The 71,850-nt window shown below is 32.4% G+C and overlaps 5 protein-coding genes and 1 long non-coding RNA gene across 11 annotated transcripts; 2 read left to right on the forward strand and 4 right to left on the reverse strand.

The window, feature by feature from the left end:
* The first annotated feature begins 13,026 nt into the window (after positions 1 to 13,026).
* Positions 13,027 to 15,830, forward strand: LOC7456957 (uncharacterized). The gene is made up of 2 exons (XR_002982817.2): positions 13,027 to 13,518; positions 15,068 to 15,830. It is a non-coding gene; the product is annotated as an uncharacterized LOC7456957 (long non-coding RNA).
* Positions 15,831 to 19,425: 3,595 nt separating this feature from the next.
* LOC7456955 (uncharacterized) lies at positions 19,426 to 22,505 on the reverse strand. 5 transcript variants are annotated; one of them, XR_002982829.2, is made up of 7 exons: positions 22,011 to 22,505; positions 21,857 to 21,907; positions 21,222 to 21,355; positions 20,992 to 21,083; positions 20,699 to 20,899; positions 19,925 to 20,084; positions 19,426 to 19,801 (listed from the first exon to the last, which is right to left on the reverse strand). XR_002982829.2 is itself a non-coding variant. In XM_024605139.2 (6 exons), the coding sequence occupies exons 1-5, from the start codon at positions 22,326 to 22,328 to the stop codon at positions 20,721 to 20,723; spliced, it is 774 nt and encodes a 257-aa protein (XP_024460907.1). In that variant the 5' UTR covers positions 22,329 to 22,505; the 3' UTR covers positions 19,426 to 19,801; positions 20,699 to 20,720. The 5 variants fall into 5 exon arrangements, 4 of the variants coding, with proteins under 4 accessions (XP_024460907.1, XP_024460906.1, XP_002310020.2 ...); XM_024605139.2 differs by lacking the exon at positions 19,925 to 20,084; XM_024605138.2 differs by lacking the exons at positions 19,426 to 19,801; positions 19,925 to 20,084 and adding an exon at positions 20,085 to 20,234.
* Positions 22,506 to 25,056: 2,551 nt separating this feature from the next.
* Positions 25,057 to 37,631, reverse strand: LOC7457129 (E3 ubiquitin-protein ligase RKP). 2 transcript variants are annotated; one of them, XM_024605518.2, is made up of 11 exons: positions 37,356 to 37,631; positions 35,384 to 37,028; positions 33,530 to 34,354; positions 32,106 to 32,266; positions 30,307 to 30,544; positions 29,618 to 29,701; positions 27,602 to 27,886; positions 27,366 to 27,497; positions 26,798 to 26,997; positions 26,083 to 26,287; positions 25,057 to 25,638 (listed from the first exon to the last, which is right to left on the reverse strand). In XM_024605518.2, the coding sequence occupies exons 2-11, from the start codon at positions 36,884 to 36,886 to the stop codon at positions 25,336 to 25,338; spliced, it is 3,936 nt and encodes a 1,311-aa protein (XP_024461286.2). In that variant the 5' UTR covers positions 36,887 to 37,028; positions 37,356 to 37,631; the 3' UTR covers positions 25,057 to 25,335. The 2 variants fall into 2 exon arrangements, with proteins under 2 accessions (XP_024461286.2, XP_024461287.2); XM_024605519.2 differs by having other exon boundaries at positions 30,406 to 30,544; positions 37,356 to 37,630.
* A 12,574-nt stretch (positions 37,632 to 50,205) lies between these two features.
* LOC7456954 (protein HEAT INTOLERANT 4) lies at positions 50,206 to 56,115 on the forward strand. Its single transcript, XM_002310564.4, has 14 exons — positions 50,206 to 50,679; positions 51,071 to 51,109; positions 51,200 to 51,253; positions 51,368 to 51,431; positions 51,588 to 51,646; positions 52,413 to 52,537; positions 52,649 to 52,708; positions 53,653 to 53,711; positions 54,006 to 54,085; positions 54,288 to 54,326; positions 54,757 to 54,819; positions 54,904 to 54,951; positions 55,033 to 55,161; positions 55,623 to 56,115. The coding sequence occupies exons 1-14, from the start codon at positions 50,512 to 50,514 to the stop codon at positions 55,668 to 55,670; spliced, it is 1,035 nt and encodes a 344-aa protein (XP_002310600.2). The 5' UTR covers positions 50,206 to 50,511; the 3' UTR covers positions 55,671 to 56,115.
* Positions 56,071 to 60,642, reverse strand: LOC18100982 (protein CPR-5). Its single transcript, XM_006380405.3, has 5 exons — positions 60,196 to 60,642; positions 58,670 to 58,726; positions 58,275 to 58,310; positions 57,427 to 58,152; positions 56,071 to 56,848 (listed from the first exon to the last, which is right to left on the reverse strand). The coding sequence occupies exons 1-5, from the start codon at positions 60,535 to 60,537 to the stop codon at positions 56,324 to 56,326; spliced, it is 1,686 nt and encodes a 561-aa protein (XP_006380467.3). The 5' UTR covers positions 60,538 to 60,642; the 3' UTR covers positions 56,071 to 56,323.
* Positions 60,643 to 70,497: 9,855 nt separating this feature from the next.
* Positions 70,498 to 71,505, reverse strand: LOC7457128 (nuclear transcription factor Y subunit B-3). The gene has a single exon (XM_024605334.2). The coding sequence runs from the start codon at positions 71,388 to 71,390 to the stop codon at positions 70,719 to 70,721; it is 672 nt and encodes a 223-aa protein (XP_024461102.1). The 5' UTR covers positions 71,391 to 71,505; the 3' UTR covers positions 70,498 to 70,718.
* Between the last annotated feature and the right edge of the window lie 345 nt (positions 71,506 to 71,850).

A 71,850-nucleotide genomic window follows, 5' to 3' on the forward strand; every position in this document is an offset into this window, starting at 1 on the left:
CTGAACGGAAGTTAGTATTGTACAACCATTGTGATAGAGATAATTTTTGTAATGTTTCTCTAATCATGGAGGAGGTTTATTGTCCAAATTTTGGGGCACTACCTATAATTAACTATACCAAACTAAACCAAATAGGTATGGTGATTATTTTATAATAGTAACCAGATTGGCGGCATGTGATATGTCAAGAGTCAGACCAAAAAAATATTAATTAAAAAAATTGCTTAGGTGATTGTAATGTTTTTAAAAAAGTATGAATAATATGAGAGTCAAGTCATTAATTTTATTGGATTCAATAACATCGGTTAATTTAATAATATGATATAAAAAATATATATATTCGTTAGTGCAAAAAAGAAAGTATGAATAAAATACCTTATTACCCCAAATGTGAAATTGTAATTTTTATCCCAATCCATGGTAGAACTACAGAAAAATTTGCTACAGTACAATCCTACCCTCTAGTTTCTTTTACTAGCTAGGTGGCCCGCGCTACACCGCGGGTTCACCTTTAACTTTCAAAAAAAATTAAGAGCAGAACCCAAGCTTATTTAGGTCTTGCTAAGACAGGTCCCAAGTATATCTGGGTCCTGTTGCGGCCAGGACCCAAGGTTATTTTAGGTCCTGCTGCGCCACGTGTCCCAACGTGGTTTTTTTTTATAGTAATAACAGTTTTTTAAAATTTATTAAAGATGATAATAATATTTATACTCTTATAAAATTTAATGAAAATAATAATATTTATAATACAAATAATAATATTTTTAGTAGCAATAAGATGAATTATTATAAAAATAATATTATTGATAACACCAAATATAAGAATATTTTAGAGACTAATACTATTAATTATACCAAAAAAATAATATAAAGAGAACAAATAATAATAGTTTTGAGATCAACATTATTAATTAGACTAAAATAATAATAATTTTTTTAACATCAATACTAATCAATTAGACCAAAACAAATATTAAGAAAAAATATAATATCTTTTAATATTAATTATACTAAAAAAAATAATATCAACAAAACAAACAATAATATTTTTACTATTAATACTCTAAAAATTAATTATACGAAAAAAAAATATTAAGAAAACTAATAATAATATTTTTAATACTAATACTTGTAATTATACTAAAAGTGTAGGCAGCCCAAGCACCACGTGGCGCTTGGGCTGCACCCAAGAGGAAGCACAACAAGCGCCAGGTGGAGCTATGCTGCCGGCCTGGGGTGGAGCTGCCCAAGCGCCACGTGGTTGTTTTGTTTGCCCGCGGCCTGCACCCAATGCTATTATGGGTCCTGTCCTGCCAAGCCCAAGGCTAGCCTTGGGCCATGCTTGGCAGTGCCCAAGTCAAAGCGCCACCTGGCGCTTGGACTGCAGCGCAGGGGAAGCATGTCAAGCGCCACGGGGCGCTTGGGCTGCCGCACTCAGGAGGGAACCCAAGCGCCACGCTCCCAACATGGTTTTTTTCATAGTAATAGCAGTTTTTTTTAAATTTATTAATGATGATAATAATATTTACACTCTTATAAATTTTAATAAAAATAATAATATTATAATACAAATAATAATATTTTTAGTACCAATAATATGAATTATTATAAAAATAATATTATTTATAACACCAAATATAATAATATTTTAGAGATGAATACAATTAATTATACTAAAAAATAATATTAATAGAACAAATAATAAAAGTTTTGACATCAATACTATTAATTAGACTAAAAAAATAATAATATTTTTAATACCAATACTATTAATTATACTAAAAAAAATATATTAAGAAATAATATAATTGTAATATTAATTATAGTAAAAAAAATAATATTAACAAAACAAATAATAATATTTTTACCATTAATACTTTAAACATTAATTATACTAAAAAGAGAATATTTTTAATACAATTATACTAAAAGTATAGGCAGCCCAAGCGTCATGTGGCGCTTGGACTGCATCCAAGAGAAAGGAAATCAAGCACCACGCGGCACTTAGGCGGCCTGCTTGTGGGCGTGGCAGCCAAAGCGCCACGTGTAGTCTTGGTCTGCCTTAGCGTTCAAGGCCGGGCAAACCAAGCGCCAGGTGGTGACATGCATGTCGCCCTGGTCTGCCCCCAACCCCAAGACCGAGCAGACCGAGCGCCAGGGGGCTTGCCTCCAAGCTGGCGCCCCTGCCCCCCAACCCAATCACACCCTTGTCAAAAAGTGCAGCCCACGGTGAAAGCACTCACAATACATTTATAGTATAGTACAGTACAATCCACATTAAGTTTACTCACAATAAATAGTATTTATAGTATTTCACGCTATAGGGAAACATTGATGAATTTTAGTTATAGTTAATTATATTAATTATTAATAATAAAGAACTGATGAATCATTGTACATATATTTGCACGTTGTTGTTCGAAGCTGATTGGGTAATAAATAAAACTCAGCGTGGTCATTGGTTTGTTCGCCACGTCAACCAAGGGTGGCCTTTATTTTTCATCAGTCACCACCACCACATGGTCCTGCTCTTCTAATCATTGTCAACCAGGGTGGACCCGCTCTTTTAATTATTTTTAAATAATTCATACACGGCCAAGATTAATTAAATAAAGAGGATAAAAGTAAAACACATTATATACGATGACTCCTTTCTATCGCATATCAATTACTATCATTAAATAAAAATATAAATTAACACAAAAAAAAAAAACATAAAAATTCAATGCTTTGATTATTTTTTTGGAGCAGTATTATCTTCATGTTAAATTACTTGTCATCTGTTTTTGCAATGTTATGAATTTATATCTGTATTACAGTTGAATATGTTTTTCGATTGAGACATATCCCAGTAATACTAGTTTTATAATATTTTTGGATAAATTAATTGAAAAATATCAAAATTATAAAAATATATACACCTAAATAAAATCAATTTAATCCTGGCTTTATTTATTTACTAAAATTTTTTTTTAAAATAATTTTTATAAAAATGAATTCCAGGAAAGTAGATTATATTCTGATTTTTGACAATATCATGAAAAATAGTTTTTTAATTTTTTTAAAAATTTATATAGCATATATAGAACATTAAATATAACCATTTAACCACTTACAATAAAATATCGAGATATAAAAAGTGTAACATTTATTTTATAAAATATAACTATATATAATATAAATATTTTAAACATAATATTATGAATATATAACCTTGTTAATATTTTTTAAATAAAATCTATTAATATTTTTTTTCATTTTTAAAACCTAAAAAAAACATATTAATAAAGCCAAATTAGTTAATGGTATTAAGTAAAGAGTTAGATATTTTGTGTTTTTTTTTTGTATGAAGATTTTTTTAGAAATAAATAGATTCAAAAATATTTTGATGTGTTTTTTGGATAAACTTTTTTTCAAGGGGGTATAGACAATTATTCCTTTAATATCCCTTTAATATATATCATTTAAGCATTATTAAATAAATATAAACATTTTATATCAAACATAGTCGTGCATAAATACTAAGTTTTGATATTATACTCATACATACTAGATCAAATAACAAACATAAACATACTTATCAAATAACAAACATAGACTTTCTTATCTTAGTAAAATCATCTTAGCAATCAAGCATATAACAATGGTGGTTCATAAAATTTTAAACTTAAATTTTCTGTAAATTAGCATTTTTTGTCGTAAATGCTTTTTTAAAATTTCATTTTGGACCAAGTGATCAAAAGCATCACTAAGAGTGATCTCATCAAAACCTTCAGTTTTCATCACTTCTGCATATAGCTTATTAACATCAAGTTGATTTTTGCTTAGGTTTAGAAGTGCAAAAACTACATCTTCAACATTTTCAAACAACTTTTTAACACCATCATCTTTATACATACGATTTCTCTTCCTATATTGTTTCTTTTGTGCATTAGAGGAAGATGTTTCTTTTCCTTTTGAAATTTCTTCATATTCACCATCATTTTCAATTGAAGTAGATTGCATTTCGGTGTTCTCTTCCAAGTTGATGTTAGCATATGATTTGACATAATTTTCAGTTTTCATGTCTTTTCCAACAACAATTGTCATTACTTCATACATATCATGTTTTTTGTTGAGATACTTGTCATGACCGGGATGTGCCTATTCATAAAGTTAGAATATGCAATTTTTTAGTTGCTTGTATAAAGTTTTGGGGAAAAAAAGTAAAAATATAAATTATAAACAATATACTATTTTTCATATATTTACTTTTTCATTATATACATCTTTCAAAACTATAATCATCTTCAAACAATCATCCCAACCAAAGCCATTCTTATTTTTAAGTTTGGTTATTGTTCCCTATTCTTTTTTCATAGTTCTGAGATGATTCTCCACATGATTAGGCTCGCATTGCATATTGAACTTTTGACTAATTTCTGAAGCCATCTTAACAAAAGATTCTGCTTTAAAGGTGGAAGAAAACTTGTTTTCTTTAAGTTCCCCTTCGACTAATAACTCAAATAACATGTGAGATAGAGGCTTAGACCATGTGAAGTGCTTATCCTTACATTTTTCATTCTTTGTGGTACTCATTTCAACAAAATAATTACAAATTTATACAAAATAAAACCATACAATATTTAGATTTAATTACTTTTATACAAAAACAAACACATATAATTAACACTTAATTACTATTTTCTTTGAGTGTTATAATCATTCCACATAGTCATCATTTTGTCATACATGCGCGCGCAGTGTGACAGGGCGTCGGGGTCAAGGAGTCACCACCTACTTGTTTAGTTTTGGGTCACTATGAGACCTAGATGAATTGGTCTTATTTAAAATTCCAGGGTAATGGAATGGTTGTGGCTAGGAAAGATATTAACACCCCTAGCACACCTTACCTGAGGTAAATTGCATTATGTGGTCTAGATGTGGTTTAAAGGTGTTGATGGATTCCTAACCGATGGTCAATTTATGGCTCATAACAAAGATTTATGCTCATGAATAAATCTGATATTTTGGAGTCATTATGGCCTCATATACCTAGATAAAAGCTTATAGGAAGAGTTCATATAGGTGCTCTAACAGAGTTCACTTATCCTGGGAAGTGAAAGTGTTTTCCATAACTCGTATAATGTGGTAAAAAATACTCCAAATTAAAATTGGTGAATATTCAAAAAGATTCTAAAAACTTTCTAGTCAACTCCTGATATTTAAATAATAGCCTACTTGTAGGTTCAATATTTATACCAAAATATTGACCATTAATTTTTAGAGAAAAAAATTAGGATTATTGAAAGATTGGCCAAAACTTTACGGAATTTTACAAACTTATTGTAAATTCCAAAAACATAAAAAAAAAAAGGAACTAAACTAAACCAATGCTAAAAAAACATTTTTCTCTTTTTTTAATGTATAAAATGCATTTTTTTTATAAAAATTGGGTTGTATGCAACAAGCAGAAATCCTCTATTTAAGGGTTATATTTGGCAAAAACTCATTTTTTTCCAAAAGCCAAAACGGTTAAAATAGACTTAGGGGGTGTTTTCCAAACACACACTTAAGACAAAGAAAACATTTAGCAAAAATATTGCTATCCAAATAGGGTCTTAGCCTTTAACCCGATTTTGACTCAACCGGGTTGACCCAAAACTTTAGGTTTGATCATAAATCAAATCAAAGTCCACTAGTTTGACCCGAAAAATAAATCAAAACCTAAACCAAAATCCAAAATAAAATCAAATCTAAAAAAACATAAAAACTCAAATCTTTTTATCAAAACGGATCAAAACCCAGAAAAATAAAGAACATGAAGAACACCGAAGAACATTCAACATGAACCCATCAACGTACATTTCAAATCAAACCAAATATGGACAAACCAAGGACACGAACATGTTGGAAATCATGCAAGGATCAATAATCTAGCATTCATGCACTTCGATTATCACTTAAAAATCATGATTTTGTCAAAATAAATTTTGGTTCAAAACCAAAATCCTAGGATTAAAACCTACTCAAAACATGTTATTGAGGAAAATAAATCCTAGTTTATTGACTAATAAATTCACCCAAAGGATTCTGTGCAATTAATTAGACCAAAATTGGTCTAAATCATAGGGCTAAGATAATGTTTTTTCCTAAGACATGAAGAACACTACTTTAAAACCTAGAAAATGCCTAGATATAAAACCAGCCACTGTCAAACTCGGAACTGGCATTTTAGGTCTCTAAAACATGCTTTCTTAGTCTCAATAAACCATATTACCATAATCAAGCATATTTGAATAAAAAGAACCAACAAACAACATCAAATCATCTAGATTATGCAAGATGTTCCAAATCCAAAAAACTATAAACTTAAAACAGCTTACATGTTCATGCAATATGGATTCAAAATTGGTTTTTTTAGGCTTATTTTGGTCATGAATAGAACAAGTAAATCAAGAATAAACATCATTGCTTCAACATGCATTACTTAAGTTAAACTAAAACAACTTAAATAGAAGACTTTTATTACATCTAAAACATAAACAAAAAACTTCAGAAAATATAATCAAATTATCATAGTAACAAAAAATGTCACCACAACACTACTTGCCAAGCATTTTAAATCTCATTTCATAAGCCACATGGACTCCACTTTTATGTTAAAAAGTATACCTTCAAGCTCCTAGAATAGCCATTATCCTCTTTGCTTTCCTTGTAAAGTATTGCTTCCACAAGCTTGTTGTCCTTTCAAAACTTAAGAAATCTTTGTGATAGGTTCTTAAACCATCACACTTAGAGTTTCTTTATCAACTTTTTCTCCCTTTTTTCTCCTCTCTGCTCTGATTTTTTAAGGGGGTATTTTTAGGGTTTTGCTAGGGTTTTTGATGGGTTCAAACATAAATTGATCAAAACTTAGCCCTTTCATTAAAATGAGAGGGTTCTAGAGTACGTTTTATAACTGTGAGCTGTGTATATATGCTGGTTTTGCAACAAACTTGGTTTTTGGAGGTTTTCCAAGCTTGGAGACCAATGAGCTTATTTTTGATCTTTTGATCTTGAGAGAAATGTTGTCAACTTTTGATAGGAACCTATTGATAAGGCTTGAAGTGTGAACACACAAAAAAGATTAGTGGTTTTGTGAAATGGATATCATAGCCATCGATGACTAGGTTAAATACTTTAGAGGCTTCGTTGGAACAACTCTAACATCATCGTTGTTGAAGACCACCTAATTTTGGTAGATGGGATGCACATATTTCCCTTGGATCCAACCTTAATTTAGAGGTTTGTAGCTCCACATTCATTTATTTGAAAGTGTCAACTCAATTAATTCCTATAAACTAAAACTATAAAACCTAGGCTCAACTTGAAAGCCCCCAAAAAATAAATTTCACTATCAAATTAATAAGTTTTCTAAAGTGGGTTTCTTCTAACCTTGTAAAATAACTCAGCAAGATGTAGACTTTTCAATGAGGGTATAAGAAATGTGAATATATAGCAACCCAGTTCAAAAATCAATCATTTCTAGTCTAGGCTTCTTTAAATCTAAAAGCCTAGTAGCTAATGTCTTTAATCTCTATTGGTTTTTGTAAAGATTGATAATCCATAAAAGACAAATCTTTTAAACATAGAACAAACAAAGAGGAGGCAGATTCAATGAAAGAGAAAGATCTTTTTAGGAAGAAGATTAGTTTTCAGTAAAAAATGATTTGCTGGAGAAAGAGATTTGAGACAACCAGAGATATTTATGGGTAGATATAATTTTTTATTAAAAGAAAAAAAAGTGTTTTTCCAAATATAAGATAAGGAAATCAATTTCCTCTTGTAAAAGCTTATAAATATAATTTTTGGTTAAAAGAAAGGAAAGTATTTTCCGATATAAGATAAGGAAATTAGTTTTCTCTTGTAAAAGCTTATTTTTTTCATTGATCAAAAACCACTTTTCAATTAACCTACTTTTTTAAAATCAAGCAAGTATTGAAAAGTGAGTAAAATGGTTTTTGAAAAAATATTTTTCTAAAAACAAACAAGGCCTATTTTAATAAGATAATTTCAACATCAATGTTAAATTCGCCTTTACATTCCAAGGAAAAAAATATATTTTCTCTATCAACACTGCAAGTGGTCATGAAGTTTTATGTCATCTATAGAAACATTTAATTTTTAAATTAAAAAAATTAATTAATCAAATATTATAAAATAAATAGTTCTGAATTCAACTCATTTTAAAAATCTTAAGCGTTATAAAAGTACCAAAAGGGTAGTTTTGTACACTTTCTTTCCTGTGACATTAGATGCAAATAATAATAATAATAATAATAATAATAGAAGAAGAAGAAGAAGAAGAAGAAATGTTGACACAGCAAAATGTCAATCAAAAGTAATGATTATGTGTGAAAAAAGTTGGAGGGAAAATAAAGAAGAATTATAAGTATACGGTAAAAGGATACAATTTATTTTCCGCAGTGAAATTAATGAAATAAAAACAAAAGGAGAAGAATTAAAAACTAAAAAACACGCATGGATGGGTCCCAATCAATCAAATAATAAGACGAATAATAGAATCCAGTTGACAAATCAAGAGCAGCTGTCATGGCGCAGAGTCACTGTGAATTCAAGTCACTAAACTTCCTTTACTTGTAAAAGATCACACACAAGGGGAAAAAAAAGAGTAAATTCGGAGATCCATCTCCATAACCTTTGTTTTATCTTATAGAATCTAACACTCAATTTATTTCTCTAAAACATGGTTTTTAGACCAGGTCTGGTGGCCGGGCCGGTTCAAGAATCAGATTCCAGGTTTTGATCGGGTCACCTGGTTGCCCGAGTCAATTCTTTTTTAAAAAAAAATCAAAATGACGTCGTTTTAGTAAAAAAAAAAAAACAAAAGTCAACGGGTTGCAACCGGATCAACCCGCCGAGTCAGCCAAGCCAACCCACCAGATCACACCGGGTTTTTTCTACCCCTGTTTTTTTCAACTCGACCCAGTTCCAATCCCGAGTCTCGGATCGACCCGTCAGCCCGGTTTTAAAATTATGCTCTAAAGTGTATAAACCATGTGTGTGTAAAAGAATCTAAAATAAAGGAGAGATAGTACAAGGCAAGTAATAAACTACTACTCTACATTAGCTTCATTATCATAATTATTATTATTATTATTATTATTATTATTATTACATGCAGCAAAGAAATATGCAAAAATACGTGCATATAATCGATACCACAAGTATGGGCACGCACAGGGACAGAGCAAGACAAAAAAAAATTAGGGGGGCAAATTATAAATTAGAGGGATCAAAGTTTTTTTTATTATTATTTGTATTAAATATTTACAAGGGAGGGGCATTTTTTTGCAGGAACCGGGGCCCCTGCCAGCCCCCCCTCCCTCCGTCACTGGGCACGCAAATGTATAAAACTCGACAAAAATAATTTTCTTATAGAAAGATCCTTATTGATATTTAGCAAAACACGCGCGCGCGCACAGAGCTGCGGTGGGTTTCAATAATAGCTACTTCTTTTTTTATAGATAAGTAAGTAAATTGTTTTTATTTATATAATCCAATTATATATTAAAAAAATTAACCGAAGTAATCGTTACATGTATTTTTCATTCTCTTTTAACCTTTTCATGTATTTTTTAAAAAATAGATTTTTTTAAAAAAAAAAACATGTTTTCTATGAAGTTCAATCAGTTTTGTTATTTTTCAATTTTTCATGTGTTTTGTTTTGTTTTGTTTGATAAAATAGGTAAATAAAAATAAAGATATTATATAGATGATAAAACAAATTTAGGGAGTGAAATTATATACAAGAAAGAAAAAAGAACTAAGATGAGTACGAAACTAAAAATATAATGTTAAGATTGTGCAAAAGTGCAAAAATAAATAAATAAAAAACCAAATATAATTGGAAAATCGTATGAAAAAAACCTAAGAGAAAATTGTAATTGAATAATATTATCGATCTAAATTTAATATCAAGATATTTTACAACATCTCTCGAATATACTAGAGCATATAAATCAAAACAAATCATAACACCATTTCACTATAATATAAAAGTACAAAATCAAAAAGAAATAAATTCAATAATTGTTTACTGTATAATTTCTTAAGGACAAAAGGAGAGATAAAAACACAGCAATCTACTATAAAGAAACACCTTTTTAATTTAGTCTTTTAATAATAAATAAAACATGTGTTTGTGTTGTATTTTCAACAAAAATACAACAGTATGTATTTTTATCTATTTTTACATTTTGGTCCATGAAGTTTGTACTTTTTTTTAATTTGGTCATTACTTTATTTCTTTTCAATTACATCCTTTCAAATTATGTTTTCATAATTGTATGATTTGCTCTTAATTCTCTCGGCTTGTCCTTAAATGTTTTAACATTGAATTGACACTAATTTTATGAAATACAATATTAGCTTCCTTCTAAAAACCAAATTGAGAAATTAATCATCAAATTTGACATAAGAAAAGAAATATAAGCCCTTCTATACAAAGGCTTACAAGAATTCTACTTTATCCCTTAAGTTTTTTTTTTCTCTTTTTTCATTCATGTTTTTTTATAGGTCATTATATTTTAGTTCTAAATGTTATTTTGTCATATTTCAGCCCCTAAAATTTGAAAAAAAAAGTGAAAAAATCTCTAAAAATATTGAGGAAAGAGAAAGCTCTTTAATAATTATATTCTAACAAGAGTTTTTAAACCCAGCCCGATGGTCAACCTGACCTAAAGCCATGTCACGAGTTTTATCTGGATCATTGGTTTAGATTAGGTCACCGGGTCAACTCTAATTTTTTTATAAATCAAAACAACGTCATTTTGGTAAAAAAAATAAATAATCAACGGCCTGCAACAAGGTTTTTGATCGGGTCTTACCGGGTCACCGAGTCAACCTGCTGAGTCAGCCGGGTTTTTGACTTCTCTTATTTTTTCTTAAACACAACCTAGTTTCAGCCCCTGGTCAGCTGGGTCGTCAGCCGGGTCCTAGGTCGATCCATGGAGCGGGACCAGGTTTTAAAACTATAATTCTAACCACCAATAACTTTTATTCTGGTGTCTATGAATTTGATTTAAAAAGAGAAACTTAATGAAAATGATTTTGACATTTAATGATGTTGGAAAAAATAGATGTAGTTTTAGAAAAGTTTTTTTTTTTAGCTGTTTAATTTTGAGTTATTGTGCATGTTAAAGAGCCTTTGGAGGATGTTATAGGAACTATTAAACTTCATAGGATGATTTTTAGATGAAACTTTGAGTTTTAGCAATCCAAATATGTGGGACCTAATTTAGGCACATCCATTTACTATAGTTTAAACTTGTTGATGAGAGGTCGTCTTTTTAGATATGCAATTTTTCGTGGCTTCGATTTAAAAAAATAATAGCAGATGAAAAAAAATAAATCTAGGCCTGGTTTGAGAGGCTTAGGCGCCTAACCTTAAACTTTTTTTAAAAAAATTTTTGTAATAAAATTATTTTTAATTAAGATTATTATTATGATATTTAAAAATTGCTAAGCTTTTATTTAAAAATGAATCTTTTAATAAAAAAACATGTTTTTGCAAAAAAAAAAAAATGAATAAGGAAGGAGGGTTTTTGGCTAAAGAATCTTTTTTTCTCATTTAAATCATTTGAATTATTGCAAATATTTATTTTAATTATATCATGTTTTTATTCATTGCTACTTATAAAAAAATATGCGTTTTCATAAAAAAAAGCATTTATATAAAAAATAAAATTTATATTTTTCTCTATAATTTAAATTTTTAAAAATATTTATTGTGATTACCACCTAATTTAATAAAAATATATTTTATAAATCTTACCGGAACAAATCTAATGTATTTTATTATGGTAATAGTTGTTTTTTAAAGTGATTTTTATTGAAAACATATTAAAATAATTATTTTTAACTTTTTAAAATTTATTTTTAATATTAACATATCAAAAAAATTCAAAAATATTAAAATATAATAATATTTAATTTTTGACAAAGAGCATTTTAGTTACAATGATAAACATAAACACGCTATAATTACCAATAATTTAATATGAATATAATAATGGAAAGTAAATTGAAAAGTCAAGTATAATGGACGTAGCAGCTTCCATTCCCACCTCTTTATTCTTTAGTCTTTCCCCTTCAACTAGAATATTGGAACCTTTCTTAAAAAAAAAAAAAAACAAATTAAATAAGTAAATTCAAACTTGACGTGTAAAAGTAAATATGTTGATATAATGATATCCTAAATCATAAAAAAAAAAAATCAGTTCTTTCACTTTACGAATATTTTTATATAAACACTTCCCAAATTAGAGTGGAGATTTGAAAAGCTTATAGATCTAGAGATTGTTTGTTAAATCATTTTTTTTTTAAATCAGATAAAAAACTTGTTTGTTTTTATTTTTTGTTTTTAGAAAATATGAAAAGCCACATAAAATAGCTAATTTATGAATATTATACTTTTTTTCTTATAAAAAATATTACAACAATCAAGTTTTATGTTATAAGCCAAGAATGAGATTAGAAATGATCATTTTTAGTTCGGTTCGGTTTTTATTAAAAACAATAACTAAATCGATTTTAAAAAAAAAACCAAAACCGGTTCAAACTGACCGGTTTCAGTTCGGTTCGGTTTTCTAAAATAAAAACCGGTTCAAACCGGTTTGGCTCGATTTTTCTGGTTTAGCTCGGTTTTTTCCGGTATTTTTTTGTTTGGGTTCAGTTCGGTTCGGTTTTTTTAGTTTTAGGCTTATAAAACCAAAATCAAACTGGTAGGTTTTTTAAAATTTTAATTGATTTAATCAGTTTTTTTTCACAATTTAATTTTTTTAATTATTTTTTTTTCAGTTTTTTTAATTTTTCCATTTTTTTTTCACCAGACGTCTGAAACTAATCGGAAGAAATTAACTTCAGGTGTTTGTTTTTTTTTTTTACTCTTAATTTTAAATGCGTGGTGGTGGTGGTACTCTCTTTATGAACAAAGGACACGCGCGGTAGACACACTCGAATACCGAAACGCGTTGGGTTGGGAACGGCAGTCACATGTCATTTTTTTTATTTACGTTAAAGTCAGCCCGACAAATCCATAAATAAATTAAGTCATTTTTCTCTTATGTTTTCCACCTCTTTCTCTTGAAGCCTTAACTCCTCGACCTCCTGCCTCCTACCTCTCCCTTTATCTTCTTCCTACCCTCCTCCTCTCTCTCTCTCTCTCTCTCTCTCAAGCAACCACTTCCTCGCCTACCTCCTCTTCTTTCATCCATGTTTGAGTTTGGGGACGACCTTACAATAGAAGGGTATCGAGTCTCATGGCTAATATGGATCCAAGTACTGGTCTTGCTCCTCCTCATCTTCCTCCTTTTTTGTTTCAGTTTCTTTCCTGCAGATCTCCCAGACACCACCACTACTTCCTCCTCCGCCTCACCATCCGCTCTTGGTGTTTTCACGCCCCTTAATTCCCATTTGGACAACCAAATCCGCAGGCATAATGATCATGTCTCAAACCGCCTGCAACACAGCCAGGTATATACGCAGTCCTTGCTAAGTTTTCAGTGCTTTGGCTTATAAGAACTTGTAAACCCCATCTGGTAAAATCTAATTCCTTTGGCTTGGCTTAGAAACAACTTAAACACTAAGGTATTATTCTTGCTTTTTGTCTGTCTATTTCTTGACTTCTTTTTGCTTGTTCTCAAGGTTTTCCTTGTAGTTTATCATCATGTTTTTTGACCTCCCCTTTTCACAAATTCACACCGAAGGACCGACCGAATATTGTAAAAATCATTAGGGGCCCATCTCCTAACCACCATAGCCATTTTCAATTGTCGTCACTGTCACACTCTCGAACCACTTTCGCACATGAAAATCCTCCTTCAACTTGCCATCAAGCCTTTATGCGGGAGGACGCAGAAGGACCCGTATAGCCGATCCTGACTAGTAAAAATCATTAGGGATCCTGACTTAAATGTTGATATTGCCACCTTAAAAAAAATGTTACCAGTAGAACTGCTTAATTACATTAAAATTAGAAAATCTCTTGCTAAAGCTGTACAACTGTTTGATACACTTTATTTAAGATAATAATTAGGAAACTTGCAAGCATTGTACTTGGTTTGCTTTTCCCCTCTCTTTTTCGCGAATAAGTGTTGCCCTTTTCTTTCCTTTTCCTTTACTCCGGTTGTTTTGTTAGAGAAGAAACTGCTGATAATGCTTTATGCCTCTAATGATAGCATAACTCTAGTTAAATGGTTAAAATCTATCGTGAATCTCTGTGACTTGAACTGACGACAAATTTATCTCGTCTACTGTATTTAAATTTGACCTGACTCCGGTTCTACGTAGTATGGATGTTCAGAATTCCGGAAGTAGTTGTTTTTAATACATTAAAATAATTTTTTTAAAAAAAATTTAACCAATCTCACCACGGCAATCCCAAATGCCAGCAGTTTTGCAGGCAAACAGGCGCATCCTAACAAAAACTGCTTCTGCTGATGAGGCTAAAAAAACTAATAATGGGTCACTTTATTGTGTGATATCTCTATTGATTTGCACAATTATTTTCAATAATAACAACAATCAAATGCCGACAATATCTGTATTATTTGTCGTCGTGCAAGAACTGATAACGGGCCAATTCTTTTTTTCTTTGGGCACCGCCCATATAGTCGGTAAATGAATCCAAAAGGAAAAGGAAAAGGAGAAGGAATATATAAATCTTGGTGGCTAAGGACAGTTCAGTGACTTAATCACCTAAATTTAATATAATTATGCTCTATCATCCTGTCTTTTCTGGCCTAATCCTCCCATCCCCTGCCAACATTGCAATCAATCTTTCTCATGGTCACGTGCTTGGGTTGGCAGTGGATACGACCAAACCATTTTAACCAAACCCCTGTAAATTAGAATCTTGTCTTCTTCTAAATTGCAGTAATGAATCGAATCTTTAAATTGCAGTAAAGATTTTTGGCTACAGGAATTCATCTTACCAAGCTATTTGTTGCTTCATGAAAATAGCTTAGGTATGAGATATATAGGTTGCCTTCGAGATATCTAACAATGTTCAAGATTCTTGCAGGCACAGCAGAACCAAAGCATAAAAGGGGAAATAACAACAAACACGGGTAGAAGGATAGTTAGTGAAGACAACATCGGAAATTCCTCTGACTTCTTCTGTTTCCATCCCTGCAACTATTTTAGGCTTGCGAAACTTGCATTTCTCAAGTGTTTCGGCTTGGACTTCTTGTCGGATAATTCTTAAAACTCAGAGCAGAAAAAAGAAAGATGACGTATGTTATTGTGTTTCTCTTTCACTTGTCACTTTGAGTTCATCTATCCAGCTTTTCGGAAGTTGTTGTACAGGAGACGAACCTCCCCGGAGGGAAAGTTGTACAGGAAATTCTCCACTACATTTTTTTTAAGCTAAGGTTGAACTTAGAACCATTTATCCCAGGGAATGGAGATCAGGTTGCAGCTTGTTCTTCTGGTGTATGCTGGTAAAATCATGGAAAGGTGAGACCGCTGTGTTTTCAGGCTATTTCAATCCAGATTAGAGGCTGAATGATGTGGCCGTGAAAATGTTGATTGGAGCAAAGCTGATTACCCAGTAACTTACATGTGTTCTGACACTGATCTTGCAATTGTGTTAAAATGGTAAACTGCATTCTTTGTCTCTAATGAACTGCATTGTTAGGCTGTGAGCAGTTCAATAAACTCTGCAGCGTATTTCCCTTTAGAACAGTTTAGAATAGAATGATGAAGCTCCTGTAACAACTTTCAAGGCCAAGGCCTTATCAAAAATTAAAAAACTCTTTGGCCTTTGCATCAAGGCCAGTTCTCTCTTTCTAGTTGCATTGAAGGCTAGGCAGATGCCGGTTTTGCCAAGAGAACTAAAAGAAAAGCATGATTGAACGTGTTTGGTTGATCCAGGGATGATTCTTACGAGCTAGGTAGTATTCATAGAGGAAAACTGTCAAAATAATTATTAGAACCCAGCTTGTTCTGAATCACTAGATAGATCTAACCATGGCAATCGATTTTAAGGTATCCAAGATCTCTTCCAGGAGTATAACATTGCCCCCCTAATCATTCGTACGCTTGCCTACAATTGTAGGCCGGTCCAAGATTATTAGGCGCAAAACTTTGTTCAAAAGGTCATAGCAATGGCCAGTACAACCATGAGGTGGTTTATGAGTAGTTTTAGCCCATTGAGGTTACGTTTCTCTCCATAATAAGCTTGTGATAACGCTTGATTCATGAGATTGTGAAAGAGTTCTTCCTGGTTTCCATTAATGGCAGAGTAATCCGCATGCCGATTAAATTGTAGCCTAAAAAGTTGTATTGTGTTATTCAGTATTGTATTGTTCTTATAAATATTTAAAAGCAACTAAATAGTATTTGGTTCAATTATTTGGTTGTACTTTTGAGATATAAAATGATCATTTGGTACTGTAATATGCTGAAATATTCTAAAAAATATATTTTATTTATATTAAGTAATTTATGACTTCTTGACACGGGTATGTATTTTTTATGAGAGTAATTCTTATGTTAAAAAAAAAATTGTTGATAATACATATATATATATATATACAAGAGAGATATGATTCATCTACTTCATAGGTTAATTAATTTCGGTAGTTAGAAGTTTATTTTTTCTAATGCATAATTTCGGTAGTTAGAAGTTTATTTTTTCTAATGCATAATTTTTCTCTAACAAGCATAATTTCTGATCCGATCATTGAATTGAGCTGAAATTTTACTAGAACTTTCAAGGCGTCTTGTTCTATAAAAAGTTAAAATTTTAGGGCAATTAAACATTAGGAAAGACTTAAAATTTTATTTATATTAGTTTCCTAATTGATTTAGGATTTTTTTTTCTATTTTATTTAAAAATCTTTTTATTAGTTCTTCAGCATTATTTAGAACATTTTTACCTATATAAATAGGGTTATTTAGCTTGTATTTAGATTTTTTCCTAGAATCTTTTTTATTTAAAAAATTATTATTGTTTATGAGGTTTTGTTCATACATTTTGGTTTTTTATTGAACTATTATAACTTATTGAAGAATTTACCAAGCTTTGTGGCATCTTCTATACTTCTCATTCGTGTCTTTTTATAGGCATTGAATGGAAGTTCGGTTACTTAAAATCTTGGTGTCTCGGTACAGATTATCGTTATATAAAATTTAATTCCAAACATGATCTTAGCTTTCTTGAGAAGAGTTGATTTGACTGCGAATTTCATGGTCTTTATATACATGGGGCTCATATCAGTTGGTATTACATTGAGGCTTTATATCAGGTTATACTTTTTTTATCTTCGAGTTTTCACATACTCCATTGTTGTTGAGTTCTTTATCTTCTCTAAAAACTAGTTGCAACATCAAGTTAAAAAAAAAGAAAATTATTTTCAATCTTGATTAAATAAAGTTTTATATATAAACAAATAACAAATAAAATCACAAGAAAACAAATTTTTAGGGTTTGTCACAAATCTTGATTCAAATAAACATAGAGTTCAACCATTTGCTTTAAATCTGAAAAACAAATCTTGATTCTTGGGGTTTCTTGGAGATACATTTTGATTTGGAATATTTTAGATTTACTTGGTTGGGTTTCTTGAAAATCATAAAATAAAATAAAAATAAAATAATGGATAGTTTTTAAGTTATTGTTTTTTTAGTTTCGGCCACCACACACACACACACGTTGTTATTTTGAGTTGTTTAAATCTTATTTCATTATTTTCATAGTCTTTTATTTTGTGTCTTCATATCATTCATATTTCGTATGAATTCATATTGATACTCGTGTTTTGGTATTCATAGTTTTGTATTGATAATTTTTAATCTTTATTGCTTCTTAAGTCTTTACATTGTTTAATTGTGCCATAAAGATATCAATCTTTGATTTGTTATGAATTAGTTCTTTAAAGAACTAAAATCTTGAAAATTGAGTGGTAAAAGACGAAGGTGAGCATATTAGAGTCAAAAGCTAAAATTTTATGTGAAACACGAGAGAAATAATATCTATTGAGTGTAAACATGTAAGGAAATGTGTGAGAATAATCTCGAATGGAGTTATTTGGTCGTGCAACAATAATTAGGTTTGATGAATATAAGGTTTGATGAAGTAATGAGTGGGATGACTGGTTTAAGAACCGAAGTGCCTAATATTTGAGAGGGGTCAGATTCTAGGGATTTGGAAGGAAGAAGGTCTACGAGATAAGTTAATTCACCTTTGAAAGAATCTATAGATGAAAATACAAATGAGAAAACCAAAGATTTTAATGATAACCATGATGGTAGGTTATGGCTACATGGAAACCAAAGGTCTAATGGAGTTTGGCCATTTGAGAAATTTGACCATACGAGGGTAAATAGGGAGGATGAAATTCGGGATGGCTTGGATAGATATTTGAGAAGTATTAAGATGAAGGTTCTAGCTTTTCAAGAAAAAAAATGACCTGAAAGATTATTTGGAGAGGAAAATAAAAGTGGAGTTGATTTTTTTACTATCACCAATAGTACGAGGTAAAGAAAGTAAAACTTCTTGTTATTGAGTTTAGTAACTATGATATTATTTGGTGGAATCACCTTGTCTTATTAAGAAAAAGGAATGGAGCGAGACCTATAAAGACTTAGGATAAGATGAAAGCAGTCATGAGAAAAAGATTTGTTCTTGGTCATTATTACAGAAAACTATATCAAAGATTACAGAGTTTTTCTTAGGTTTCTAGAAGTGTGGAGAATTACCATAAAAAATAGACATTGTCATAATTAAAGCTAATATTTTGAATGATATAGAAGCTACAATAACAAGGTTTTTGAATGAATTAAATAGAGAGATAATCAATTTGAGTTACAGCATTATGTTGAGCTTAAAAATATAGTTCATATGGTTACGAAAATAGAGAGGCAGTTGAAGATAAATGGCAGTACACATCAAGAAGGTAATTTGAGTTTCTTTTTAGCTTAGAGGCTGAATTATAAAAGAGATAAGACTGCCACATCAAAGTCAAATATTATGGTCAACAAAGTTGAATCATCTAAAAATCTGTTTGGGAGTATGGTTGTGATTGTGGTTGCTTTTCAAAATGTTTTTGAAGGTGTTTGAGGATGTGGTAGTAATTGTTTTTTAAAATGTTTTTTTTTTGCTTGAAAATATATCAAAATAATATTTTTTATTATTTTAAAAAAATTATTTGTATCATCAACACATCAAAACGATCTAAAAATACCAAAAAAAATTAATTTAAAGTAAAAAATTAAAAAAATTAATTTTTTTTAAAAACACTTTTAAAATACAAATACAAACAAGTTCTCGATACGAAATACATGGTCATCGAATTGTATAATTAATGACACATATAAATGATCAAGAGCACATCAGATTCGTCAATTGACGAATAGACAGACGCGGGGGTTGATATATATTACCCAAAATCAAAAGTGTGAGATCGAATTTATTGTATGGAGATTGATTTGACCAAATTCAAATAGAAGAGGGACTTCGAGTGATTTTTAGCCCAGCCTCTCCACACCAAGTTACATGACCATGCCATTAATCAAACTTCAAAGTTCTGCAAAAGGGACCCCCTTCTTTTTGTGTGCAAAAGATGGTATAAACGAAAACAAACACTGAGAGAAGGGCAATTCCCATTATATCAGCAGCTAGGAGAAGCTCATCCTGATCCATGCCAGGAAGATGATGAAACCAAAGTTCGCAAGTGGAAGTCTGAGAAGAACCAGTACGCACTAAGAAATCAGCACATTGGTTACCATCATGTAAGCTATGAAGGAACTGGACCTGCCACACCAATGTCAAGAGATCACAAATATCGCTATTATTTTAGGTTTCTGCAAAAAGGACTGACTTTCACTTCCAAATCAGGGAAGGCAAGAAAAACTCAAGCCAACTTCTTCATCTAACCTGGACTTCAAAATTCGTGTTCCATTGCTTGTCAACTATTTCCCCACCCATCTTCTTTCTGTACTCTGCCTCATACAAACCCTATTAATTATCTCACCAAGAAGAACCATCACAGGATAGCCCATTGGGTTTAATTCGTTTTGATGATCTTTCTTTTCATCTGCAACATCAGTAAATCCACAGCTAACCTCTATACAAGCTATAACACAACTGTGCTTCATCACATATGAACCAATGGCATTGTAGATAGATCCCACTTGAATTCAAGGCATACAACCTTCATCACCAAATTTCTCAATACCCTACGTGCCTACAGTGAAGGGTGAAAGTTTTAGCCATGCAAGTGGCCAAGTGCAATTGAAACATTGGGACATTTACTTTATTCCTTTTGATCTCTAATGATTTCGGAAATATTCTGTAATTAGATATGGTCTGAAAACCTAACGCCAAGCCTTTTGATGCCAGATTAATCAATCTAACCAGCAAGAAACTTAGACAGACTTCCAACATCTAACATGTCTAAGAGATCCTTGACAGACAAGAACATACCAGTCGTACATAAAGTAAAATTCTCACAATGATCAAATCATAAGGCACAGAAGATATAAACTATGGAAGGAAAACAAAAGGTCCATTCTGTCTCTTTGCATACTAGCTCAACTGCAAGTGGCAGTTATAAAACCCTAACATGTTAAAACTCAACAACACACTAACTTTTTTGCAAAATTATAAAAGAAATGGATATGTACGCAAGGAAATTTTGATATTTCTCACCACAGAGCTCATATCTTTGGATCTATTTCTTATTTTGCTTAGCAAAATAGTTAACGGCCATCCTGGAAAATTGTATGATTGTGAAGAATATTTGCAAGATTGAACGACCCTTGACAATCCCCTCCCTCATTCCCCGTGCAGTCCTGGCCAATGCTGGTCCTCCTGTCTCATTTTTCAGAATGGCTACCCTCTGCAATGAAGCTAAACAAGTAAAGATGGAGTAAAACTCATTGCACCAAATCCAACAACCTGAGCCAAAAATCAAAGCACTGCAAGATAATAATGTAGCCTACCTGTTGGAGTTATGTTTGTCAATTGGCGCAGCCTCTCCTCAGCTACACGGACAGCTCTGGTGGAACTTCTAACACCTTGTGTAATCTCCTGCCTATAAGAATAACAGATGATAGGTGGTCACAATTCAATCCAATTTACAATATCCCAAAAGAAATGACTAGCATAATTAAGAGTGTCTAAGGCTTTAATCAAGGCTTCAAGCTTCAATATACTAAATACTAATACTAACCCCAAGTCACTGAGCTCCATGGTAAGATCACTAATTTCCATGCCTGATAACCGAACAGCAGCCATTGTATCTGGAAGTTCTTCCCTCGTCACATCCATCAACTTCTCAAGTGATTCTGCTGCCGTCTTGAAAGCCTTCAATAACCACAGAAAGAAAAAGAAAATCACTGATTAGAAAAGAATGAATCGCTTTCAGTTCTTGCAGTACCATACCATTGATCATAGTTGCTTTCAAACTTTTGACCATATAAAAAGTACTTAAAAGGCTGCTTGGTCAGAGCTAACCTTGTGGCCACAAGTTATAATAATAATAATAATAATAATAATAATAATAATAATAATAATAATCTGATTATATGTATGTCGGGGAATTCAATTAATCTTGAAGATTGAGTGATTTAAATCATCTCAATTACTATCATTGCTACGCTCTATGAAAGAGAATTTTTTTAAAATAAAAAATATAATAACATCTCAATGTGACAATAGAAAAATCCATAAACATATTATCCAATTCAAAGTACATAATTTTAATGATATTGAGTTGCAGCAGTATTTTTAATTATGAATGAAAAATCATGCCAAATGCAAAAGAGAAAAAAAAAACAGTAAGTAAAAGAAAAGGAAATGGCATACAAGAAGAGTTGGGATTGCAGACAAAAATAGCCAGGTTGCTGAAACCGCTGCCTGCAAAATAAAAAATAATAAAAATAAAAATATTATTAACAATCCGAAGCAAAGTTTTTAAGCCGTAAAGGAAAGAAATTAAGTAAAGGAGTGATTATATTACAGCGCAAGCAATGACATTGAGGACGAGAACGTGGCGATGAGTGAGATTCCACTGAGAGAGCTGAAGCACTGAACTAGACGGTAATCCGACGGTCTCGATGTACTCAGATGAAGTCGACGACTCTAGCGATTCTGATTCTGCAACAGCTGTTGTTGTTGAATTATAGTGTGATTGTATGGTAATCGACGAGAACCGTTGGATTGGGAGGCGGAGATCGTACAGAAAGAGACGAGAGTGAGCGGTGGAGGTGGCGGGGGACGATGTGTATCGGTGGTGGTTGATTGAGGGATTAGAGAAATGGAGTGCCCTCAACAGCATTTTCTTTATTACTTTGGGGTTTACTATACTCTGTAGTTACAGTCTACAAGTTGTTAATTAAGACGATAATATCAACTTCCTTCCTTCCTGGCCTGCACGCCTCTCTCTCTCTCTCTCTCTCTCTCTCTCTCTCGAGCTTCGGACAGACCGGACGGAAGCAGAGAGGAGGCTCGGTACTTTAATTTTTATTTATTATTTATTTATTGAGAGGTTGTTAGATATTTACGGTGCATAAACCGTATTTGCTCCCTTTGCTTTCCTTTTTTTAAAAAAAATTCTATGATTAAAAGTGTTTTTAAATCAATTTATATAACAATTTAGATTAAATCTCTTTTCAAAGATGTTAGATAGTGGTGAAGTTAGAAATGTTTATTAAGGAAATAATTTTTTAATATGTAAAAATTAAAAAATAATGAGACCAACGAATGTATTTTTATTTAAATTATTATAAAAAACCAAAAAACATTAATAAAAGCAACAACAAGAAGTAAATTGGAATAGTATTTTTATAGTTTTAACCTTCACGCCAAAAAAATAATTAAAACCGACTATTGAAGATATTAAAATCTTTTTATAAAGTCTATTAGTTATTATTAAATTCATTAAAGGTAAATAAATTTTTTATTATTTTAAAAAATCACACTGAAACGATTAAAATATTATTAAAATCAAAAAATTTAAAATTGACAATAAGGGATATATTTGTATTTTCAATTGAGGATCAATTTGGTATTTAATCAAATTTAAAAGCTTTTGGACTAAGATAAAAATTATCTCTAAAGTGTGTGTTTTACATGTTAGTGATTTATCTTTCAAATTTGTATTTTGATCATAATGCCAAACCTATTTTTTTTCTAATTAGACTATAGAAGGGTATGATTGAAACAAAAGTTTGAAAGGAAAAAAAAGTTCACATGATTCACTGTTTAAATGGACTGACTTCATGTTTTAATTGTTTCAGTTGTTTTGTTAATGTTTCCATAACTACAAAAGTAACTTCCTATAATTATAATAATTGGATTTGAAGGATATTATTGTTGTATTTTGTTTATAATTTGATTTCAACATTACATTGATTTGTACGTTTTCGATGCCATGTGAATTGTCAAGAACAAACGAATTGTCAAGAACAAATGAGGAGGAGTTGCTAACTTTTAAAATGAATTTCAATTAAAATTAAAAACTTGTTAGGTTGGGCTCTTTCCTAGTCCAGTTTTTCAACTAAATCGAGTTGAAGTTGATCTTGTATAACTCGGTTAATTAAACAAATTAAACCTTGACCTGATTGATATAATAAAAATTCAATTTGACTTAAAAAACTTCAAGGCGATGACGTTTGAACATCATTTTTTAAATATTGAGAAGATGACATTTTAAATTATCCCGAGTTAATCTGTCAAATATATAACTCGGTTGGTCTAACAATTTTATATTTTCATATTATTTTTTTATATGATCACGCAACAATAAAAATAAACATGTCTAAAGAAAGTTATGAAATAAGTTTTTTAAAAAATACTATGAAGGGTAATACAAAAAAGTGCTTGTGAATATAATAATAAAAAAGCTATAATGTTAGTAAAAAAAAGTAAAATTTGAATGTATCCAATAAAATAAATTTTAAATAAATTCTTAATCAATCTATTTTAATAGATTTAGATTTAAATTAAAGTTGCAAGAAAAAAATAAATAACAAAGAAAGAAAGGTTTGTGCTCTAGGTGGGCCTCCCTCTTTCTTTCTTCTGTTAAGCCATTTTTTTAATACAGGCCACATATTGTTGTATTTTTTGAAAGGGGATCAAAAAAATAAGTAATGCATTTTTCAACTTAAAAATTTATTTTTTTATTTATTTTAATGTAAAAAATATGGGAAAAATTTAAATTAAGTTGGAAAAGAAAATTCAACTTTTTCTAGCAAGTGTGCAAAAAATACATCAATAACTTTTTTCATATAAAATATAACCTCTTAGCACCAAAAGTGATCTTTTTGGTTGTGAGATAATAATCAGCCAATAATAATATTTTTTTCTCTGTTTTTTATTAAGTCACTCTATCTTCTCTCTAATTCAGGAATTAAAATATAAAAAATTAATTTTTTTACCAAAACATGAAAACTTCATGAAATTAAAGATAAAAAAATGTTTAAAACATACCTCAATAACAAAAAATAAAACTAGGAATTTATTTCAATGTCAATTTTGGTCATCAAAGTTTTAAATATGTTTAATCAAGAAAATCAAATTTAATTTTATCAAATTAAATATCAATTTAATATTTTTTAACATTACCATAAACCTTATCAAGTTAACCAAAACAAATTATCAAACTCGATTAAGAAAGATTATATTTAAAAAAAAAATTAACCAAAACAAAAATAAAAAGACAAAAAAATGAAAAAAAACTGTGCAAAACCATAATGAATTCCTTCAATCCTTCGAAGGCTGTCGTGTAATCCTAAGCCATTCACAAAAAACAAGTAACCGAAAAAATAAACCAACAAAAAAAGAAAACACTGCAAATTCACATTAAATTCCCTCACAAGCTACCATATAATCCTCTGCCCTTATAGTGTTTTTTTTTTTAATTTAATAATATACCACGTTTTTAGTTTATTGAGCATTTCATTTCACACGGGACCGGATTTACTAAATGTGTTTTTGGCATTGAAGTCCATTCCAGCTACGCCCAGCTCAGCTCAAGTTGATGTGGAGCACATAAACGCTGAGGAAACAGAGAACAGAAGATTTCCATTGCCATTTACATCTCATATTTACAGAGTAATGCCCTCAAATTTCCCCTACAAAATTCTTCATCAACTCCACGAGAATTGTTTCTTTCTAACCCCCATCCACCTAACCTTGAAAATATACCACCTATTTTCTTTCTAACTTCTTTCTGCCTTTTCTTCGACAAATCTTGGTTCCAAAGCCCATCCGGAAACTGATAATCAGTCCGTGACCAGCTTCGGTTCCATGAGTCTAGGCAACCGAAAACGTATGAGTAAAACTTAAGCTCTGCTTTCATCAATCTTGATAACCTCCAAGACTGTTGCATTGCAAAAGAAACATCTATGACAATTTAAAAGATGCCTGGTTATGCAGCCATGGCAGGACCTATGTGAACAAGGGGCAAACCTTGCATCTGCTTTACAAGAATAACAAATGCAGCAAGTATTATCATCAGCTTCTGTCTCTTCCTCATGTTTCGTTCTTTCAATTTGTTGCAACTCAATCCTGCTAACAAGGAGGCTCAAGAAACTCTCTAGCTGCTGAAGTTTTCCACTGTAAGCATCCCCTCTTGCGGACCTAGTCTGTCACAGAAATAACAGAGTAAATTGCAAAGCTTAAAGGATAAGATGACAAAAGATGATGAACAGGACATACATTGATTCTTCTTCTTTTCCCATTTTGTTATTAGTTGAGAATTCTATTTTGTTAGGTTTTTTTACTCTTCTTTTCTACATCAGTCATCTCTAGACAACCATCATACACCTATTTAATTTATTCCCTTGTAGCCCCTTTAAAATTACATGAATGGCAGCACTTTTGTTTCTCCATGGAAGTAAATACAAAAAGATGCAAATTAAAATTCTAGTCATGAGTACAATACCCTTTTGCCAACCATGAACATGAATCTTCTTCTGATTATGATGTTCGTATGCAGAGTGGAATAAAGAATGAGGTTGCTATCCACAAGATAGAGAAGTTATACATGCATATAGAGAGAGACAGGGCTTGAAGCAGACAAAACTAACCCAGTTGTACTCTAAGAGATACTGGAATCCACAGTGCACAGCATCAGGGCAGTCCATGCTTGCAAAAACACCCACAACATCATTCTGCTGTCCACATTCCGTCCCCACCCTTGCATCCAACAAATTCAAGATGATCCCTACAAGAGGTGCTAATATCATGCCTCGATTTACTTTTTCTGGAGAATGACCATGTCGTCTAAGTGACCTGCAAATACAGTGGCATAAATATATGAACTTCTTAACCATTGAGGAAGCATAGAAGTCGCAATATGGACTTTGTAACAATTCACAGTTCTTTCTTTAATTAAATATGTAATTTATGCACTGGTAAAGCCTTTATCATTGGTATTAGAAGTGCCAAATCTATCACCAAAAAAACCACCTTAAAAATGTCCAGAGACACTATCTACAAGTCTCCAGTAAACTTGAATAGTTACAAAAATCTGAAAAAACTGAACGCTATATCTGGGTGTGGTTGTCATAACATAAGCAAACCAACCAAAGAAATCCTAAATGTCAACTTGTCATCATCACCAATTCCCTTGCGTGCTTCTTCAATGAAAAGCAAGATTCATATTGCATCTCAAATGGCACAACGCATTTATACCATGTTTTGAAACACTACTTATTACAGTTAGAAAAGGAAAAATGACAAGAGGGAAAAGGTAGAGAAACATGATTTTGATTCACCAGCATGGAAAGCATGGAAACTCACAGATCAAAAAACTCGGCATCCGCAGTTGAGGTAACGTGGTTGAGAATAAAGACTATCAGTTCAGTTAGCCTCCGAAGGTTCGTCTCAGTTCCAGATAGGAATGCTTGAGGGATTTCACGAGTATAGAACTCCAAAACCTTTGCAAGGTTGCATGAGAGATCAAATATGACACCACATTTTCTTTGCTGAAACTCCAAAACCTAAAAAGATATTTAATACTAGTAAGAAAATAATTTGAAGCAAACTGGGAATAAATGAGGGCAGAAAATTCGATACAGTTAAAACCTATTACTAACTACTGAAACCAACATAACTGGTATTACCAACATAACAGTAATATGACTGACCCAGACAAGTGATCCACTTAAGTTAAAGCAATTTTTTATAGAAATGTGAACCAAGAAAAGTGACACCCCAGGATATAGATAGATAAGCACGCAACCACATGTGCATGTGGTGGGGGGGGGGGGGGGGCTATTTGCACTAGTGCAAAGCATAAACTCTAGGTCAGACCTTTTGAAAGCCATAGAACAGCAGTCATCAAATACTTGGTATCAATAAATCATACCTGGTATTTTTCTTGCATTTCCCGAATGGATACAGAGAATTCAGTCATCGTCCAGCTGAGTGTATTAAATAGTCGATTCAGAAAGGCTGAGAACAACTCTTCATCATTGATGCAAGCTTCCCGCAACAAGTTCTACTTAGATTAAGCCAAAAAAAGGATAAATCCATGCCCACAAATTGTTCCATGGGAAAGAAAAAAGGATTTAAAAATTCTGTGAAAAGATTGATATTTTTTACCTGGAAAACAAATGACGATGATGACGATGACTCCCCATGCTTTGAAGAACTGAAACGAGAACCCTTGCACAACCGCAAAAGAATGTTAGTCACTGAGATCCAAGATCTGTTGTCAAATGCCGACAATAGTGCTTTTGGCATTCTTTGTGTGGCCGCTTCATTGCTCTCAAACACTGTCAAATACTCCTTATACTGTACCAGGACTGAAATAGATTGGAGGAGAAGATCCTTGAGATCAGCACTCAATATCCTCGGATCATTGAAGTGGGAAACAACAAAAGTTACCTGATGAACAGGAGAAATCGATCAATCCTCTGTAATCCATTGACTTCAAGCATTGAATATATTCAACTTTTTTAAATCGAGGAAATCACCAGATTGCATGCAGTGATACATGTCACGACTCTAGAAGTTCAAGGAAAAATAAGTTTATTCTCTGGCAGCTACAAGTGTCAGTTGGTAAAGTACAAATCACAGTACAAAAGTAGTCACAACGTCAAATATAAAAACCCCGCTGGTCCCTGAAAATGAGCCAGCAGTCAGCAATTAACTGCCTGTTGTTTGGAACTTTGGATGGAAGATTTTGTATTACTTGTAAAAGAAAGGTGCATAAATAATTCCTTGTGCTTCTCTCTATCATGTGGCACAAATTAAATCAGATTGGAACAATACATTGTGTAATCACTTTAATATTCTTCCATCCTTAAAGTTGAACTATTCATCACAAACACCAAGGAGTCAAGTACTATTGTAGTTCTACATTTTATAACTGAAAACAATCAAACCATTCTTACATATACATGCAAAAAATCTTAACTTCTTGACAATAATCAAGTGTGACCATTAAAATCTCGTGAAATATAATCAAAAGGGTACAGTTGCAACTATCAACTGGAACTTCAAACTAGCAATAAATCCATCAGACTTGAGAAAGATGCACACAGAACCACAGTAGATCAGAAAAGATGCATTAAAATTATCCATGTAGGAAGCTTATTTACTTTTGTAGCTTGTAATACAGCTAAAGAAAGATCGGCAAAAAGCAGATAGGAGGTAAGTTTTCTTGGCTTATAGTAATATAATAAACTTCCTAGAGCATTAGGATCTCTAGTCTTTATATGGGGGCTCTTGATGTGACCAAGAACAATTACAGACATGTTGACCACTACAACAGGAAGGTTTAAGAGATGGGTAATTCAGCATAAATAAAATAATATTAGTTGAACATATGCAATCGGCAAAATATAATAACCAAAGGATTGGGGAGGAAAAATAATTGTTGTAATGCCAAGAATAGTGGTTTAAGCATACTGTTGTAAGTAGGTTTACGGCATGAGAATTCCGGAATGTAGAGACATTCCATTGTGTTTCATTGTGCAAGATAAACATTTGATGGAATTTAACTCTTTGTGAATCAGCTAAAGTTGGTTATTTCAAGATCAGCGCTCAATGAGGTAGCAATCCTACCTAAATCTTACTAACCATCCAAATTTTCAAAAAGAGTTTAGCCATCATTCCCTTTCTGTTAGTATTTGTTTCTAAGATGCAAAATGCAAGCCGCCAATGGTGGCAGCTATAGCTCCTCCCGTCCCTTACCTCTTCAATCAAGGGCTACAAAGAAACTTATCCACTACATGGCAGGAAACTTTTTTGTTGCGTTGATACAAAAGGTGGGCTCACACTTCACAGTGCCCCACCTCTCGTGTGCAATGGATTCAGCATTGACAGCACAATCAAGGATATAATTGTGCTTGAGCTGTAATTAACCAATAACACATGCTAAAATAATTCATATATCTTAAGAGAACATCGTCAGTTTCAATAATAACAACTTGACATTATCATAATGGCATACTTTCCTGATCTATAAATCTAGAGACAAAATGGAGAACAAATTGCCAAGATTTGATTACAAATTTAAACCACAGCCAAAAACCAAACAGCAGATTACACAAAAATCAACTCAATAAAAATCTGCCTGAGACAACAGTAAAATGAACAGTGCGTGAGACTTACAAATGAAGCAAGTCCTTGCTTAATAAATATTGCAGGGGGTACAAATGGGGGGTCACTCTTGCGCAGCACATGGAAGCAATCAACCTGCAACGGCAATAGAACAGCATAATGTAACAGCTAGATATACAAGTTAACTTTGGGAACCACATCAATGACACACTCCACAAGCAGAGCGCTTAATTTAAAACTACAGGTAGATGATGCAGCGAAATCTGATAAAACAGATAGATTAAAAATGCACCAATTACATGTGTTCTAACAGCTATAGAAAATATTTAGATCATATTTGAAACAAAAAGAAACTGGCACCTCAGGGTGAACACTTCACCAACCAAAAATCTTCACACAAGATTTTGCTAGAATGGGATGTTAATGGCCCACTACTAGCATTGATATTTTAAAGAAAAAAAAAAAAAAAAGAGCTTTCATGATATAGTTGAATCTAAACTTGCAGTTTTATCAAGCATTCAACAAAGTCCTGGTGAACTTCCAAAACATGACCCTAAAAAGCACATTAACATACTACATGTGGTAGCTCAACTTCAAGAAGTGATGTAAGAATATTTGCAAGAGAACGATGGGTTCTGAAGAGATGTAGAGTGTTCCGAAGAGATGGCAATCTTGACACAAGACAAAACTCTATATAAGAAGGTCAAATTTATTTATGCTCTGTATACAGGTTAAAATACCTGCTCACAAGCTGTAATAAACACTATTTCAGACAGACACAGGTTGATAAATACACCCAACATCATCTTGCCAGTGATTGAAGGGAAGTATTTATTTACCAGGGTTTCAAGATAAAACTCAGGAATATAAATAAATAGGGAATCCACTCTGCTAAGAACAAGAAGTAGTTGGACTATCCACATGCATGTTGCATACATTCCTCGTTGCTTCCACTGCGAGAAAAGAGAGATGCGATACCTGTCCACAACAAAATGGCCAACAAAAGATCAGAAGATGCAATGGGCTAGCATAAAGTATGCAATACATGTAGCTGGTGTTGTTTAGTATCAAGTACCAACAACCAGCACCATACAAAGATAGTGATAAAACTAAGGTTGTGCTTGGTGTGAAGTAATTTGGAGGTCAAATGCTACTAAGATTTAAGGGTAAAGTGTTGAGGGTGTAAAACATCCCTTGAGGGATAAAGTTTTAAGGGTATTGAAAAAATCATGAGCATTATTAGTGGGCCCACAACAAACCACATTTGATTTGATTATGTAAATATAACAATATTAAATATCTATAATTGTGGGCCCATAATAAGAAGTGGGAGTAAATGAAGAGAAATGGATGTTCAATTAAAAAAAATGAGGGAAAATGCAGAGTCCAAAATCTGTCTCCTTTGAAAAATTATTTACCCCTCAACTCACGAAGTTAACATTTAACCCCATTTTGGGGGTTAAGAGTTAAGACCTTAAAAATGACCCCTCTTTGAAAAGTTCTACCAAACAAAGGTAAAAGGGGTGAAAAGTTTCAAACATAAATTTTCACCCCCTTTACCCTCATAACAAACACATCTAAGCAGTTAAAGAGCAAACGGTGGTCTGGAGATCTGAGGAAGCAGCAGCTATTTGTCTTCAACATTAGTGAATTAAAGAACCCAAGCAGTGGGAACAGTAGAGCAATATGGATGGCAATGAGCAGATTAAGTAGCATCACACTGAAGTAAGGCAGCAGGAACACAGAAAGGCAAGGCGACAAAAAAAAAAAACACATTCCCACAAAAGCAATATCAATGCTTTCCAATAAGACCAGTGGAAAGGGCAAACACAGAACCTAAAAGCTTTTGAAGTTTTTGCCTACAATTTGATACATCAAAATGCTAGAATGTTGACCCATAACGAACCTAACAAAATAGAAAGTCGCATCTGACTACAATAAATAGATATACTATGATAGAAGACACATATCCAGCAGTTAGAACTACAAGATAATTTATTCTAAAGATTTGGGAAAACAGGCTTCTCACTCTCCCTGTTTCTACCAGAAAATCAAAGCAATTTATTCTTATCATACAAGAAAAAGACATTCTGTGCCAGATATATTTCCATGGGCATTGAATTTGGAAGCCAAGCTTGGGCAACTGGGCGAAAATCAATAATTGCAGGTGCTTAAAGTTCAGGCCACTAGACAATTAAGGGTACAACAAGGAAGAACTATAAACATGTTTAAAGAAATGCAGAAACAGAGAAATATCATAAAACAAATTTAAACAGTTCTTATCGTTGCAAAGTGCATAAGTTGCCAGTAACAAGTAACCTAATTTCATAAACCAATGTTACAATTATGCATCTTGCTTGTTAAGACTGCCTATCCAACCGCTCCATCTGGGATATCCATTTCTCATTCTAACCATAGAAAAGGAAGGCAAAAGGGTGCATCAGGCTTCACACATTCATTCAATGTTTCATATGGTTGAGATCAAGATAAATATGGTTCCAAAACAAAACAAGACAAATACAGTTCAGGGACATCATACCATGCACAATGTCTTACACAATCCATTACTTCTTCACGGTATTCATTACGAGCTTCTTTCAGGCGTCTTAATTTCTCACAACAAGCACGTTCTCTTATTTGTTTGTCAGTTTCTTCCAGGAGTGATATTGACTGTGCCTGATGAGACATGTAGTACGATGCCTACAATCAAGATAGACATATTATGACCTTTGCAAAACAAAATGCAGCAAGAAAGCATGTCATCAGTAAGCACAAAATGATGTTCATCCACTAAACAGAACATCCCAAAAGCACAGAAAAACAATATGATTGTAATCCCAGAAAAAACATAAAACGTGAACAAGTTTTCCAGGAAATGGTGTTCCCTTTGGACAACAGTCAACAAGCAGGACACAGTCTTCAACTGTTCAGTCAATGAGTAGGCCACTGTCTTGACATCGCTACAATGCTTCAGAAATTACAAACCCCAATTTGTAGAACATAAAGACATGTGACGCATATTTTAAATACTGGAGCTGAAGTGAAAAGATTGAAATAAAATAACGTGATGCAGCAATTCTTCTAAATACAGCATAAATCTTTCTCACTTTTTATCAAATTCTCCTTCAGGTATCACAAAAAACGATTAGAAGGACAGCTGTTTCGTATTATATGACAACGTATATCTTCTACAGGCATCTTAGCTTGCATTGGTGTAAACAATGATAAGATACCATATTTTATGATCAAACTGACAATCTGCAACTCAAGCATAAAACCTTTTGGTTACGGTTACTGCCTTGGACCTTAAGAGAAAATATACACAAGCACATTGAGATTAATAGGCACTTGGCATAGGAAAATTCAGTTTCCAACTGATGAAACTACTCATAAATTATCCCCTATTACATAATTTTTTTATCACTAACCATTTCTTATTTTAACAGACAAGGCACGTTAAAGCATGTCATGGTGATTTAACCCTGACTTCATCATTTCTATACCTGAGCTCAAGATATTGTCTTTTAGAGAAACCAAGAACTGTTGGAATTCAGAGGTTTGGCATGATCATTTGACTTTGGTTTTATTTTTCAGATTCGATGATGGATCCTTAAAAAACTTAAAACAGTTTCTCCAACTCCACTCAAATGTATCAATTTTTCAGGCTTCAGGAAATTCATTCATTTATTATAGTTAATCTAGCTGAAAGTAGTGAATACCTGAACTCAATAATCATGTTCGTTCAGGATAGGACTAAAATTTTGTTCACTTCACTCTTCCTAATGTCTGTCCATGTTTGCTACAAAACTCATTTCCTATTAAATTTCCATGGGAAAAAATAATAAATTTATTTCAGGCAGCACAAAGTCCCTTCACCAATAAGATCAACCAGATACCAAGTACAAAAACTTGCAGTAATGTGAAAGTAAAAATAAGAGCATATTTTATCATGAAAATTCTTACCTGCTTAAACTTTGGTGCAACACCTATGTGATACAGCAATAGCAATGTATCTAGAAGTTCTTCTTCTCTCAGAGTTGCTGAAGACATATCACTCTCCCTGTGCACAATCCTAATATCTCGCACTGGACAATAACCAAAATCAGATTCAGATTGATCACTTGTACTAGGTTTGTCGGCTATCTCATCATTCAAACTTCCTTCACTGCATTCTGCAGCCACATAAGCAGACCTGTCTGGAATACCACTACAATGGACACGAGAATCTTTAGTGTTGTATCTAATTTGATGCTTGGAGATTTTTGACAATTCAATCTCATAACTTGAACAACAACATGGTTTCGGTGTGGTTTTATGTGTTACTCTTGTTTCTTCATCATCCATACAACCTTCCTCCCACTGGATTACTTCTGCTTCTTGATCATGTGCAGGATGGGATTTTGAGATATGACTAAATGATCCCCCAAGTCTAGAAATGTCAGTTCGATGAGGATCATTTTTGAGAAATATATCTACAGGGAAACTTTGTTCACCACCTCTGTGAAGAAATCCAACATCAAGACCATTGGGTTCACACCTCTTTAACCAGCCACAAATGTCCCTCATAGCAAATCCTTCGGATAAAAAATGAAGTATAACTGAGTACAAAGAAATAAGAACGGAATTGCTTGAAACTCCAGGAGGTGGCGCATTGCAATCTGCTCCTCTATTCTTCAATAGAATATTTTGTAAAAATGTCCTCAACACTGAGCCAGGTAATTGAGCAGGTGTTGTAGGCGGTACAAATTGCATGACCAAGAGACAGAGGTCCCTATGCTTCTCCTCAATCTACAAAGACATCAGCATTTGTAGGGTGTGAATTAATATTAAATTGCATGAAGCTAGCTAAACAAACTCATTGTGTTGCAAACCAGAGAGAGAATAAAGTCAATAATTGTTTGCCAAGATAAATTACTGCAAACAAAAATAAGGAAAAAGTTCAAAACAGGTAATGCGAGTTTAGCAACGAATTCCATATGTGATTGTTTATTTTGGGGATTAGTATTTATCAGAGGTCACAGCACGTTTTAAGCAATTTGCTCCTCATCTAAGTCCCTTGGCATGGAGCTGAAATAGGAAATTCATTGCTCAAGTCCAGAAAAAGATTTTCAACACAACGGATGGAATGACTGGAAAATTGATATCAACTAATTTAGCAGGGACACAAATTAAAGGTTTCAACGACAAAAAAAATGTGTATTTTCAGGTTGTCACTCGTGAACAGCCAATCTACACACACCCTTGACCTCATCATATAAGTCCAAGTGCAGGCTCCATAAATATAAGATATGTCAATAATCAAGTAAACAGTAGCAATTGATTCAGGCAATCATCTTTTATTCATTGGGCATGAATTAAATAGAAAAAGAAAATGTGATAACAAACTCAGGATATTCAATTCAATTGAAAGAATTCTCTCCTCTTTTTTTTTGGAGCTTTTATTTGAATAATTTTTTTTCATGACAAACCATGAACAATCAAACCTTAACAAAATGCTTTTATTTGTGAAATTGATGAGGTTAAATTATATGCATATGGGGAGAGATATTATCTAATAGAAAGGTAACAACAACAGCTGTAGTCGAAAGGCTCATAGAAAAGTTATTTCCATCAGTGGAAAGTCTGCTTGGCCACTTGTATTTGACAGTATTTCACTAGGTATACCACATTCTGATTACAATTAATTTCACATGGAAAAAAGATTTTGAAGGCTTTTCATTTTTTCCCCTCATCATGCTAATATATATGGAACAACAGTAGAGGATTCATAATCTACAAATTTAATGTGAAATATCAGGGATCCACAACAGTATATACCTTTTTGATAGCTTCCGATAAAGCTGTAGTTGTCAGCATCATGCTTCTTCCATCATTGGAGATATCATCACCTGAACCAGGCCACCAAACAGAAGGCATCATGCATTGAAGGTCCTGCTTGTTTGGACTCTTTTGCGATAGAAAACCTTCAAACAATAATTCAAAATCAGCTGACTTCCACCAGAGAACCATCAATTCTTTCCGTTGTAAGATATGGCATACCATTGCAAGATAAGAATAAGATCCTGAGTACGGGCATTCTGTTAAAACCAAAGATGCTGTTTTGCAGCCACTTGAAAGGGCATTGATGATATGCTCAAACATCAGACGTGATTCTTGAAACTCTAGAAATACATCAATAAACTTATCCAGACCTGAACAGTCATGTGGTGCTTGCACTCTGAAAACCTCCATCATGAATGAAAGAAGTGGACCCCATGCCACAAACTCAGTACTTCCAGAATCTCCCTCAAGAACAGAGAAGAATTCCTCACATATCCCTTGACAGACAGGATAAAATACTTCGTCAAGTGACACAAACCTCTTCAATCTTCTCAATTTACCAACTAAAGAACTTTCAGCCCATCCCGCACCTTGCACATCTGACAGCCTTGATAAGCATTGAAGCAACTGCTTAGCCAAAAGATTTGCGGAAGGAGGTGCTTTAAGGGGAAGGAACCCCTGAATGGGGTACTTGAAGGGACGAGCCCCAAAATTTAATTCACAGAGTTCACCTTGAGAAAGAGAGATTGCTGGGTAATACCCAGATCCAGGTCCCATCTTGCGGATACCACGAAAGGCCACTCCAAGGGATACACCATTTCTATAGAACAATATCTCATCATGATCCAGATTAATGCAACATCCAATGACATCACCAACAACCCATGGCTGACCATATGGCTCAGCATCCTTGTTCCACTTACTAACCCTTTTCCCATCGAATGCATATGAATCATCTGCATCACCTACACCCTTGTGATCAGTAAAAGGACAAGAACGAGTTGCCCATCCAAGCTGCTGTACACCACAAGTTTCCAATAGAACTTCATACATCCATTTCCCTTTCCAAACACAAGCATTGGACCTAGCACTACTGAACATTGCTAAGCTTTCTACATGCAAAGGGTGTTTAATGATTCTAATATCACCACAGATGCTCACTTCTTCAAGCCCGACCACCTGAGATTCACAACCATCTTTACTGATATGAATCCCGTCTCTACTATCAACCAAATCACCAGATTTGATACAAAACTTGGAAAACTCATTTTTTAAAATAGAGCGAACTAATTTAGTGTCAACTGGACCAGTCAATGGACCAAGTGATTTGTTTGAGAGACCAAAGATATATTCAAGAGCTCGCTCCACGGGCTGATTACCAAAATCATCACACGATGAAACAAGTCGGGTTTTCCACGAATCCTCCTTTCTATCTTCGCCTTTCAATAAAACAGCCAATCCAGAAGAAAGCCCTCCAACCCGTTTTCCCTCTTCTTCCATTTGTGATTAAAAGAAAAGATGCGATTTAGCAATACCCACTAAACACTTTTCAAATTCAAAATAACCGCTCCAAAGTCAAACTTTCATTTCCCCTCTTGTAACACTGATCCATTCACAACAAAACCCTAGCCATCTCCCATCCCTGTAACTCCAAAAAATTTCCAATTCAATAACATACACAAAACCATTGAATACAACAGAAAATGCAGCAAACAATAACAACAAATTAAAACATCCAATTTTTCCCTCCATTTTTAAAACAAATCACTCAAAATTCAATTAAGTAACTTAAATTCACTAACCACTTACAAATCAACACATAAAAACAATACAAATTTCACATTTTTTGCCTCAATTTTCTCAGGAACCAAACAAAACCTGAAAATTTTTCCTTAACCATAACAAGTTCGACCTGCAACAACACAAATCCACACGTACCTGTAAAAATCAAGAAATTGAGGGAACTTACAAGGGAGAGAGTACGTGATTGACGATGGTGATAGTGATGGGGATGGTGATGAAACTATGCTGGTGTCATTCCACATAGCAGAGGCAGCGAGCTGATATTAGGGTTATTAAACGCCATTTCTTAATTTTTTTGTAGAGAGAGAAGCAAAAGAGTAGAGTTTTGATTTAAAGGTTTGTTGGAGAGAGAGTGTGTTTTATTTTATTATCACTGCTTGGAGCAGTCTTGACAGGGTAGAAAAAGGAATTCTGTTAGTAGCGAGACAGCGAAGAAGCATTGAGGCGATTTTTTAATTCCTTCTTTCTTTTTCTAGTAGAGTCGTATTTATTACTTCTTCTTTTTTCCAAAGTTTGAGGAAAGAAGAAAAAGCGGAATCGGTGTTTGCTATCATTTATTTTTATATTTTAAAAATATTAAAATTAAAAAATATATATTTTAAAAAATATTTATATTTTAAATTATTTTAATGTATTAATATCAAAAATAAATTTTTAAAAATAAAAAAATTATTTTAATATATTTTTAAATAAAAAAACAACTCATACCCATAAACAGTTCTTAACTGCCCTCAACTAACAAATCCAGAGAAGTATATAATTCTTTTAGTCCCTTGGTATTGAACTCAATTATTACTTAGTCCTCCTTGTTTGAATAACTTTAACTTAAGACCCTTTTGCTTCTTTTTTTTCATTGGAATATTAAGAGTAGATAGCTTCTAAATAGCGAAAATAAGGAATCAATGTAGAAGAACTAACGGTTGGGATTGTAAAAAATAGATGATAGAACTTAATATAATAAGTGAAAATCTTGAAAATAGTTCTTAAGAAATAAAGAACAAAAAATGGCAACGATACCAAACAAGTCAAGATGGTATTTGGCATTGAGATCCAATTGTATTTTTTTTAATTTTTTAATTTTAAATTAACTTTTTTTATGTGTTTTGATCATTTTAATATGTTGATACCAAAAATAAATTTAAAAAAATAAAAAGAAGTTATTTTGATGAATTTTCAAGTGAAAAACACTTTTAAAAGCAATTTTTACCACACTCTCAAATAAACACTTAATTAGATAAAATATTTAGGCAGTATTTGGGAACGTGGTTAAAACCTTGTTTCCCAAAAAATTGAAATTTTTTCTTTTTTTTTGCTTAAAATTAGAAAAAATTTCATTTTTTTGGAAAACATGATTTTAACCGCGTTTCCAAACACTGCCTAAATATTTTAAACCGCAACCGCTACTATACTCTCAAACACCCTAATTAATTCAAGTGAAGGAACTAGGTTATAAGTTTTCAAGATATAAAGGACTAAATTACAATAATGTTCAAAATCAAGAACTATATAATAGTTTACTCTATTCTGAGTACAGGTGAATTTTGTGACCGATGCATTTCAGTACTTTATGGGTAGTGACGTGGTGGATGATGCTATTGTGCAGCTATATGTTTGTTTTTTTATTTTAAAAATATTTTAAAAAAATTAAAATCTTTTAATTTTTTATTTTAAATTAAATTTTTATATTTTTAATTCATTTTAATATATTAATATTAAAAATAAATTTTTAAAAAATTTAAAAAATATTATTTTAATATACTTTCAAAAAAAAAAACATCTCTATCACTATCACTGTAACAGTATTAAACAACCCCAGATTTCAACCCCGCCGCCAAATTGGATTGCACCGCCGTTAGTTGATAGAAGCCTTTTTCCATATTGTACAGTGGGTTCCTGTATCGCGGTCAACGATTGGGAATTTCTAGTGCGTGTGATCTCTTTCTTCAATCTCTTCAATCAATAAAAATATTTTCTTTTAGCTAGATTTTAAACATTTATTAGTGCTTGAATTGACTGTATATATATTTTTTAAATTTTTAAATTTTTTATTTTAAATTAATTTTTTTATTTTGAATTATTTTAATATGTTGATATTAAAAATAGATTTTAAAAAATAAAAAATATTATTTTAAAATATTTTTATGTAAAAATTATTTTAAGCTATCACAGTATAAAATAAAAGAAAAAAAGAAAGGCTATGGATGTGTTGGGATTGTGCTTTTGGAAGTGTGAGTATCTCTATTTATGCATCTGGCTGTGTCATCACTTGGATTCTGTTGAACTAATTTATTACATTTAGAATTAATTTATTACAATAATTGCTAATTTTCAACCAAGGTGTCATGTAACGAACCTGTTGACTTTGTGTTTTTTAGTGAATTGTTGAACTTCAAAGCCTCAAAGGCCATGCGTGGTTTGATATTGAAAACGAAAGAGTGATTTTCAAGTGTTCGAGTGAATTGTTGTTTAATTTACATTCTAACTGGCGAGTCACTAAACGATCTCGTATTAGGATCTAAGCAGGATTGACTTGTAATTAAATAAATAAATAAATAAAATTGTTTTATTTGTTGGATGATAAATCTTATATCCTTGTAAATGCAACTGTGGTAATCCAATTTTGACTTCTTCTATTTTATTAAAAAAAAATGATGATGAAATGAGTGAAATGATAAAAATGAAGAATGAATTAAAATTTGGGGTTGATGGCAACATGATTGAAAGTTTTGGGATTTAATTAAACGTTGGATTAGTTTTATTAACAAAATCAAGAGCTTAATTGATGAATTAATAAGTTTGGGACTTAATTGGACTTGGATTTAATTTAATTAATGAAATCAGAGACTTAATTGAAGAAATATCAAAGTTTGGGGGTTAATTGGGGGCACAATTGCAACATATTAAAGTCCAAGGACTAACTTGTAAAAGACGCCGACATGCAGGGCTCCAATTACAATTTAACTAGGGGCTTAATTACAAAACGTTCAACACCTCAAGGGTCAAAATGCATATAGCTGTGAATACCAAAACGGCACCGTTCCCGTTACTGTTCATCTTCCTCACCCGACCGAAATTCCGCCCACCGCCGCACAGCCATTACTTCTGCAATTATCACACTTTATGGTTGGCAGAAACGGCATTGTTTTCTCTGGCTATAAAAGCCAAAGAACAACTGAGAAGAAGAGAGGAAACAAAAGGAAAAACTGGGGGGAGGAACAGGAGCAGAGAAAAAAAAGGAAACCCAGAAAAAAACAGAACCCAAACAGAGAGCACGAACCAAACAAAGTAAAACACAGAAAGAGAAGGAAAAATCAAGGGGCAACACAGAGAGGAGTAGTGGTTTTGCCATTGTTTTCGTCCCTGCAGACAAAGAAAAAACCCAGAATCAAAAGAAATTCCCAGCAGGCCGACCTCTTCATCATCCTCTTGGCTTCAAAAGTTGCAGAGAAAAAAAAAGGAAAACGCAGACAAAGTGAGCAAAGGAGGAAGATAAAAGGAAGCAATAGGCGAGAATCCATCAGCACTGCAAGCGTTTTCGGTCTCCAGCAGAACCGGTAAGCGAGTCTTTCCTTCTTGTATTTTGTTCATTTAGGTGACAATGGCTCTGTGCAAGTGAATTTTAATTCACTTGCACAGTGTAGCAACACGCGTGCGTTAGCGCACGCGTGTTGCTCAGCCTAGCCTGGTCACTGGCTTGGGCCAGTGACCGGGCCGGGCTGGCTGGGCTTAGCCCAGCCCCAAAAAATATATAAATAATAAAAAACGAAAAAATAAAAAATAAAAAATGTAGAAATAAAAATTTTGCATATCTTAGAAAAAAATGTATTTTTATCAATTTATTCACTGGTATCAGGATTAGGAATAAAAAAAATACATACTTTTTTTAGCTACGAATTTTTACCAACACCAGAGTTGGAATTATTCGTAGTAGAATTTTTACCAACGCAAGAGTTGGAATTATTCATGGTAGAATTTTTAATTGAAATTATTCATGGTGGAATATTTGGAATTATTCGTGGTAGAATTTTTAATTGGAATTATTCGTGGTGGAATATTTACCAGCGCCATAGTTGGAAGTATTCGAGATCGAATATTTATTAACGTCAGAATAATGAATATTATGATTAAATCATCATTTAAAATATATATATATATATACACACACACATTGATTTAAATTTATTTCATGAGTTTATTCATTGATGTTACAATCAAGAATATCATACGTTTTTACACACAAATCAACAAATTTTTAGCAATTTAAGACTAAACCAGCAATGCAACTTACCTCAGGTAGGGTGCGCTAGGGGTGCTAATACCTTTCCTAGCCTCAACCAGTCCCGTACCATAGGATTTCTCTTGACCAATTAGGGTTCCTAGTGATCATAATACTAGGTGGCGACTCCTTAAAATAAAACATTTTCCCTAAAGAACAAGATGTCAGATATCTGTTCTTTTTCCATAATCAATATAATTTTTTTTAAGGTCGTCGCGATATCGGGTGTGACACCATAAAACTTACCAACAAAAAAATGTACTTCGAAAAATATGATATAACTTGATATAATATGAGATAATCTCAGAGTGTGTTTGGTATTGAGGTTGCTGTTGTGGTTTTAAAAAAGTTGTTTTATAAAAAGTACTTTTAGTTGAGGTTTGTTTGGAAAAATATATTTTTGGTTAAAACTGTGGTTGAAATTGAGGTTGAACAAAAAGTAGTTTAATGTGTTTAGTTAAAAAAAATGCTTTTCAAATTGAGGTTATAAAATAATTAAAAAATATTTTTAATTTAAATATTGTAGATTTAACTACTATTATTACATCATGAAATAAATAATATTGATATAAATTTTTTTTATTATTCCATTAAACTATATGCAATGTCATCACATACAAAATCTATCCAACAATAAATATTTTTTGCATGGTTTCTTAAGCACGCAACAACAAAAACTGAATTTTTTGTTACGTCATCAAGCGATATCCTTCTAATTTTTTGAATAAAACACAATTAAAATAAAAATAAAAACTGAATTTTTCCCAACTGGGTCGGACCCGGCAAGAACATAATTGAAATTGCGATCAAATTCCACAAATGCTACGTCATCATGCGATATCCTTCTAATTTATGTAGTGTTATTAAATAATATTAAATACTAGTTTTTCGAGTAAAACTCAATTTTTTAAAAAAAAATTTACAATTTCATTACATACAAAATTCATTCAACAAGAACTAAAGTTTTCATGATTTTTTGAGCGTGCAATAAAATTAGATAAAATATCATCAAAAACAAAATTGGAATTGCGATCAAATTCCACAAATGCTATGTCATCATGCGATGTTCTTTTAATTTATGTAGTGTTATTAAATAATATTAAACATTGGTTTTTTGAGTAAAATATAATTTTAAAAAAATTAATGAATTCTGCTCACGTGAATAGTGCACAAAAATTCTCCTGGCACTGTTCACGTGAACAGTGCCAGGTGAATGCTTCTCGCATTGCAGGTGAATTATAATTCACCTAGGCACTGTTCACTTCTTGAGTGAACAGTGCCCAGGTAAATAAAGAGAAGCAGTCGGAGAGAAGCAGCTCCCAACTGCTTGTGCAAAACCCCGATTTGATGGAAAAAATTATGGGGCCCACCAAACAAAAAATTGCTTTTCTTATGTTACCAAACGCTTAGTTTACGCGGTTTGCTTTAAAAGCTACAGCTACCGTGTAAACAAACACCTTCTCAATCTCATGACCCAAGTCAATGGTTTAACGAGTTAAACTAGGTTGACTCGTGTCTTTTTTATTCTTTTTTTAATTGATGTTTTTTTTTCAATTTCACCCTTAAATGTTGGATTGATTGAGAATTGAGTTTCTTAATTTATTTTAATTTTTTTCTATGAGATTATCTTAATCTCGTGATCCAGGTTTGACTTGTTAATTCAGGTTGATTCAGAGTTTTTTTAATATTTTTTATAATAGATGTTTTTTTTTTCAATTTCACCCATAAATGTTGAATTGATTGAGAATTGAGTTTCGTAATTTATTTTAATTTGCTTTCTATTACATTATCACAGTCTTATGATTTAGGTTTGACGCGTTAACTCGGATTGATTTAGGATTTTTGTCCCTTTTTAAATTGATTTCTTTTCAATTTTATTCTTCAATATTTTGTTGATTGAGAATTGAGCTTCGATATGTTTCTCAATTTGCTTTCTATAAGGTTATTATGGTCTCGTAATCCTGATAATAGATTTTACATGTTAACCTGGGTTGATTCGGGTCGATTCAATATTTTGTTGTCTCAATAATTTTTTTAAAAAAAGATGTTGTCTTAAAATTATTTTTAGTCAATCTATATTTTTTTATCGGTTGTTAAAGTTGTCTTTGGACTGACCAAGCTGATCGAGTTATATTATATTAATTTCTACACGATTTAAATTTTTTCCCTTCTTAAAAATACATTAGCAATGCTGAGATGCTTTTCTTTTTAATATTTTTTTAAAAATTATCTGACCTATAACATAATAAAGATAAATCATCTAGTAATTACTAAATACATGCATGACTTGAACATTTATCATTTAGGTTAGAAAATATAATTCCCATCTTATTGGGGCAAGAACATGATTATTACTATTAATTATTAACTATTAACAAACATTAAAAAAAGAGAGGTGAGTTTGATATCTAAGTTTTTTTATTTAGTTTTTTTTCTTCAAATTATTTGATTTATCTAGGATTAAACTTTATTATGGGTTTATCTTAGTCTCATGATCTAAGTTGACTCTGAGTTTTTTTAACCTTTTTTATTCATTTTTTAGTTTCATCATTCAATATTGGATTGATTGAAAATTTACTTTTATAATTTATCTTGATTTTCTTTCTATGAGATTATCTCGATCTCATGACTTAAGTTACGGGTTTGGTGGGTTAACATTGGTTGACTCATGTCATTCTTTATGTCATTTTTTTTTAATTTCACCGTTCAACATTGTGTTATTTGATAATTAAGTTTCACAATTTATTTTGATATAATTTTTATGAAGTTATTCTGATCTCATGATCTAAGTTGTGAGTTTGACAAGTTAACCAATGTTGACTTTGGTTCTTTTTTTAATTATTTTTTTAATTTTATCCTTCAAAATTGAGTGATTGATAATTAAGTTTTATAATTTATTTCAATTTAATTTTTACAAGATTATCATGGTCTTCTGACTTAAATCGTGGATTTTACAGGTTAATCTGGATTGACCTTGATCAATCTAATATTTTATCGTCTCAATATTTTTTTAAAAATATATAATCTTGAAATATTTTTTAATCAAATTATATTTTTACCAGTTATCTAGATTATTTTTTAATTTACTAAATTGATCGGGTTAACCTGTTTAAATTTTTTGCTAAAAAAAACACGTTGGCGTGGGCCAATAATCTATTCTATACTTATATGAAAATCACTTAGCATGAACAAGTTTGATTGTGCGCGCTATGTTGCGGGTTTCTATTTCAATCAAAGAATAGTGTTTTTCTAATGTTAAATCTTCTTATCCAAAAATAAAATCTTAGCGTATGCGCATAATCTGATTTACTTAATTTATATTGGAAGTTCATTATATACATGAAAGCCAAATTACTTTCATAATAAAGTAGGGAGCAGCACATCTTTAACATGAAAAAAAAAAGATATTTTTTTTCCTTCAAAAACCTATCAAAACATAATTATGTCTGACAAATAGTTTTTTTTTATAAACTTTTGCCAAGAGGTTTTTTTAGTTAAAACTCAATTTCCTTGTTTTTGTTTTTCTCTTTTGATTCATAGCATGATTTTTTTAGAAAAAAAAATTTTAGAAAAAAAAAATGTTTTTATAATTTTTATGCGATTGCATGTCAAAATTAAAAAAATAATTAAAAAAAATATTATATAAAAATTAAAAAAATATTTGATTCCTATTGAATATTCATAAAAAAGTTTTTTTTTTTCTAAATATATATATATATATGAGTCCATGTATAATTATGCATAAAGTAATTGCTAACATTACCACAAAAATCTTTAATGTTATAAAAAATAATGGTATCATTATATAATTTTTAAAATATTTTTATAATTATTTTATTTAAAAAAGGTTTTATTTTATAATGTAAAAAAAATAAAAAACATAAGATTAGGGAACGGCCAACAATGTCAAACCCAGGCGTGCCTTGCTTTTTTAAAAAAGGAGGCTCCTTTATCTTTTTTTTTTAAAAGGGAGCAAATGACACATCGTCTGCTTGAAAAGACAACATGTTTTATATTGCAATAAATTTCAATCATCTTCAATGATTGAAAAAAGAATGTGTTAAGTTTTCAGGCTTAAAAACTCAAATTTTAATATATTTTTATCTAAAAACACTAAAGAAATATCATAGAAAATCCCATAATCCCATTTCAAAACCATATCATACTTTAATTAGTCTAAAAACTCAAAATTAGATAAAATCAAATAAAAACAAACTTTAAAATTTCCATATACTTTTCCTTATATGATTAAAGCTCAATCAACTTCAATTGAATTTTTTTATTTAAGATAAACTTATTAACATCAAGATTGATCTTTTTTATTATTAGAACGTGGCTAACCAAAATCCTTCTATCTTTAAAACTTTTTTTTGATGATTTTTTTTTATTTTTCGACTTTCAAGAACTGAAATACGAGAAAAATAATATTTTATAATTAAAATATAAATACGAAGAGCTACAGGGACCAAAGCATACAATGATGCTCCTCTTAAATTGTAAAAATTGCATAATGCAATGAATAGAAAGCTAAGTTTGTGTGGAGAAATGGATCAGATCACCTCTGAAATCAATCTTTTCCATAAAGGCGTTCGTCTCCTTCTCACTCACTATGATCGACCTCACTACTTAACGAGAAGATTTGAGTTTCTACTCCACGAGCCTGCTTATTGTTGAGTTAGGTAGGCAAACATTAGCGAGCTTACGCCAATTTTAAAGTGATTCTGGTTATATTTTAAAATATTATTTTTATTTAGAAATATATTAAAATAATATTTTTTTTATTTTTTTTTATTTTTTTTAAATTATTTTAATATTAGTGCATCAAAATCATCTAAAAATATTAAAAAATATTAATTAATTTTAAAAACGTTTTTTAAACATAAAACAAGATGCCGATAAGTTAAGCATCTAGGATTATTCTGTAATCACACCCGATGTAAGTTTCTGTGAATAGTGGACGTTCAGTAAACACTCATCTATTTTATTTTTTTACCAGCTACTTTACCCACACTGCACTCAAAGTTCAATAAAAAAAATATTAAACACAAAAAATAATTTTGAAGGCATTGTTGACATGTTCTCTAGCACCTAGAAGCTAGAACAATCTTTAATTGTGAACTAAAAATTTGATGCGTGTATAATAAAAACATAGAGAATTATAAGAGCCAATTAATGTTAAACATAATGGTTAACACTATCTTAATATTAAGTTAAAAAGTTGAGAGATAATATAAATTAAAATATTTGATCTCGTATCATAGAAAACCTTTTCATTTTTAAATTTAATTATATGATGATAATTTTGTTTTTTGTAAGAATAGTAATAAGTCAAGTTCCATTGAAACAAATTAATTTGCTAATACAACTCCTTTTCTTATCAATTTTTTTCCACCAAAAAATACAATTTTAATAAAAACATAAAGATTTATACGTGTCAATAAATGTTAAAAAGAATTATTAACACTAACTCAAGATTAAATTAAAAAGTTAAGAGATATTTTATATTAGATATTTAATCTCGTAATATAGTGAGCTATTTATTTCTTATTTACTTAACTATGGCAATAATTTTTTTTTTTTGTAAGAATAGTAACAAGTCAGGTTCCATTGAAACATATTAATTTGCTAATATGACTTCTTTTCTTATCATTTTTTCTCCACAAAAAAAAAACAATTTTTTTTCTATATTCTCTATTTAATAAAAATAAAAAGTAATAAAAATAAATATTTTTTTTACAATTTGAAATAAGAATAAAGAAAGTATCTCTCTTATTGAAACCCTTTTATCTTTTTAATGCAATCCATTTACTCATAATTTGTTTTACAATAATATTTATTTTTCAAACATGTCATCATAATTATAAAAGCAATTTATCAGAAAACTAATATTATTATAAATTTAAAGCAAATAGATTTTAAAAAATATAAAAACAAAACACCACTTAAATGTCGATGTGGGGGATTTTTTGGAAGTGCTACAAAACCCAACTCAACTTATCAGGCATGAAGATAACCCAACTCGAGTTCTTAGCCAAGGCTTTAAATCAAATTGGACGAGAGTCGATCCAATATGATTTGGTCAACTTAGCTACTCAAAATACAACCCGGACAGGCTTAAGAAAAAAATTAAGACAATGTAGTTCTAGCCTTTTTTTTTTATGTCTATTAAGTAGTTATAGCCTCTTTTTTTTTGTGTCTACTGAGATAATGATATCTTTGAATCATTTAGGACAATTCATATTCACTTTTTAAGCCTATGCCTTTATTGTGGATCCGATTAGGTTTAATAATTTTTTTTTTATTTATTTAATCATCTGATAATAAAAATCAGTATATGTAGTGAAGCAATTGAATAAATTTTTAAAAAATTAAAAAGAATTATGAAGGGCTATAGAAAAATGGCGGTGGCTAATGTTCTAAAAAGAATTCTACAATATTACTCGAAAACAAAGTAAAAGTTTAGCGATATTTAATAAAATAATATCAAAAATAATTTATTTATTTATTTATTTAAATTTTAATTAAAATTAAATAAAAAAATAAAACACATTGCTAAAAAAAAGACCAAACACCTGGGCTTGGGTGTCCCAATGCACTTAGCTGATTAAATTGTTTTTGAAGGACAAGCGTGTATGCCTACATTGTTAGGCTGAAGCGTGTAGCCTTTTTTTTTACTTGGTTCAAGGGGCGAAAGAAATGTCTTTCTTTAAAAAATATATACGATACGTCATCTACTTTTCCAAATTCTAACCACCGGACAGGTAATCAGAAAATTGGGTTGCAGGTTTTTAGACCCAATATACCTTTTTTCAACTTGTTTTCACCTAAGAACCCTAACAAGCACCCTTAAAACCTTAGAAAAACAATTTCTTAATTCAAAATACTCTTAAATTAGTACAAGAATATGAAATTAAACCGAAAGAGAAACTTTCTCAACCCCGATATACTTTTTTCAACAAGATGAAGGGTTAAAAAAACACCTTGAAATAACTCATCTCGTCAAATGGAATGTATTAACACCAAGGACAACTTTTCTCATCGTTGGAATATGGCAAAATAACTACTTTTTCTCTTATCTCTCATTTTTTGATGATTTTCTCTCTTCTAAAACACGAGGACTGAAACATAAACAAAATAAAGTTTTGTATCGAAACATAAAATTCTAAAACTAAAAGGACCTAAAATAAAGTCAATGCGGGATGGGGACTAAATATTATTTTTTAGTTTGATCCTTATTCTTTTAATTTTATCTTTGTACCATAAATTAAAACCATATCTTATTAAATTGATCCATAATCAAGGTTAAAGTTATTTATTAAACCTTCATATATCAAGGAAATGTAAAGAATTAAAATTATCAACCGAAAAAACACCAAAACAGACAATAAAAGGATGAATAACAAAATAACAAAAAAAAATCACTTTAAAAATCCACAAGTGAAATGTGATGCGCACACACTTAAATAGTAAAACACTCATGAGACTAATAATATAATTTATAATTATAATGTTCTCTTGCTGTTGCATGAATCCTGCTACTTGTACATATGTCATTATGTGCTGTCAGTAAATTTGCTTGAATATTTCTAAGTTACCAGTTGAAATTTATTTTTTGATGTTGTTTCAATTGCCGACTGCTATTTAAATTTGCTTAAATAAATTAAATAAAAAATATTATTTTAATATATTTTTAAATAAAAAATATTTTAAAAAACAACCGCTACTGAAATTAGCATATGTTTTCTCATTTTCTTCTCATATATAAGAATTTCATCTTTTTTTAGTTTAACGTGGGTGTCTGGGCTAGCTTGCGCGCACCTCGACTAATCCCACGGGCCCTGAAGTTAACGACCATGTAAGCATTTAGTGGCCATCATATGAGCAACCACATAACTTGAACCTAAGCAACAGATGGAGCAAACCTCTTGATTCCAAGTTCTTACCACTGGACCACCACCTAAATGGTTAAGAATTCCATCTTTTGTTCACTGCTGAAGGTTTGTTTTTTTTTTCCTGCATGATTAATATCCGAAGTTGCCTTCTTTTGAATTATTTTTTTTAATTAATATGGATGTCCGGATTAGCTTGCTCGTGCCTCGAATAATCTTACAGGTTCTAAAGTTAACGACCATGTAAGTTTCCAGTAGCCATTATATTAGCAACCATATGGCTCAAACCTGAAACCACATGAGAACAAATCCCTTAATCCCAACCTCTCACTACTACCGGGTCAAGAATTTTTTATATTCTTTCAACAACTGGTAAGTGATTTCTTTGATTTTCTAAACATTTTACTCTGTTTGTGCCTCCAAGTTCCATTTTACACTGATGAGATTTAGTTTTTTTTTTTTATATAATTATAATTTGTAATACTTATAATATAATTTATAGATTTGTATTGCAGGATATCCCAGGAATTGTTAAAAATTAATTAATGAAGATTGGTTCATGACTAAGATGGTCCTTTCGTGCCTGTGGCTGTAGCTCCTACTGTTTAAAATTAATATACATTTATTTCTTTTTAATTCAGATTATTGGAATTTTTTGTGAATATTGTTTTTTCTGATTACATTTACTTTTTATTCAATAAACAATGATGCTAACAAATGAATAGAAAAAGACAATTTTGACAAAAAAATATTTTTTTTTCTCAACAATTCTACTCATTATCTTGTCTAGGAATATCTATTATTATTATAATATAATTAAATAAAAATATATTTCATAAGTGCCTTGCAGCTGGGCGGGCAATACAGCCGGTGATATGCTACTCAAACTTAAGCCACCTGTTTTCCCATTTTTTTCACCGCATCTGCCCGGCGTTGTCCGTACGCCATCCTTTAAAATAGTGATTTGTTAAAACCCAAAAATTGAAAGAAAACCCTATCTGTCTCCCCGCGTCAATTCAACGCTTTTGAAAAAACCATACCAAGATACCCTCTCTGTTTCTTTCTCTCTCTAAAATTTGAATCCGGATCCATCGATTTCGATCCGTTAAATTAAAAAAACTTGATTTTTCTCTCTCTAGAAAATCAATCCATCAGTAATGAGGAAAGGAGCCAAGAGAAAGAGAAGCCAGAAAGAAGAAGCTGCTGCTCCTGCTCCTGACAACCACAAAACCACCGAATCGACCAAGCCACCTACTAGAGCTAAGCGGGTCAAGGCATCCAAACCCGAACCCGAACCTGAATACTTCGAGGACCAGCGCAACTTGGTGCTCTAATCTTTCACTCACTCGCATTATTTTGTTTCAATTAATTAATTAATTATTTTTTTGTTGAAGAATTCATGGATAACTTGTTCTGTTTCTTAACAGGTTTTTTAAAAAATAATAAAATCGGATTTTTTCTTAGGTTAATTACATTGGTAATTAATTAATTAAAAGACTGGAAAAGTTTAGTGTTAAGTTTAAGGTCAATAGATGCAGTTTGTTAGTTCAGTTTTTTTTTTTGAATTCTGGCTCAGTTAGGTTAAAATTCTTAAACTGTGTAGTGTTTTTATAGCAAGGCTATTTTGCAATTTGTTTGGTTGAATTTGTGAGAGTGCGCTGTTGTTTTTATGTTGGAACTCAAAAGCAAGCATTGTGAAATTGTTTTCTTATGCAGGAAGATTTATGGAAGCAAATATTCCCCGTCGGTACAGAGGTTAGGTTTTGATTTTTTATTCTGTTCTTTGCTTTGTTGGCTGAATTAATTATGTTGCTCATGGTTCTTTTTTTTTTTTTTGGTTTACAGTGGGATCAATTGGACAAGGTTTACGGATTTAACTGGAATTTCTCTAATCTAGAGGTGGATGTCATCAAATAACCCATGCCTTTCTTTTTTGTTATTTTTTTGGTAGAGTAGCGGTGCAGATAATTCTTAGTATGTATGTAAACTGAAATTACAACTCTTACTGGTCAGAATGCATTTGAAGAAGGAGGTGTTCTACATGGGAAGACAGTTTACCTTTTCGGGTGTACAGAGCGTGAGTTTCTTGTTAACTTGAAACACTAAATTTTTTCTAAAGTCTAAACAGGCTTCTCTAAATGGGTGGACATTGCATTGTTTTTGCTTGGTTTTCCTGTGTCCTGTCCTTTTCATTTGTCATGTGAATCTTACTTTGTTTCTTGTGTTTCTTCAGCTCAACTGGTCCCTTTCAAGGATGAAAACATATTAATCTACATACCTGCAGTGGTGGCGGTAAGTTTACTGAAACAGTTGCTTTTGCATGTAATCTAATGTACATGTGTTCATCTGTGAAATTTGTTGAGGAGTGGACTTTATAAGCTTCTTATCATCGTATATTTTTAATTTGTTTTTTATTCATGATAAAAGCAACACACCATTTTGTACAAGGTTTAACTTTGCGTCTGGTTATGGCATTTACATTATCCCCACCTTTACACTTACTTAAACCTTGTATGATAAGGATCTTAGGTTTCAAAAACCCTAGATATAGATGTCCGAGAAGTGCTTCCTTGCATTAAAGCACATTGTGGGAGTGAAAGGTCATAGAACCCATACACTATATTTCTCATTTTTCCTTTATGGCAATAGCAGGATCATAGAACTCTCTTTTCAAAGTTGGGAAGTGAGAATGCTGGTTCTGCAATTGTCCCCACCTTTACGCGTAGTCGAATCTCATATAAAATGAACTTAAAAAGGCCTATGTTTTATTACGAAGACATCCACTTTGTGTGGTTCTCAAGGCTAGAGACGAAGAGCTTGAGCATTTGTGTCTAGTATTGTTACTTTTCCAACACCACTTTTTTTCTTCCTAAGAGTTGCCTCATCACATGTTTCTTCATCTGTTCTAATTTCAGAATTACAGTTGCTGATTGTTGTTGTTGTGAAGACAAGTGCCTCTAGTCTTTTTATTTTTTCCTGAAAAAAAATCCTTTGAATTAGTGGAAGTATGTCATTTCTTTTTGCTGCATTTCTCTTTGTTAAACATTTTATTTTACAGGTTGTATCTCCTTTCCCTCCTTCTAATAAGATTGGAATTAAGTCAGTTCAGAGGGAGGTTGAAGAAATAATTCCCATGAAGCAAATGAAAATGGACTGGGTTCCTTATATACCTCTGGAAGACAGGTATTCCAAAGTAGATTTCTAATTGATTTCATGGAGTCTCTCTCTTCTCAAATAATCTCTTAAGTTGCATTTTTTGTTCAATGTCTCTTTGTAACTTAAATCCTTCTCCAGAGAAAGCCGAGTTGATAGACTGAGACATCAGATTTTTATTTTGAGTTGCACTCAGAGAAGGTACCTCTCCCCCCTCTCAATCTTCCTGTCTATTTTTTTATTTATATTTATAGATATCATATAATATCTAGTATTTTGTATGAGGTTGTATCTTTCTCTATGGTTATTACTTAACCCCCCCTCTCAATCTTCCTGACTATTTATTTATTTATATTTTTATCTGCATTTTAAAGTTCCTTGAGCTATATGTATGGAGCACTGTTCTGATAGGAAGTTGGTTTTTGTATGTAGATTCTTAGTTATCCATTGGTTTTTGCATGCAGATTCTTAGTTGCCAGGACAGACTGCTCTTCAATTTCTTTATTGCTTCCCATTTTCACTAAATATATACTACAATCCTACATTGTATTCAAATTTCTTACGGGCATTTGTGGACAACTGATTTGGTACTTTTTTTTTGTTGGATAATCCAGTTCTATGTTTCTGCTTTTGAGAACTATTATCATATTATTCATTTAACAGAAATAACTTATCCTTTTGCTATATTCTGGTTTCTAATTTCTCATTTTTCCTTGGTTATATGCACCTTCTAATATAGCAATTGGATGGCATTCTGTTCAATATCTATTGAACAAAATAATGACACATAATGACACATCAGGGATTGAATTTGAACAAAATAGAAGCAAGAGGAAGGTTCAACACTGTTATGTTCATAGATCTGTTAGAAAATTTACAGCAAGCATGTTATTGCAATAGACATGAAAACTTGCAATTAGATCTTCCTTCAGCAGATTCTATTTTTAACATTTTCACTTTAGTAAATCTCTTTTTTTCTCTGATTCGTTAATCATCTGATGTTGAATACACACGAGCATACGATTTTTATGAGCACTATTGAGGTTTGTAGTGTTTCATTGAAATTTTCAGATACTATGATGTGTGTGTATCTTTGCATGTGCCTATTCCTATTCCTGTTGCTTATGCATATGGATTGCTTGCAGGGCTGCTTTGAAACATTTGAAGATTGATCGGATCAAGAAATACGAGTACTGCTTACCTTGTGAGTTTTGAGGAAATTTTATGATGTTTAGATTGCTGTATTTCACACGAACTTCATTGTACTAAAATAGTGTTGTGAAAAGAATGGAAAAAAGTGCCCTTTAAGTTCTGACGAGCACCAAAAGTTTGTGGACCACAACATGTAAATTTTGCTGAACCATGTTTGGTTGCTTGTTTGACTAATCAGAGCATAGGATAGTACAGCTCCTGTATCAGCTTTTAGCGTTCTGTCATCTCTTATTGCCAATGTATGGGGGACTGTTCTATTCCTCTGAAATGCTTCCTTTTTTGACAGATTTCTACAACCCTCTTCAAGAAGATGAGCTTGAGCAGAGCACTGAGGTTCAAATAATTTTCCCATCAGAACCAAAGCCGGTAAGTGAATAGCATGTAAAAGAAGTGAATTGATGGAAACCAAAACCTTTGGATGTTGCAGATAGCTTGAGTTGAGATTCATTTAGAAATTATAGTTTATATTGTCAGTTAAGCAAACTGTCATGCTTAGTTTAGTTGCTATGATAAGTGTAGCACTGATATATGATTCTGCAAATTGACCTTTTAGCATTGGTAATTGCAGATTTTCTGTGAATTTGATTGGGAATTAGATGAACTTCAGGTATGATTTTTATTTCTGATACTTGTCTTGGTTTAACTTGGATGGTTTTTCATGAAGTTGCTTTATTCATTCCTTCATTCTTTTGAATGCTTGATAACCACTATGACATTTGGCCTTATGGAAGAATTGGTTTGAACGTATGGCTACGGTAGTCATCTTGTAAATCTACCATTTCAGTTTGTAGAATTGGATTGTCTCCTGCATGTTTGAAGGAATTATGTGGAAATGGTGTATGCCTAGTAACATATTCCTGAACTCTCCTCACCTGATAAGTACAAACCTTGCCTTGATATTTGCTGCCAGGAGTTCTTGGGGAATATATTTGTCCTATCATTTCTCAACTCTGACAAAATTCTTCCCTGAACCACCTCCCTACCCATGTAAAGAAAGAACAACTAGTTTGTATTAAGATCTATCTATTAACCTGCAGGAGTTCATTGATAAGCTGATCCAGGAGGAGGAATTATCTGAAGATCAAAAGGATGCCTTTAAGGTGAATTTTATGAAATATATTCAAATATTTCATTGTTTCATCCTATTTTTGTTAATAATTGAACCTTGTATCTTTGTTTCTTAGGAATTTGTCAAGGAGAAAGTTCGAGAAGCGAAGAAAGCTAATAGAGAGGTAACTTGTTTGGTTCTGTTTGGTTTGCAAGTGCAAGTGGGAGGTCTTTAGCTGCTTTGTAACAAGTTTCCTTTGGTGCAGGCTAGGGAAGCCAGGAGAAAGGCCCTGGAAGAAATGAGTGAGGAAACTAGAAGAGCGATAGAAAATCTGAGGTTCTACAAGTTCTATCCTGTGCAAACGCCTGATACACCTGACATATCAAAAGTGAAGGTAGAGTGTTACAGTATCCACAAGGACATCATTTTGTGAAAGCAGCTTTTGATTAATAGAGTTTGTTTATAGTTACTATTAATTTTTCTTAAGAATAGGAAATCTAATTGCAGTAGCACCTGGAGAGAGGTTGGCAGTTTTGACCTCCTTTATGTTCTTCCAGTGTACAGCATATGATGCCCTGCCTTGACTCCTTGGTATTATGCTTTGAATTACTGAGAGAGAAGAAAAAAAAATCTGATTGTGGTTCAGACAGTTTGCAACCTTTATGATTACCTTCTCAAGGGAACATCTAGATTTGTTTCCTTAATTCACTCGATTTCCAAGTATTAGTAGATTTTCCCTGGTCAAAGAGGGTATAGACCATGAAGTATTAGTAGAATATTCAGACCTTGCACTTTCCTTTTTCCATGAAGTGAATTTCTGAATTCCTTGTGATGTTTGCTGATTTTCCCTTGCAGGCGTCATTTATAAACAGGTACTATGGGAAGGCTCATGAGGTTCTGTGAGTGGATACATCTAGGACAGGGATGACAGTTGCTTGAAGCCTGCTTTGGCTGCAAAGATTCAAATTTAAAGGTTTTGCTTACCATGAAGCTGGGAGGAGGCATGCCTCTGGTGCCACAGTTTCACTTTATCATTCTAGGTGTCACAGGAGATACAAACTTTGCAGTTTCAAACTTTTTGAGAGTCAGTCAGGCGCACATTTTTACTTTAGCAGGCATTTGTAAGATACATTGTTGAGGTTATTCACATTTTCTAGGTATCGGCCGGCAGTGAAATCCACTTGTCGCTTGGATTTCTCTTTGGTTTCCCGTCCATTTCATCCACATATTAGGTTTTATGACCAGAAGTTTTAGTCCCAAAACAACGAGTTAAAGCATCTCAACATTACAATAAATGAACGAATTTATAATAAATGACTGGATGCCCTTGTAGCTCTTATTTTCGTAATCAGTTCTAAATTTTCCAGGTTGTTTGAGGTACATTGGTGGATAAAGTAACATGTCAGTTCACACAGCAGCCCACCTTATTTATTTTCAGCACAAACATAACTCTTGGGCAGCTTGGCATACAGTGCAGGTAAATTACATACAGAAAGACGGAAGCTTGATCAGTTGCGAATATGTAGGGGAGCTTTCCTTGGCTTCTAACTCTTGGTTCAATCATCCGTTTTACCAGATAAAAAATGATCTGCCCATTCACCAGGGCCAGCAAATGGCAAGAGACCACAGCACAATGGTAGAAGCAGGAGGGAAGTAGTGTAGAAAAGTGATCGCCGGAGCCAATATGGACATATTGTGGTAGGTTTTGTCCCTCGGGCGATGGCCGTGACGGTGACGGGCCCATGAAGCAGACAGAACAAAGTCGATGGACATACATTTGAGAAGAACTGCAGCGCGCATAAAGCTTCCCAGTACAGAAGCCAGAGCGATCCACTCCCTCCCAGTGTATCAACACAAAGTTTGCCAGTAAAACCACAGACAGCTCCCAACAGCAGCAGAATGAAAGTGACTGGCATTGTCCGGTGTTGAGATGAGGAGCGTTGAACAAGCAAAAAAGCAACTGCAAGGATAATTAGGATGCCAAATGCCATTTGGCTCACAACTTGAACTTGACACATGAGTACCTGTAGCCAGGAATTAAAGGATGAAAAAGGCTTGACGGACCACCCGAATTTGGACTCCTGAGACAGATAACCAGAAACATAAAAATATTTCCCAGACATCTGGTATGATTGTAAGCAAGGCAGAAGAATATATAGCAAATATAGTAAAAAATAATGGAATAGAAATTGTTTAATCTATAGACCCAATATTATAAAACTGGAAAGAGTTCAAAACACAAGACAGATAAAAAAATTCTCCATTCTGCTCATTGTTAGGGCTCTGTTTTAGATCGAGATTGCTAAATCATGTTTAAGTTTGAAAAAGGGAATTTGGTCACAATTTCCATTCTGCTCATCAAGTTTCAAACATTATGGAATGATTTGACTATAAAGCCTGCCCAAGCAACTCCCAAGTCCTTACCTTCACCATCTACCTCAAGGCCCGAGCTAATATGCTCCTGATTTTATAGTTTTATTTAAAACTCCTCTTTTAATAGCCTCTCTGTAGTCTCTGTTGTTGCTTGGGGACGCACCTTCGCTAGTACCTAGTACTAGAAGAAGAGCATGTAGCCAGACCACCATACCAACAAAAATGATGGTTACAGCATCTCACGAAACTAAATCAAATGACATTAGCAAGAAGACATGGTCCTTGCCTTGTGCAAAAGAGAGCAGGATTCAGTAGCTTCTTTGATCCTTTTGTATGAATAAACATATGCACTGTATGATAGCGAGGCAGACATGATGATCAAACCAGCAACAAGACAGTCCGTGCACTTTCTATGCAGCTCAGCATGCCTTGTGTCTTCTAATTGAGTCTTGAACTTGTCAACTTCAAAGGATGCCTTTGACATGCCCATTACTAATTTTGATCTCCCCAGATAATTTGATTCTGAGGTGAGATTCAACAACTCCTCTTCCAACTTCAATTTTTTCATTGCAAGACCAATCTCTATTTCCTTCAGGTCATTAGAACGGGCTTGCTCGACAACGGATCTCTCAATAGTGCTAAACATGTTAATTACAGGGTATGAGCTAGGAGCACAGGCTAGTTGGTTGGTTTGTCTGTGAAGGGCAAGTTCTTGCCCCAAGCAACCCACGGATATGTTCTCTTCTACCTTTTCAAGTATATGTATTTGATCCCCAGTCAAAGTAGCGGGCAAGTCTGTTTCTGAGTCACAATCTTTGATACCGGTGCTACTGGCACAGCCAACACTATTATTGGGAGTCCTGTCTGGAGCAGAAATATCTAGGTTCTGGTGGATTAAGGCAGGTGGTCTCTTGTTGATAGAGGATTCATCTATCAATCTAAGAGTACTCAATGTGCTCCCAAATGAATTCTGAAAATTTCTTGCAAAGAAATCAAATTTGTCACCAAAGACCTGTTGCACATAGGGTGTAAGGTCAGCATTTTGTGGCCTGCCTGATGTTGATAAGTACATGAAGGAACTTGACTTGTAAAACCAGAGTCAATGGATAAGTGAGCAGTTAAGGTCTGGCTTACACTGGCTAAAGATTCTCTGACAGCTGAAGTGCAGATCTGCATGAAAGTAGACACATTAAGTTCGGTTTTCCCAACATTCCAAACATCAATAAAATTAGAACAAACAGACTCCAAAACAAAGAAGAAGCATGCAAAGGCAAATTTGTCTAATTCATGTGATTTTACTGAGCTGCAGTGAAAAATTTACTAGATGGGCATCTGATTGCATTGTTATCTAAGTATGAACTGTTTAACAAACAGTCCATTTGAGTGACAAAACTAACATGTTCTTCCATATGCAGAATAAAAAAATGTACGGCAGAAGGGATGTCAAACCATAATAGTGACTTCAAAGATCTATTTCTGAGAGGCGAATATAAAATCCATGTTAGTCTTGAAAGAGGCAAAAAATTTACCATTGAAAGATGATCAACAGACAATCTTTCACCTGCTGCATCTTTCCTCTCCAGAACCTACAATAAAAAAAAAGCAACAAATGAACAATATCAACTGACAAATACTAATCATTAAAAAAAGGGGTAAATGATAAAGATGCTTTAGACCATGCACCATTACTGTGAAAAAGCCATCGGCATGTTTTTAATGAGATTTTTCATAAGGCAAGTCATTTCATTAGAAAGATCAGAAATCTCACAGAACATTCCTGAATGAAACCAAAGGGATAAAAAGCTAATAGTATACATATGACAATTAGAAAGTGAAAACAAAACCTTAAAAAGGAAGACATATGGAATTAATTTTTTTCTAATGTTTTCATTTTACAAAAACGAAAGACTATTGATAAAAATAGCAGTCAGGACTCAATACAAAATGTCAAGATCTCAGGTTCAAACAAACAGCTCTGAAGATGTTAAAGGTTAACTTCATAACCAATCACCAATCTATTCTGTATATTTAAGAGAAGGCAGAGTCCAGTTCACCTTTTGATTCACCAAGTAATACAAATTAAAAGAAAACAACTGACGCCACGAACATACATCCCACGAGGATGAAACTTTTCATTGCATGAGTAACTGTAAATTGTAAACCTAATATCAAAATTAATTCAACCACCAAATGATATTAGACTGCAAGCATAGTGTTGAATAAAATACTGGACACTGCTTTGGATACACTAATTAGATACATATCAACGCACAAATCAAAGTAAGCCATAAGAGACTAATAGATTTGAACAGATTTATGTAAGCAAAATAAGAAACATGCAACTAACAATATGCGCACATACAAGTAAAAGCATGTAACTAACTGCAAGCCATGCGGTACGCAAATAGCAATAGAACATCCACATTAATAACAGCATGAAAGGTCTGTCTCTATCCCCTACTGCTTTCCCCTAGCACCAAAACAATGGATAAAAGGTGGATATCTGTCTCTAAGAAATTTGCATTTATCTTAATGACCTTCAATTGTACATTAAATCCATACATTTTTGATACAGTTGCTTAGAAACCTTTTATTCACAGACCAAACCCTTAATCATTGTAATACCAGCTTACAGAACATTATTCAAGTCAATCACTGAATTTCGTGAAAAATATAGTTAATCAAAGGCTAACTTCCAAAAGTTTGTAACCCATGTTGGAGTTCCGTGGCTGCATATCTAAGTCAATACATAAACTCAAAGTGCATTCAGAGAGCTAAACACTCCACAACATAAGAAAATCTACCAACAATCTCCATAGCATTCCAAAACCATCTATCTCAATTCCAACAAATCAACATATTTAACCTAGAAAAGCAAGAACCAATAGCATACAAATTTGAATAACATATAACCAAAAAAAAGGGAAACCCTAAAATTTCCCAACGCAAGCATATCACCTTAAGAAAGTAAACAGACACCAAAAAGAACCAAACTTTATGAACCAAAACCACTAATTTCAATCTCATTGCTTGCAAAACAGAAAATTGAAGAAACCTGAGCAACAACAGCAGCAAAAGACATCCCAAGATGTAATGCAATAGCCTCCACATTACCATCCCCTACACCGCCCCTGTGCCTAAGCGGAGCAAAAACCACCTTGGGGCTTCGTCGTTTGTATGCTACGTGCGAACTTCTATTCATAGAGGCAGTAACAGAGGAAGAAGAAGATGACGAAGGCGGCGGCGGCTTTATGGTTGTGTCTTTAAAGATTCTTTTCTTCTTCTTTGTGTATGTGGGTTTAAGGTTATAATCATTCTCCACCGCTGGATTTGAATGATCAGTGGGGGTTGGTTCTTGGATCGTCAGAGAAGGAGAAGGAGATGGATCGGTGTCCATGGAAGAGAAGAAGAGGCCTCAACGACCGCTTCTTTTAAAAATCTCAAAATTATTACCAGAGAGAGGACTGTGAAGCTACGTCCAAGGATGTTTTTTTTTATCGCTTGGACTGTCAGTCTGTACTGTTTAGTACTTGTGATAATTAAGTTTAGTACCTGTACTTTTACTTTTGTTCTGATTAATTTTCGTGTTGCACTGGTTACATGCCCCGCGTGATGTTGCGGGTCAATTATTTTTTACATTTAATAAAAAGTTAAGATCTAAAAGTATTAGGTTTTTTTGCAAAATTATACCCAAGAGTCTTAGGTTTAGTTGCAACGCCTAATCCAAGAGTAATATTTATAATATTAATAATAACATTAAACTTGCATGACCTAAATTTAAGTGGGTTTGACTGCAATACCAGACCCAATAGCATTGGATGTGGGTCTAGCTGCAAGGTCGTGTCATAAATGTGTGATAATTAAATAGATTAGTTAAAAAAAAAACAAAGAAAAAAAACCAACAGGAAAATAAAAACTAATGAAGAAAAAGAAAAAAAATATGAATTAACTGGGTTAACCCGTCATACCTTGAATTCGCATCGTGAAAGTTTGATAATTAAAAAGGAAAAAAAACAAACTAATGGGTTAACCCAGAATTAACTGGGTTAACTCGTCAAACCAGGTTAACCTGTCAAACCCGGAATCCTTGTCATGAAAGTTTGATAACTAAATAGAAAAAAAATTAACATTAACAATTTAAATTAAACAAAATAATATTAAAAAGAAAAAAAAACAAAAGGATGAGCCTTTTCACTGTGGACTGCACTGTGCAGTCCACAGTCAAATGCATAAAAACAACAAAAAAATAAAAAGAAAAACTAAAGGCATCAGCGGAGAACTACTTAGAAAAAACTTTAATATTAATAAACTAAATTAATTAAATAAAATTAATTAAAAATAAAAAATAAAAGAAAAAAAACCTCTAAGAAGAAAAAAAAACTAAATAGAAAGAAATTTAACATTAACAAACTAAACTAAACGAAAAAAAATAATTAAAAAGAAAAAAAAAGCAAAAAAAAAAATTTCAGGTTAACTCGTCAAACCAGGTTAACCCGTTAAACCCGGGATCCGTGTCATGAATGTCTGGTAACTAAATAAAAAAAAGTGAACATTAACAAACTAAACTAAACGAAAAAAATTAATCAAAAAAAATTAAAAAAAATTCGGGTTAACTCGTCAAACCATATTAACCCGTTAAACCTAGGATCTGTGTCATGAAAGTCTGATAACTAAATAAAAAAATTTAACATTAACAAACTAAATTAATCAAAAAAAAATTATGAAATAAAAAACAAAAAAAAATTAACGGGTCAACCCAGAATTAACTGGGTTCACCCGTGAAACCAGGTTAACCCGTGAAACTCGAGATATGTGTCATGAAAGTCTGATAACTAAATAGAAAAAAATTTAACATTAACAAACTAAACTAAATGAAAAAAATTAATGAAAAAGAAAAAAAGCAAAAAAAATATATTTCTGGGTTAACTTCTCAAATCAGGTTAACCCGTTAAATCCGGAAAACGTGTCATGAAAGTCTGATAACTAAATAAAAAAAATTTAATATTAATAAACCAAATTAAACAAAAAACTTTTGTTAGAAGAAAAAAAATAAAGAAAGAAGCCAAAAAAAATCCCAAAAGGCATAAAAAACAGCTAAAAAAATAAGACAACTTAAAAAAAAAAAAACGGATCAGTGTTTTACTGTGGACTGCACTGTGCAGTCCACAGTAAAACACTGATCCGTTTTAGTATATGTTACAATTAATTAAAAAGAAAAGAAAAAAAATTTGGGTTAACTCGTCAAATCAGGTTAACCCGTCAAACCCGGGATTCGTGTTATGAAAATTTGATAACTAAATAAAAAAATTAACATTAACAAACTAAATTAAAAAAAAAATTTCATTAAAAGAAAAATACACAAAGAAAAAAGCAAAAAAAAACCCATAAAGGCAATAGAAAACCAAAAAAAAAAACAGAAAAAAATGGGGAAAAAATTAAAAAAAGAAAAAAAAAGAAGAAGAAGACAAAAAAAAAAAAAAAGAAAAAGAAAAAGAAAAAAAAAAAACAGCTCATCTTTTACTGTGGACTGCACTGTGCAGTCCACAGTAAAAGACTGAGCCCTTTTAGCTATTGTTATAATTTAAATGCAGTTATTATTTTAGTGTGCGTTTAAAAGTGTATCCATTATTATTTTTTAAAATATTTTTAATTTAAAATTATATTTTTTTATTTTTTAAAAATTATTTTTTAATATCCTCATATTAAAATGATAAAAAATATAAAAAAATTAATTTTAAATAATTGTTTTTTTAAAAAACGTAATTTTAAACATGTTATCAAATAGCTCCATGGGTGGCATGTCACATTGCAGAACGCCTCTGTCCTGGCCTTAACGGTAAATATTTAATGCAGGAGAAAATCAAAGTTAATCTCTATTAATTTAGTTTTTATCATGGTAATACGGTATTATATGTTCAATTATGCTTTACTTGCTAACGTTGTCTCCTGATTATTGACTACACAAACCATAGTTTTTAAACCGGCTCAGTCTAAGGTTCCGGTTCCGGATTTTAACCGGGTCATTGAGTTGCTCGGGTCAATTTCTATTTTAAAAAAAATCAGAACGACGTTGTTTTAGTAAAAAAAAAAAACAAAAGTCAACGGGTTGCAACCGGGTTTTGCCGGGTCAACCAGGTCATGACTTTTCCTATTTTTTCTTCAACTCGGCTCAATTCCAGTCCCGGATCGACCTGCCGGGCTGAGTTTCAAAACTATTATACAAACTATAGGATCCTATCTATTTTTTTTAATAGCATGCCACATGGATTGAAAGGATAGGATCAATTTTACCATATAATTTTAATTTCTTTCTAATTGTGTTTATGTATTCTAATTTCCCATTTAAGTTGCTGCTCATAGAATAATCAATTGCTTGTTTAGTCAACGCTATGAAGTGGTTTATGTGCCTGCCTGCTATCAATAAATTCAAAATTACCAAGCAAAAATTAAACACCAGGGAAGGATGAAAAATATATAAAAATTCTTAATCACAACAACTCAATCGGAAAAATCACCAAAATTCTTTGCAACAAAGGCCTTTCAGATCCAAGAAAATGGATAAAAAAGTCGGATAGTTGTAAGATGGTGTGATTTGTTGAACAATCATAGCAAGCTGGTTCATGGCAGCCCAAGCATGGCCAGGTTAGACACCAAATAAAAGTATATGATATCATCACATTCCACCAAATATGGCAAACTATACTATAATATAAATATCCTTTTGGACTTTTTAACTCACTACTTTTTATTTAATTGTAACTCATGGTACATCCATGTGGCATTCTATTAAAAAAATTAAAAAAAGAGTATAATTTTGAAATCAATTGATAAACATGAATTGAGAATTTTTGAAACTTAGAGGATTCAATTGAAATAAAATAAGTATCATCATATTAATTTTAGAATATGTTTGTTTGTGTGGTTGCTTCTGTGTTTAAGATCAAGCACAATAAACACTTATTTGGTAACATTGAAACCAAGTTTTGAAATTGTAGGATCTGGGCATCTTTTGTGTTTACATCGCAAGCTAATAGAAAGCAACAAAAACCTGCTTTTTAAGAGATCTAAAAGCCATAAACCCTGTTTATTGACAAAAATATTCATTGTGCAGACCGCTGATTTTTACACTCTCAAAATTACCTCTTCGGTTGTGCATTTCTCTCCTCAGTCCTCATTTCATTCTCTCAAGTTCCTACCGGGCTCTTCCACCATTTTTCTAAAAGAATAACAATACTCTCAGCTGACCTAACCATGTTCCTACATCAGAATACTTCACAACAGATTTGCTACCTTGTAACCACACCCGTAATAGATCTTGTTGTTGCATTAATAACATTGCATAATTATATTAAAAGGAAGTCTCAGAAAGATATAGTGTTTAATGAGTATGATCGGCATTCTAACTTTGTTTTACAAGATATATTACTCAATGTTGTCCCAAATTATCAAACACAATCATCACATAGACCTTCACGTATGGATTATATATGTGATGACATTGCGACAAATTTAATGGATGAATAAAAAATTAGAATATATATATATTAAGTTGTTATTTTTGATCATGTAAGTTTTATGATGCAAGTGAATAAATAAACTAATGTTGTTGTTTGGTAATTTTATAGTTAACGATAACTTCTAACACATTTTTAACTATAACTCACTTTTACTTGCTTAATGAAAATTGATTTTTTTTTTAATTTTTGTTTTCAAATCTCAACCACAAAACTACATCAAAAACAAAAACACCTTTGATTTCCTTAAGTGAAGTTCTGAATTTTATCTCTCTTTTTTTTTTATATAAAAAAAGTTTCAAATTTTGTTGCCAGTAGCAATTGTTATTATCGACTTTGTGGAGGGAAAGCATAAGAAAGCTGGGGGTTGCCTATGTTGCCTCTATAACCAAAGGAGAGCTGCACTCAAGAGACCTAAAATTCTAGAGCAGGTAAATTCCAGAGATAATGCATCCCCATTAAATATTATTTTTAATTAGTATTTTTTAGCGATAACTAACATGAACCGATAGTAAAATTAGTTTGGTTTCTTTTTATTTTCTGGTTATTAAAGAAGAAAAAGATATGTATGAAGTGTTTCTTTGAGGTATTTGAGGAACAGATTCATCAGGTGATTGTGGAGAACCAGCTGTTTAAGCCCGGTAAGTGGATTGCTATTAGCGTGTCCGGTGGGAAAGGTCATATATAAAAAATAAAGTTTTTTGGTTATGTTTATTGCTTTTGTATTTGTTGTGCTTTTTTTTTTTGTTTGTTGCAGATTCAACAATGCTTGCTTATATTTTATCTAGATTGAATTGTCGCCACAATTATGGGCTGGATCTTTTTCTTTTGTATGTTGATGAATGTATTATTGGATATAGGGATGACTCACTTGAGAATGTCAAAAGGAATGAAATTTAGGTAGCTAAGATTAGCCCTTGCTTTTCTATTTGAATTGGAATGTGAATTTCCCGGGAGTGATTGCTTTTTTGCTAAAATGTTTAGTGAATTTGAAAATGTTCAATACAAGAAAATTGTTTCTTATTCACCTGGTGACCCAAGATATTTATAGATTTGGGTTACACCAACTCACCTCAGGATGTGAAAAATTGCACAACAATTGATTGACAAAAACATTGGTGCCTTTCATTAATTATAGTGCCTTGCACTGTCATTGGTGGAGAAGTTGATTAATGTCAATGACTTGTTGGATAGAAGTAACCATAGGTTGAGAAATAAGGTGCCAACCTGCATCAAAGTTTGTGCTTGCAAAGAACTTGTAAGAAAAAAAAAGTTTGTGTATGAGTGATGTGCGACGCCACATTTTGAGTCATTAAAACTTGAAAAAAATGTTTGGTGTGTGCATATTAGACAGTCGTGTGGTGAAAAAATGGGAGAAAAGGTGTGCGCCAATAGTTGAGAATTTTACATGGTGTTGAGCTGAGTACTTTTAAGGTCAAATCAGGAGAAAAGGAGCAAGACAATGTTAAAACCATGTTATGCGGGCTTGGCCTAATCAACACGGGGGTGATAAATGATCATGTCGTTTAGGCTGACCTCAAATGACATGAAATTGATTTTTTTTAAATATCGTGCACCATCAATTGCCTCTTAAGTTTTTTAAACATATGTGTTTGAAAAGCTTAACTAGTTGAAGTGGGTGAAGAAAATATTTAAAATATAAATGTTACCTGTTGTGACTACGAGAATGTTAACGTTGTTAGGTGTTTGGATGTTTTCATTTTTGTTTCTTTCAAAGTGGGTCCATGAGACTTATCTTTGTGTAAATGTTTTTCAATGTTTTTGGAGAAAGATCCTTAATCATTTTGGAGACAAGTGGTCATGGAGACCTATGAAAGGATCTTTGATTCTTTTGAAGACAAGCGGTCTTGGAGAACTAGAGAAGGATCCCTGATTCTTTTGGATATAAAGATTTGAAAACACATTTAGAGATATGAAGATCTTATCACGAAGATTTTCATGGAGACATGAAAATCTTGTCGTGGAGATTTTTATTGGAAAAATTTAAGATATAGAGAAAAATTATTTCTTTTATTGAAAAGTTTAAAAGATGGAGGAGAAATTCCTATGAGATAATTTGAAGATTATATGATCTCAGGTAGATTATCATGTGTGTAGACTTCCCTCATGTCATGCTTATTTTTTTCATGAACTAGTGAATGTAACTTTTGGTGATCATTGTTTTTATCTTTTTTTTTTTCAAGGTGTGACCTTCCTTAATGTTATGACTATGGTCATAGTGAGAACGACACAACTTATTAGGGTTCCTTGTGTTCACATCACTTTTCATGGGAGAAAGATATTGCAAAAATCTTTTCTCTTTAATAGTAACTAACACCTTAGTCCATGTGGTGGCTAGAGCGATAGTCAGGAGCTTGAGGAATTAAGGCAATCACAAATGTGTCCCTTAATGCTCCTTTTAAATGCTCTAGTTGAAGATTGGTGATGTTGGAGAGATTCTCTTTATGAATGGAAACGAGACTGATCTTATCTAGTCATATTAACTTCTTCCACCCTAATATTATCTTTCATGGCTTGTTAGATGTTGAGAAGATTTTTTTCAAGGAGAGTGGATAACTTTTTTCACAGTGAATAATTATATACTTTATTTATTAGAGCTTATGTGGTGATGGGTTCCAGGAGTCTTTCCATTTTAAACATTTTATAGTTGAAACTTTGGAAATAGATTTAGGTGTTCTCATCTTTTTGTTGTGTGATGGAAAAAAATTCAGTGGTACTCTTTTTGGTTGAAATGCTTGCGCTGAAATGAGAGATGACTTTGAAGCTAAAATCATGAAAATAGAGGATAGAGCTAAGCTTTAAACCATGGAAGAACTTTGTATATAACATTGTTGTTTTGTGTGACAAGCTCTATGATGCTTTTTATATTTTGTATATGATATCGAGGGTCTATAAGTCCCTCATTGTTGTATAAGATGGATGATGTAGCCGGACTTATGAAAACTAAAGGTTCTAAGCATTTGAGTGAGGATCTGCCATAATTGGGTGGAGATTTGCCACAACCAACTTTGTGGATGGCCTAACAGTTGTTTTTATGGATAAATGATATAGGTTTAGACCCCAACGGAGGTCTGGTCGTGCCAAACTAGGATAACGACTTAAAATGGCAATAATAAAAGATACCATTGGACCGAACTCAAATTTTCCAGGTGATTCTACATATAATTTCCCTTTCCAAAGTGACTTTATCTCTTATTGGACCATTGGTTCTCCCAAAATTAGGCCCAAAAGTTGTTGTTTGAGTTAATTTTGTTATTTTTCTAAGTTTTTCATATTTATTATTTTAATTTAGATTTTGTGTTAATTTTTTTTATGCTTTCAGATTCTTATTTATTTTCTAGTAAATGTAGGGTTTTATGGCTTATTTAAAGGTCTTATAAACCTATAATAAGACAAATACTACTAGAATTATATTTCAGAGAATAAAACTATGAATTTATGGTTCACATTTGCAACCCTTTTCGTTCATCAAATCTTATATTTTTTATATTGTTGCTATCTTTATAACTTTTACCTACATCACTGGCTTTTAAGGAGACAATTTAGAGAGTTGAGTGTGCAATACTTTTTGAAAAAGTGAAGATTCTCCTACTTGATGGGGGCTATGTTTAGGAGCTTGTAAAGTCATGAATTTTATGTCATGTATAATTTTATTTTTTCTATGAGGGGTAAATGAGTGAGACTCAGATAAAGATCAATTGTGACTAAATCCTCGTTTGGAGCATCCCATATGAGAGCGATTGATGCAACTCATTTTAAGAGCAAGAGTATGAGCATTACTTATTTGCAATTCATTCTGCCCCATCTCATTAGTTGTCTTCACATACTTAGTGGTGTATGCATGAGAGCTTGTTATTATTTAGGAGGAAGAGTGCAAAAATATAGTTTCATAGTTACAACAACATCATTAAATATTAATTTGCACCTAATGGAAGAGTTGTTGGAGATTTGAGGGAGTCAGAGTCCTTGTGGTAAGAAGATCAATTACTCTTCTTTGTCCTAGAGTTTTGTCAGCTATGAAAGATTTGTAGTAAGTAGTGAAAGGGAATGAATTGACTTTTTATTTAATATTTACAGGCGATGCCATTATTAAAGTTATGAAAAACTTCACATAGAAATTAAGTTTTTCAGGGGCTATAATCATGGGCCACGAAGTGTGGGTATGATTATGAGGTTGATGTTTGGGCTTCATGAATCCTAAAACAAAACAAGTCTTTTATAAAATGAAAAACTTTTTGATATTTAAGTCAGTAGATGCACGAGAAAATTTAAAGAAAATATGTATTAAATTTGAAAATATTCAATATAAAAAAGTTATCCCTTTGATGATTCAATGTATTTATAAATCTGGTTTATGGTAGCTCATCTTGAAAAGTAAAGAACTGTATAATAGTGATCGGTGGAAATGTTGATGAAGACTGTTAATTATGTGTCTTGCACCGTTATTAATATAAAGGTAGATGAATATTAGTAACTTGTTGGCTAGAATAGCCAAAGGTCAAAAAAAGAGAATCTCTCGTTGAAAGTATAAAAAAGGTTGTGTGTGGCTCTGTGTTGAGTCATGAGTCATTGAACTTGAAAAATATTCGATGGTGAAAAGGTATGCGCCACTGCCAGTAGGTGAGAATTTTATATAATGCTGGGCCGAGTACTTTCGAGGTGGAATCAGGAGAAAAAAGACGACGCAGTCTTCACATGCAGGCCTGGCCCGAATAGTATGGGGTGAGCGCAAACTTCGTGAAGGTGATTTTTTTTTTCTAGATAAAAAATCGTGCACCATCGGAATATTTTAAAATGATGAAATGAACTGATACCAGATGAATTTATTTTGAGAAGAATCTTGATTGATCTTAGTTTGGGGTTTACGTCGAGCTGGAATCTCCCTGTGGGGAATTTGGCCCTTTTGTCAAGGTAGCAATACAGTCCTCCACTTTCTGTGGTAGTCAAATTGATCTCAAACATTCACAGTAACCATCAATTTGTGTGTTTCCCTTGTTAGCTCTCAAGTTAAACAGCTCCAGTCCACGACACTAATGGTAGCAAAATGAATTAAAACAGTGAAGCAGTTTTGGAAGCACCCATGATGAGGAGGCTAGTGAACCTGTTTTTGAGACTAGTCATGAGAACGCCAGCAATCAATAACGGGATTTTGACTTTAACCTGATTGATTCTTGGTTAGGCATTTCCAGAATCCCGTTTCCAATTCAGCTTGGATCTTCGACTCTTCTTTGGATTTATTTTGGAATTAAGGATGATGCTAGTAGTCATCCCTGATGAAATATCGTTGGACTTGAGCATTTGGGGTTAGAGGCTCAATTCCCACCTACACAATCGCTGTCTCTTTGAGGCTGACTTGCTAGCTCAGCTGTATTTGGAATTGTTACTAACCTCGTTAACTTTATCACTCTCCTTTAAACTCACTACCACTTGCTGTGGTTCACATGACTCTGCAAAATCATTATATCCTGGTCTTCAGCTTCACTCATGGGCTGGTGTTTCATGTTTGGAGTGCTGAGAAGATAAACTACTGCAGTTTTAATCTCACAAGCTATAGAAACGAAAGTAGTGCGGATTTCACAGTCCCTACGACCTGTTTCTAGCTTGCGTGATTGCTTGAGTTTAGAAATAGACTGCTGTACTATACTAAGAGGTTATGTTCTTCAGATCAATTCTTTTATTCCTTATGGTCTGCATATAAAACTGGATATTTGATGAATTTTTAGAGGCCGTCATGCATATGGCTAATATCTTTTACATATCAGTATATGATATTGATCGATTGCAAAAAAAAAAAAAGTGCTACCACAAGTATAATACAGTCCTAAACAAACAGAGTGTAGTAATTGAATTATGTATTGAATGAACAGACATAAGATTTCATGGAGATTCTTCGAAGCTCTACGATCTTCATACTTTTAAGAGCACAAGAGAATCTGCAATAACTTTATATATGTGGACATGTAGATGTAGATAGTTAATTAACTTAACAAAGAAAGAAATAAGCTTACATAATTGTGTGTATATATATATATGTAACATCTCTCTACCAGCCAACCCCGTGATGAAGCTGACCAGCCATAGCTATATTGCCATTCCTGTCTCCATGATCGCGTATCTTATTCATGTTGAAATCACCAACCATCGAACTCTCCTGATAACCAAGGAACCTTGTGTTTTGTCCATAGCTCTTGGCTGTTACTTCCGTGCCGAGTGAGTAGAGTCCGGCGTTAAAACTCTGAAGATCCATCCCAGTTGATAGAGAAGGAGAACCATTGACTTTAATAGTTTCATGAGTACCAAGAGAACCATGGTTAGTGGGAGATAACTGGTCCTCTTGTCTAGCCATAGAATTTTTCTCTCCCTCAGTGTCTCTATACTTGTTGAGATAAACCTTCAAGGATCCAACGTAATTCTCAAACCCTAGTGTGCTCATAGCCCACAAAAGATCATCACCGTTTATAGTCTTCCTCTTCTCTCGTTGACACTTGTCGGATGCTTCGCCTGTGATGAAGCTTATGAACTCAGAGACACACTCTTGGACAGTTTCCTTGGCTTCTTTGGATATCTTTGCATTTGCTGGGAGGGATTTCTTCATGATCCGGCTTACGTTGGCGATGGGGAGGAATCGGTCCTGCTCTAATTTGGAAGAGCTTTCTGAGATGTTCTCAGACAAGGGGCTTCCGATTGGGCTGATCTGGGTCCTTTTTCCTGTCATTTTAGGCAACCAAATATACAGGAGAAGAGAAGATGATGCTAAAGCTGGAGAGGAGAGGGAGCAGGTGTTTTTTTTTTGCTTGAAGCTTTGGTTGTAGAATCTAACGAGAGGGGTCTGGGCTTTTATGCTAGGAGAGGTAGGGTAAAGAGGCCAAAAATATAAAAAAGTGGAAAGGCGGTCTTGATGTGGACAGAAAAGGAAAGAAACAAGCACTTGAGAGATCAGAACCATTGCAAAGAATGGTTTATGAAGTATGGAATCTTGATTAAAAGTAAGAACTATTTATGAGTCTTCACTGAGGGAACTATATATCAGGTAGTGATTCTTGTGCAAGGTGTTTCATGGGGAACAAGGGCAAGTTACCAAGTTTTGCCACTCTCTATTTTTATTACACGCAACCCTTGCAGGTTTCGTTAATTTTTGTCAAAATTACTGAACCTTAGGTTTAACTAGGAATGTT

This window comes from Populus trichocarpa, chromosome 7 (genome assembly GCF_000002775.5).
Source record: "Populus trichocarpa isolate Nisqually-1 chromosome 7, P.trichocarpa_v4.1, whole genome shotgun sequence".
Classification (NCBI taxonomy): domain Eukaryota; kingdom Viridiplantae; phylum Streptophyta; class Magnoliopsida; order Malpighiales; family Salicaceae; genus Populus; species Populus trichocarpa.

Coding starts and splice junctions, on each gene's coding strand:
- LOC7457128 (XM_024605334.2), bottom strand. CDS start 71,390: ATGACAGGAAAAAGGACCCAGATCAGCCCAATCGGAAGCCCCTTGTCT.
- LOC18100982 (XM_006380405.3), bottom strand. CDS start 60,537: ATGGACACCGATCCATCTCCTTCTCCTTCTCTGACGATCCAAGAACCA. Junction 58,311..58,669: donor CTGTTGATCATCTTTCAATG/GTAAATTTTTTG, acceptor ACTTTCATGCAG/ATCTGCACTTCAGCTGTCAG. Junction 56,849..57,426: donor CCTGCTCTCTTTTGCACAAG/GCAAGGACCATG, acceptor TATCTGTCTCAG/GAGTCCAAATTCGGGTGGTC.
- LOC7457129 (XM_024605518.2), bottom strand. CDS start 36,886: ATGGAAGAAGAGGGAAAACGGGTTGGAGGGCTTTCTTCTGGATTGGCT. Junction 32,267..33,529: donor TTGCACCAAAGTTTAAGCAG/GTAAGAATTTTC, acceptor TCTTGATTGTAG/GCATCGTACTACATGTCTCA. Junction 30,545..32,105: donor TGTGTAAGACATTGTGCATG/GTATGATGTCCC, acceptor TGTTGTGGACAG/GTATCGCATCTCTCTTTTCT.
- LOC7456954 (XM_002310564.4), top strand. CDS start 50,512: ATGAGGAAAGGAGCCAAGAGAAAGAGAAGCCAGAAAGAAGAAGCTGCT. Junction 50,680..51,070: donor TCGAGGACCAGCGCAACTTG/GTGCTCTAATCT, acceptor TTTCTTATGCAG/GAAGATTTATGGAAGCAAAT. Junction 52,538..52,648: donor TATATACCTCTGGAAGACAG/GTATTCCAAAGT, acceptor ATCCTTCTCCAG/AGAAAGCCGAGTTGATAGAC.
- LOC7456955 (XM_024605139.2), bottom strand. CDS start 22,328: ATGCTGTTGAGGGCACTCCATTTCTCTAATCCCTCAATCAACCACCAC. Junction 21,908..22,010: donor TCAATGTCATTGCTTGCGCT/GTAATATAATCA, acceptor TTTATTTTGCAG/GCAGCGGTTTCAGCAACCTG. Junction 20,900..20,991: donor GACAAACATAACTCCAACAG/GTAGGCTACATT, acceptor TTACTTGTTTAG/CTTCATTGCAGAGGGTAGCC.